Genomic DNA, 69,147 nt, shown 5'->3' with positions numbered 1-69,147 from the left:
AATGCAGATGGTGGAGTGCACTTTATTACACCGGCGGGCCCAAGGAAGAGTCTCCTCTTAGCCAAGGACCCCGACCGACTTTTGTGATAACCTTACATACCTTAAGTGTACTGCTCAAGCCCACATCCCCAAATTCCTTAAACCCAGCCTGGAAAGTGTTCAAGGGAGATACAGTCAGGTTATAGCCATGATTCATAATCAGAAGAGTCAGCTGGTTATACATTGTAGCCTACACCAGTGGGTGCCATAAAGATTACAAAGGTGATACTACATGGGGGGTTATTACATTCTTTTTGGCGAGGGGAAATCTTGGTATGGAATCTGGTGTTTATCAGTCCAGGAGGCCAGTTCGGCCGTAGGTATGTTATCCCCATGGCTAACAGGCACATAGTCCAAAGCTCACTGAAAGTGCAAGATGGAGTTTCCTTCTTTCTCAAAATGGAGTCAGCTCGGCCTGTTCCTTTCCTCCCTCAGTTTCACTGAGTTACACAAGGCTGTGGTCCATGTGCTCAGTCTGCATAGTTTTCTGTGATTGTAGTTTTCCTTCTGTCTGCCCTCTGACGGATAAGGAGAAGAGGCTTTTGGAAGCTTCCTGAGGGGAGAGACTGACTGTGGGGGGAACTGGGTCTTGTTCTGGTGGGTAGGGCCATGCTCAGTAAATCTTTACTCCAACTAAGTAATTAGTCCAATCCAAAGTATTCAATCCAATTAAAATATTTTCCCAATAATGATTAATTATTGGAAAATAATAATTAATTACTATTATTATTTACTTTTGGTTGCACTGGGTCCTCTTTTCTGCTCACAGGCTTTCTCTAGTTGCTGCCAGGTGGGGACTACCTTTCCTTGTGCACAGGCTCTAACCCCACTGGCTCCAGTAGTTGTAGCACAAAGGCTCAGTAGTTGCTGCTGGAGGGCACTAGAGCCCAGAAATGGATGACTTAAATACTGCGCTCTACATCAAGCTTTTTCCTAGGCATAGTTTGGTTCTCGCAGGGTCAGAATTTTGAGAAGTTAGCTTTGTCTAATTGTACACGGCAGGGAGAATCCCAAAACTGGGAGGAAGTTCCCTTACTTTCAGGGTGAAAGGGCTCCCCACGTGCACTCCGGGAGGCTCACCACAGCTGCTGGCAGGCGTGTCTCCACTTGCCTACACCCTCTTTCTGATCCTCCAGTACTCAGCGGTTTCCACGCTCCCCCAACCCGCGCCCCGCCCCCCCCCCCCCCCCCCCCCCGCCCCAGGAAGTTTGCTGGGCTGGGGTGGACAGGAGAGGAGAGGAGAGGGCATCCTCAAGGCCGAAGAGGCCTCAGCAGCTGCTCTGCTCGGTCGGTGTGTCCCCTGTTCTCCACTGCAGGCTTGCAGTTGAGCGGCCAAGAAGGCAGGTCAGCTGCGATGAGGCACGGCCTTACGGCAAGGAGTCCGCAGCGATCTGGACTGGGAGAAATCCTCCCACTCTCTCTCCCGGAGCGTCCCATCAAGCCGAGGAGGCCTACGTGGAAGCCTTCTGGCGAGCAGCTGGCGGAAGAGCAGCCAAATTGTGTCGCGGATATCTTGGCTCCCTGTCCAGCAAAGCCACATAAAAGTACCGAGAGAGTCTGAGGGACATAGAAAAGAGTGACTGCGGGGACTTCTCTGGCAGTACAGTGGTGAAGACCCTGCGCTCCCAATGTAAGCTAGGCCGCGGGTTCTATCGCTGCTCGAGGAACCGAGTTCCCACGTGACCTGTAGAAGAGCCAGGGTGGCCAAAAAGAAAAAGAAAAGAGACCTTGGAAAGAAAGCCATAGTAAATCAAGACGAATTAAAATCTAGAACGTTGAGTGTGGAGCACTGTGGCGCTTGTGAGCGTCCAGCATGGCGTACCGGGGCCAGGGCCAGAAGGTGCAGAAGGTGATGGTGCAGCCCATCAATCTCATCTTCAGATACTTGCAAAATAGATCACGGATTCAGGTGTGGCTTCATGAGCAAGTGAATATGCGGATAGAGGGCTCTATCATTGGTTTTGATGAGTATATGAACCTCGTATTAGATGACGCAGAAGAGATTCATTCTAAAACAAAGTCAAGAAAACAACTGGGTCGGATCATGCTAAAAGGAGAGAACATTACTCTGCTCCAAAGTGTCTCCAACTAGAAGTGACAGATGAAGTGAGAAATTGTTTGGCAATACCGTTGGTTTTTTTAGGTGTCCTTTGTTAGAGATGTAGTTCTAAAACATGTATTCATATTGTTCTGCTCACCCTTATGTTATTACCAGATGACAATAAATGCTGTGGGACTGTTTTTATTAAAAAAAAAAAAAAAAAAAAAATCTAGAAAGTTGAAAGAGAACTTCAACATAGCCGACTCATCCGTGTATGTGTACACAATAAATAACAGTAAGATGATGAGTGGTGGGTGGGCACGTAGCTATGTGCTCGGGAAAAAATTTTTAAGAAGAAAAAGAAATGCCGGAAAGAAAAACCCGGTTGGAACGGTTTGCGTCTTTCTCTGGGTCTGGGTGTTTCCGGGAGCTTTGGGCCACGCGCTTGTTTCGGTTCCACCGCGAGACGGCGCACACGCGCAGCAGGAAGAAGGCGCGTGTGTGGGCGGGGCATGCAAATTGCTTGGCTGTCTGCTGCTGGGTGGGCGGGCGGGGGTGCCGTGGGAGACCAGAAAGCCTAAAGGCGCCCAACAAATGAAACGATCCGACGAACGATGGACGTCTTAGAAGTTGTGGCACTAGGACACCGTGCAGTCTAGGGGAGAGGGCGGGCCTTCGTTTGAGGCTGACTTTGCTCACCGTGAGCTAAATGGAGGTGAGGGGAGGACGGTAGCGGCCAAGCCCGAGGCGAAGGTATCGCTTCTCGGCCTTTTGGCTAAGATCAAGTGTAGTATCTGTTCTTATCAGTTTAATATCTGATACGTCCTCTATCCGAGGACAATATATTAAATGGATTTTTGGAGCAGGGGGTTGGAATAGGAGCTTGCTCCGTCCACTCCACGCATCGACCTGGTATTGCAGTACTTCCAGGAACGGTGCACCCCCTACGGGGGGAAAAAAAATCTGTGGGTCTCAAAGACAGACGGGTTTTTGGAGGAGCCGGCGTATACTGCTGTTAAAGATACGTCTTTTCTTTTTGTTTGTTTTTTGTTTCTCAGTGGCGCTCGCGGTTGCGACTGTGGGGCTGTATGCCGTAGTCCCGTTTACAGGGCGGAGTTGCTACTTTCGGTCCCCGGGCCGGTGGAGGTTGGGTGATTCCCAGCCAGGCCTCGGACCGCTGGCTTTTTTACGTGGCACGGCGCAGCCTGAGCCACGGGACCGCCGGGGAAGAAAGCCTCGTGCCCTTTTTTCTCTGTTTGTTTGTTTGTTTGTTTGTTCTCAGTAGCTTTTCTTTTTTTTTTTTTTAATTTTATTTTAAACTTTACATAATTGTATTAGTTTTGCCAAATATCAAAATGAATCCGCCACAGGTATACATACATGTGTTCCCCCTCCTGAACTCTCCTCTCTCCTCTCCTCCCCCTTCCATCCCTCTGCGTCGTCCCAGTGCACCAGCCCCAAGCATCCAGTATCGTGCATCGGACCTGGACTGGCAACTCGTTTCATACATGATATTTTACATGTTTCCATGCCATTCTCCCAAATCTTCCCACCCTCTCCCTCTCTCACAGAGTCCATAAGACTGTAATATCTCTTTTTCTTCCTCTCCCTACTTCTTGGTTTTTTTCAACATCTCACAGGCTGCTCCCGGTTGAGTGTTTCTGGAGGAAGCGTTTTTTGCGAGACTCAAGCAAGTGCTCATAAATGCCGGCGGGTGAAGTGGGTTTGACGCTTGATCCTCGGACCGACTGGGGTCCGGGAAGCCAAGTGGACAGTCGCGTGCGGGGGGCGTCTTTACACAGCTTCACCGCTCGTGGAGTCTGTCTTCGTCACGTTGAAAAGAAGGGAGGATGGCCGCCACACCCCAGGAGATGGCGCCAGACACAAAAGCCGAAGCCCAGGGAGCGAAGGTCTGTCTGGTCCTTCGACCTGAGCCACGTCGGCCAGCTCTAGTTGAACCAGTACAGACAGAGCCGAGAAGGGCACATCCCGAAGGGCCACTGGGACCGGACCTGCCCAGCCCAGCCCAGCCCGAGCGAGCACCAGCCGGCCAGGGCCACGCAGCCGCTCCCAGCGCGACGGGTGCCGAGCCTTCGGCTTTGTCCGTGCCCAGCTCCAGGGGGATTGATGGCAGTCACGGTGCCCAGGCAGGCCCGCGGACCAGCCACCATGGGTGCGCGGAGGAAGAGGTCGGGGCTCCACCACACAGCAAGGCCTTGAGTAAGGTCGTAGGCGGTGAAGTAGGTGGCAGTGGCCGCCAGTCATCAACAAAGATGGCTGGGAGGCCATGCCACAGGGTCCCGGTGCCCTCGTGCCGCACCATCTTCACAAGGCCATCCTCGGTGACAGTGGAGCGAGTGGGGTCCGGAAAGCAGGTGGCGCCGAGGGGCTTTGGGGTTTCCCTGGTGGCTCGGCGGTGAAGAGTCCACCTGCAGTGCAGGAGACCCAGGAGAGGCGGGCTCAATCCCTGGGTCGGGAAGATAGATCCATCCCCGGGAGGAGGGCATGGCAACCCACTCCAGTATTCTTTTTGCCTGGAGAATCCCATGGACCGAGGAGCCTGGCGGGCTACGGTCGCAAAGAGTCGCACAGGGACTCAAGCGCCTTCGCCCGCCCGCAGAGGGGCTCCAGGACCCCACTACTGTCCAGGAGGCACTTACTTCCCTGTGGATGGGGGAGAGGAGGGCACTTCGGCGTCGGAGATGCTTCGGAGTCTGGAGGGGGAGGCATCAAGTCACTGCACACCAAGGGGCGCTGAGACTGCAAGCATAGTACCTTCACCACGGGAAGGGTTGGGGGCGGGGGGAGGGGTTGTCATGAAAAGGAAGGTGACCACAGCCCCGGCTCCGCATGTCACCATTTGTTGGAGGGGACCGATGCCCCCAGGTTGCCTGGCCGGCCATTTTGTATAGCTCCGGTTCTGGCTCTAGGCCGGCGCTGGCGCGGCGCGGCGCGGCGCGGCTACCGGGGAGGGAGGGCTCACTAGACATCAAGACCGACTCTAGCTTGTATTTTTGAGATCGGTTTTGACGGTACAGGTGGAGAGAAACTTTAGAGCGAGCGGATGCGCTTCTTGTTTTTCTCCTGCCTCAGGATCAGCCCAACCCGCCCGCCCCGCCTCCCCCGCCTCTTGTTTTTGACAGAATATACCTTTAGTTCTGCACATACAAGCCCTTTCCCCCTCTTTTCTGGGAGAAATACATTTTCAGGGCGTGGACTGCGAAACGGCATACATTGCAAAGACAGAAACAAAGAAGTTCACACATTCTTTGCATTTTCAGCTGTTGAGATACTATTTTTGAGCGTTGAGGTTACTTCCAGCCGAGAAACCAGAGCTATTATTAATCAGCCAGAATGCTACAGTGATTGAATACATGGCCCTTTCTCCTTCAGCACGTTCTCTGTTCTGTTACGTCACCTGAAGCTCCTTCCATGTTGTATCTCTATTTGAAATGTCATACATGGAGTCCGTTCTGACCGGCTGTCCCATTTTGGTGAACAGCCAGCACGCTCTTTTTAGTCTGTCAGCTGCACCGATTTCTTCATTTTGAGGGGTTGGAGTCTTTCTAAACCCCGAAAATCTAGCTGTCTTTCACTTAGCGAAAGCACACGAGGTGGTATTCTTAGTGCCAGAGGTTTTGAAGGGAGTTGGCTGTATAAGGTCAAGATCGGTTGGCCTTGAAAATGGAATGTCTTACTTCCTGCTACAATAATTCTCTCAGGAACACGAGCACTTCACGTAATCACACGAGCATTTAAACCTCCCTCTTGGAATCCTTGTTCCAGGTCCGTATTTGATGGTGCTCCCTTTCATTTTCCCCAGGACCCTCATTCACTAGTTCATACCTTCCGCGTATTCCTTTTCATACTGAGGAATTCGACTAGCTTCCGCCATCTCAGCAGTGGGAGAAGGAAATGCTCTCTCCCTCACCTAATGTGTACCAACTACTGCTTGCTTTCAGGCATTACTTGTAAATCCTTTGAGTTGCTTCCAGATGCACGTGGCACACTTAGATCCACTTTTGTGCCCCTGAGCCCCCCGCTAGAGGGTCTGCGGCTAAGGGCCGCAGCTGAACCGAGCGTCCGTCCCCCTCCTCCTCCAAGCGTGTCGATGGAGCGTCACTAAACCGCGGGCTCCTTCCAAAGTGCATGTAGTAAGAACAAGTTACTGAACACAGGCTCCTTTAAGAGAGACAGACAGAGAGAGAAAGCTACTGCGGCCACACTTCGGGGGGTCTGACTGTATAGTCTCGGGGCAGAAGTGGAAACGCATACCTGTAAAAGAGAGCAGACTCCTTTTCGGAACCGCTGGCGGTAGAAACACTTTGCGGCGAACGGTTATCTAGGTAAGGCCGCGTTTACTCCCTCCCGGAAGCCTCGCAGCATAGAGTCTTCCTCTCTCTCACGCGGCAAGAACACAACGAGGAAAAAAGGAAGAAAACAGAACCCCCCCCCCCCCATACACCTACGGAGCACGAAACATTCGCCTCCAACGAGATGAACAAACCCAAAGCACGAAAACACTCCCTCCCCGCACCACAAGGAAGAAAGAAAGAACCGCCCAGGTGCAAAGCCGCGGAAACTCTCACAAGCGAAACAGAGCAAAAGCCAGCCAGCCAGCCGCCCTCCGCCCTCCGCCCTTCTTACTATTTCTTAGGCCCTAAGCCTCCCGACAGACAAGTCTATTCTTGTCATACCACGAGCATTATCCCCCGAGGGGGGTGTGCACCGTTCCTGGAAGTACTGCAATACCAGGTCGATGCGTGGAGTGGACGGAGCAAGCTCCTATTCCAACTCCCTGCTCCAAAAATCCATTTAATATATTGTCCTCGGATAGAGGACGTATCAGATATTAAACTGATAAGAACAGATACTACACTTGATCTTAGCCAAAAGGCCGAGAAGCGATGCCGAGTGCCTCAGCCTGGCCGCAGCCGCCCTCGCTCCATCCCCATTCAACCCACGGTGAGCGCCCTGAACCACACTCCTTGTCTGATTCCTTTTGCGTCGTTTGACAGTGCTGTCAGCGGACTCCCGTGCAGGCCTTTTTGTCCTCTACCTTTGAAAGGACAAGTTCTAGGTCCTTAATTGTTCCGCCATTCCCGCGCCGAACAGCCATTTCTCATCTGCATGCTCCGCCTTCTGCCGCCCGAGGGGGCGGGGCTACCGCGGGCGGACTCCACCCTCCGGACCGCCGCCTCGCGGCCGGAGCCCGCCTCCCGACCCAGGGGCGGCTGCCGGAGACCGCGGGGGAAGCGCTGACACGGAAGCAGCTCTCACGGATCGAGCCCCAGAAATCAAGAACTCGCTTTTGTCGCTCATTCCCCGGCTCGCGCTGCACTCGCAACCATTGCCTCCTACACGCTGAGCTAGTGCCCGACACCCGTCACGGTTACCGCGGCTCTAACGGCCAGCACCACACCCCCTCGCCCCTCCTTGCTCCCGGCCGCTCTGCTCGCGTCCGTGTTCTCCCGCCCGTCTTCTGCCCCACAGTTCGGGTCCCCTGGGGCGGCGGGGTGGGGGTGGGGGTTGGGGGATTCGTCCTGACAAGGGATGTCCTGGGGGACAGTCGTTGGAATCGAACAGTGCCCGTCGCGATCACTTGGCAGCTCCGTTTCTCAGTGCGAGATGCGCTCCCGCGGAATTTGCTCCAATCGGGGTGCACGGACTGAAGGGTCTGCGAAGGGCGCCCGGCCCCGGGGCACAGCGCTCTGCGGAGGCCGCTCGGGTGCCCCTCGTGCCCTCACGGCGGTGCGGGGCCGTGGCGGTCCCGGCCACCCTCGCGGCAACGGAGCCCTGAAGCTCGGGAGATCAGGGACGGTGACGGGAAGAGCAGGGCAGGCGTTCTCCGGCAGCGCCTCGTCCCCCAGCCTCGCCAACAACCCCGCGTGGCATCAGCCTTAGGAATGCTTTTTCGGTGGAGGGTGGGGAAAGCGCGAGGGGTGGATCTCTCAGGTGAAAACGGGACCTCGGCCTAGCTCGGATATGCGGTTTTCTCTCGTGGGTAAATAAAGTTGAGCGTCCCATCCTGTTTCAGAGAAGCCTTTACATTTTCTCTCTGTGAGCTATTAATAACCTCCCTGTCGGTGGTCTTCGACCCTCTTCCCTATTCCTGCCGGCTTTGCGGTTGGGCTTTGCTTAAGGTGATGATGATTGCATTGTTTAAAGGTTCCGTTTTTATATCGTCATATTTATCAATTTAAAAAAGATATCTTTCACATTTTGAGTCGAAAGGACTTATGAAGTCATTTCCTAAATCTTCCTCTAGGTCTTCTTCTTCTTCTTCTTCTTCTCCCTCAACATCGACGTCGTCCAGCCGGGGGATACTTTCCCGGGGTTGGCTGGTCGTGTTCAGTCGCGCCCGACTCTTGGCGACCCCGCGGACTGTAGGCCCGCCAAGCTCCTCTGTCCATGGAGTTTTCCAGGCAAGAATCCTGGAGCGGGTTGCCATTTCCTGTTCCTCCTCCAGGGCATCTTCCCCACGCGCACGAATGGAACCCGCGCCTCTTGCGTCTCCGCGTCGGCAGGCAGATTCTTGACCACCGCCCCACCTTCCTCTGGAGCACAGTGTGAATGAGCGAGTTTTCCCCTCATACCACCTGTTTGAGATGCCACCTGTAAGCCTCAACGGCGTCCCATGTGCATTTTGGAGTCATAGGCCTGGACTTGCCTTTAAAATGTAGCAGAGCTCACAGCCCTAACCACCTTTGATACTCCGAGGCCACGGGTTGACCGATCCCGTCCATGCAGACGGTGGGTGGTACACCCAATCAGACAGAGCCCGACACTGAGAGGTGACCCTTCAAGGCCAAGTAGGAATCCCTTACAGGAATGACCCTTCTCCGGAGAACGGATGCCGGTTCCGGAAGTGACGGGCACTATGGAGTGGACCGACCCTCTGCCCGACCAGGAGGCCGAGTGAGAAGGCGCCTGCCTTTACCCCTGGGACATGGGTTTGCCTGAGAGTACACAGATGTGAGTGTCGGAGCTGGGGTCCGGGCTGGCCGCCTTCACCACCGGTTCTGACAACCGGTCATTAACCACCCGAGACTCGACCCACCAGGGCCTGTGCTGGGTCCCAGGGCCAGACACCGCTCCTGTTCCCCGGCCCCGGACGTGTCCCGCCCAGGAGCCGAATGGCCGGGACCCCACCCCCGCCGGTGTGATGAGGAAGGGACCCTGTGTGTGCTCAGTCGCTCAGTCCCGTGCGACTCTTTGCGACCCCATGGACGGTAGCCTGCCAGGCTCGTCTGTCCATGGAATTTTCCAGGCGAGTAACTGCAGCGCGTTGCCGTTTCGTTTCCTACTCCAGGGGATCTTCCCGACCCAGGGATCGAACCCGCGTCTCCTGCGTCTCCCGCACTGGCAGGCCGGAGTCTTTGCCACTGCGCCACCTGGGAAGCTCTTGAGGGAACTGTTGAGAGGTGGACGACTGGGTGCGGCTCCCACCTGGTGTGACCTCCTCAGGGCTCCAGGCCTCTCCCGTGTGGCTCGGGGTCCCTACCCGGACACACCCAATAAGTGAGAAGGTGCGAAGAACAGACAGGAAGCCAGCCGAGTCAGGAAGGCCTTCCAGACCCGGGAGACGGCCTACGGGACAGGTTAGAGTTTCACTGGGGGCGCTGGCGGTGTGCGGGCCGGTCATGTTGACATGAGGGGGCGAACCTGGAGGCAAGAGCCTCTGGGAGGCTCTTGGCAAGAGCGTGGGCGAGAACGCAGAGGTGCAAAGCAAGGGGGAACGCTGGGGGAAGGAGGGCCGTGGCCTGCACCCCGCTGACCCGCCGAGACGCCGCGAGGGTGTGATCTGGGCCTCACAGCTCCTCCGGGGAACGCTTGCTTCTAGTGGGCTCTTTCTTACAGTCATCATCCCCCAACCCCACGTCTCTCCCCTCACAGACTCCTTCCGTATCCCAGACTGGGCCGGCTGGCTTCAGCTTCTCCGGGGCGGGGGGGGGGGGGGGGGGGGGGGGGGGCGACCAGCACGGCCCTGCTGTGCCCCACCTTTACCCAGGCCGGAGCCCTCCTAGCTCAGATCAAGGCGCTTCTCTGACCCCTCTGTACGGTGCCCATCAAGGCGGCTCTCCACCCGAGTTTCACGGAAGAGAAAGCAGCTGGCGGTGTGTGATGGAGAGTCTGACTCTGCCTTGAGGTTATGGCCGAGAGCTGCTAAGCCTCGCCCTTCCCTCGTCCCCTCTCACCCTGGACCCCGGCAAGCTGATGAGAAAAGTCTCCCGCCGGCCGCCCCTCTGCTCAGCACTGTCCACTTTAAAAAAAAAAAAAAAATCCACGACCTAGAAGTTGAGACTTGCGTTTTCTTCAGCGGGAATATTTAGGACTTCCAGCCCCGGGGTCAGCGTCTGAAGCGACCCTGAGAGAACCGCCAGGAGGAGGTGGGCGGTGGGGGAAGGAGCCAGGTGACACACAAGTTTTGCCACAAAGGGCAGGCGGTCTGAACGTCAAAAGGTGTTTCCTATTCTGTATATGAAAGAAAACCAGGCATCCCAAGTTAAGGAATTTAGCGCGTTTCCATACATGGGGAGATGCTCGAGCCTGGGCTCACGGAAATCATGCCTTTGATGCGCATCTCAGCGCTCCGGGGCCACCATCCTGTGCTTTTCACATCCCGGGCTTCCTCGGGGCTCACCTAGAGGGAGTGGCCGCAGCGGGATGGCCGCTAGACGGCAGGTAGTCTTTCAGTCCCGAGCAGGGCTCACCGGCTCGCCCTCCCGTGATGGCCGCGATTGCTGATGACTGCGACGTCCTTGTTTACTGATGCGGAGGGAAATGTTCCATTTCTCACCACCCTCAGCACACCGACCTGGCCTCCTTTCCTGGCTCTTAGTCTACCGTGGAGGGCCACCCCGCTCTCCCTGGGAAGCCTCATCATGTGACTTGTCGATCTTTTCGGACCCCCTAGGTGCCTGTGTGTTGTGTCCTGGTGGTGGTGGTGGTGGTGGTGGTGGGCGGCGGGGGGGAATCTGGCGGGGGTCCTCAGTCTCCGTACGCAGGACAAATTTGGGGTAGGGGGATGGGGAGATGCGACCCGGAATTCTATGGGGCTTGCGCTCAACATTTTCCAGGACGGGGCCACAGGCCTCCCCACCAGACTGGGTGGACTCCTGTCCGTGACACAACCCTCGAATTCGGTGTTTCCTCACGCGTCCACTGTCCACCGAGTGCCCGCGGCGGGTTATACCCCAAACCGGTCTGGCGCCGTCCTACGCCGATTCGACCGGCACCCGCGGGAGCGCATCGAACCTTTTCCCTGTCAAGGAAAAGTCAGTGTGTCAGAACACGTGGGCCTCTGAGCAGTGCTTCCGGAGGCACGCCGGGCAGCCGAAACGAAGCCCTCTACCTCAGCCCGGGACTCGAACCCGGCCACACCCAGGTTGGGACTCCAATCCACGTGGCTGGGCCTCCGACAGAGCCAAAACCCACGGTACCTCGTTTCAAGAGCTGATGAAGCTCAGGTTCTCCATGTCCTATCGAAGAGAGAATTCAGTGAGAGACACAATGATAGGTAAGAAGTGGATTGATTCAGAGAGAAACACATTCCGTAGGCAGAGTGTGGGCCATCACAGAGGGCGAGTGTGGCGGCCTCCAGACGTGGCACGTGAGCTTTCATGGGCCGGGTAATTTCACAGGCTAATGAGTTGATCAGCTGATAGGCTAATCAACCCGGAATATTCATTGGACGGGCTGATGCTGAAGCTGAAGCTCCAGTGCTTTGGCCCCCTGAGGCGAAGAGCTGACCCACTGGAAAAGCCCCTCCTGCTGGGAAAGACGGAAGGCAGAAGGAGAAGGGCACCACGGAGGATGAGATGGTTGGGTGGCGTCACCGACTCAAAGGACGTGAGCTTGAGCCAGCTCCGGGAGATGGTGAAGGACAGGGAAGCCTGGCGAGCTGCAGTCCGTGGGGTCACGACGGAGCGACTGGGCACCGACAGAGAGTGGGAGGATCATTCCAACTATTTGGGGGAAGGGGTGGAGGTTTCCAGGAATTGGGCCACTGCCCACTTTTTGGTCTTTCGACAGTGCCTTGGAACTGTCACGGCGCCTCTGGGTAGGTCCTTTAGCTTGCTGATTGAGAATCAAGGTCTGCTTGAAGCTGACTTCTCTGCCAGCTTAGACCCCCACGGACTGTAGCCCGCCAGGCTCCTCTGTCCGTGGGATTCTCGAGGCAAGAGTACTGGAGTGGGCAGCCATTCCCTTCTCCAGGGGATCATCCCGACCCAGGGGTCGAACCCGGTCTCCTGCATTGCAGGCAGATTCTTCCTACCATCTGAGCCACCAGGGAAGCCCATCTTAGACCCATGTGATTCTAATGAATGTCTGTTGTGTCCTCGGGCTATGCCACACTTTCAGAAGTTGTGCCCTGCCCCCTTCCCTCCTGTTTCGGAAACACCTGTGGAGCTTGGAAGTACAGCGAGCCTCGGGCCCCTCCTGAGACAGTCCGGTCCAATTGATCTCGGGAGACCTAGGCCCGCAGTGGCTTGGAGCGGCGCTTGGGTTCCCAGCCGGAGGTTGGGGCTGGGGCGCGGCGGTGAAAGCCCCGGGTCCTAGCCGCTAGACCCGTGGTCAGTGACAAGGACCCTGGCCCTTCGGCTCTGCACAAAGGAATTCCCAGGGAGACGGAAAGTAGCGGAACAAGTGGGGCATTTATTGAGAGGAAAAGAGTACGCTATGTGCGGATAGGCACACGGGCAGACGCAGAGGGAGAGTCCCCGAGTCGCACCCTTGTAGGGGCTTGAATTACTTTTTGAGTTTATTTTTTAAATCTTTCGGCCACAAGGCTTGTGGGAATCATAGCTCCCCCAACCAGGGATCGAACCTTCCCCCTCTGCGTTGGAAGGCAAAGTCTTAACCACCGGACCACCGGGGAAGTCCCTTGAGTTGCTTTTAGGAGGCATTTCTCTAGGTTTCCTTTGGCCGATCATTTGGATTCATTTGGTTCACAGGCCATATTTGGTATATCTCAGGGTCCTTCCATAGGTGTGCATGCATCTCTTAGCCATACTGGATTCTACCCAAGAGGCCTGTGGGTAGCCTAGCGTTAGTTAGCATCACTCCCCTTTGACCTCCAAGGAGCCTCTCTGTGCCTGTGTGGTCAGGGAGGTCTCCTGACTTCCAGAAAGAGAAAGGTGTGGTCTGGGCGCTCGCCCAGCCCGCTCGCCCTCAGTGCCCTGCCCTTCTCCTCTTGGAGCTTTTGGTCAATAGAGAATGCATCTCCAACTGCTTTACCCTGGGGTGGGGGTGGGGAGCGGCAGGTACCTCCCGCCTCACCATGGCCCTACGGTGGTGGTGCCTGGTGCCCGGGACCCAAGCACGATCTCAACGAGAGCCCTGGACACCACCCCACCACCCCCCCACACCCCCGCCCACAGTAGGTCTGGAAGGGAAAATTTTCCTTCCCTGTGAGGAAAGACCTTTGCAGGGAGGACGACATTGGCCTGTAATTTGTTTGGTCGGGCCCAGCCAGTCTTAGGGCTACCTGAAGAAACCTGAGTTCAATCGCCTACGCCTACGTCGGAGGGCGTGTCCAAGCTATTCTCTTGCGCGGCCACCGCGGGTGGTATTTCTACCGGAGAATGGTCACCGTCCAACTAACCGTCGGTTGGGGTCAATGTGAGGGGCGGAGGGCGCGTGAGTGAACCAGGCATATCTAGGAAACGGTCCAGGGTAGAACCAATTCTGACTCTGCGTTGGACTTTAACCTTGGGTTTTTGTTGCTTTTGTTATTATCATCGTACACAATGGCCTGCCCCCAGAGAACCGTGCCCCTCTGCCCGACTGTCAAAAGTGTCTTTGGTCGGCTCACAGGAGGGCTGATCTGACCCTACCCACCTGTGTGCACGACTCTACCAAAGAAGAGATCCACATATCCCACCCCCCGCCCCAACGCGGGCCATCCCAGGAGATGCTTTTGCAAGACTGATGGCCCCTTTTAGTTTATTCCTCTCCGCCTCTCCCTCTCTCCTCAGCCTTTTTCGTACTTTGCTTCCTCATCGCTTCCCTCTCTCTGGTTCCATGAGAGAACCTGGCCTCTAGACCCCAATAAGACGGTTATTGTGAGGCATTAGTCTGCCGTCCTCTCTGGGACCAACTGGAGTCGGTACCAGAAACAAACGGCAGCAAATATATGGGAGATCTGGCAGATAACCGAGTTTCAGGAGATATGGAGGCGCTTGGGAGACAGAAGAGATGGGTGCGAGGCACGAGAGAGGAGGATGGAGCCTGATGAGACTCACCCTGATCGCTTCAGACCTGAGTGTCAGGGCTTCCAAAATCTCTGTTGCCTGTGAGTTTAGGACAGCGCCTTCTGTACAAAGCACACAGGAGAAGACCAAAAGTTCAGACAGGAACAACTCACTCCTATGGCACCATAGAAAAGACCGTTCCAGAAACCAGTCTGCAGATTAAAAAAAAAAAAACAACAAGGGGCGGATGGGGGGGGGGTGGTGGTGGTGGTGGGGGGAGCTTCCTAAATGAAACCTAAAGGTTAAAGAATCAAACGATTGACTCTTTAGAAAAGACCTCACGCTGGGAAAGATCGAAGGCAGAAGGAGAAAGGGAGGCTAGAAGATGAGATAGATGGTTGGATGGCATCAGCCATACGAGTTTGAGCAAGCTCTGGGAGTTAGTGATGAACAGGGAAGTGTCGCGGTCCGGGCGCAGGTTGGAAAAGAATTTCCAGACATGAGACAAAATGAGAGGGAAATAACATTTATTAGAATGGGAGAACAGTGGGCCGGCTCAAGAGAGAACCGACGTTGAGCAGGAGTCCACAGTCCACTTTTATACCCAAGGTACACTGCCGGGAGCCGGCATATTGCATATTGAGTGCATATTGCATATTGAGTGCAGCACTTTCCACAGCATCATCTTTCAGGATCTGGAATAGCTCAAATGGAATTCTATCACTGCCGGGAGCCAGCGTGAGGAACTCCGCCCATGACAAAGGTCATGAGGAAGGAGGCTCGGCATACGCAAAGGCGGGATCGAGCCTCAGGAGTCCCCCTGGAAATTCTCGAGCATCTACCCCCCAAACCAGAGACTGCCTACTTTCTGCTTTGTGCTTTCACCTACACCTCTGACTTTATGGGGGCTGTCCCCCACTACCTCTCTCTGAAAAAAAGAGCTAGCTTACAGCTCCAGTTAATAATTCCTGGGTGTGACAGTGTTTCAACCTACAAACTCCTTTGGAAATCCTCTAGCCTGCCTGAATAGGTTTTTCCGGCCACATGTGATTGTTCAGAGCCTCCCAACTGTGAGAGGCAGGAGATGTTCTAAACTGCCTAAACACAGATTCCTTTGAGTAGTTAAAAGATTGATTAGAAATTGTATTGGTGAAGGGTTTTTCACTTGTTGGACCAATGTTTGCTGCTAAGTCTCCATACTCCTTACCTACTGTGTCCTTGGCAGTGTATTGATTGATATAATGGGTGTATAGAAATGTAAGTAGTAACCTCAATGTTTGTAACCTTGGACCCTTGAGTTAATTCTTTTCTTGATTGAGCCCACCTCACCTTTGCCCTATAGGAATGCAGCTTTGTCCAGTGCTTTTTTGGAGGCTGGTGCCTGACTTTGGAATAATCACCTTTAGAGAAAAATAAGTTTCTTAAAATGTTAACAGGCCTCCTGGCCAGAAGATGATGTCAATCACCTGAACTTTTGCATATGATAAGTTTGAAAGCCTGGCTTCGATTAGAACCAGGAACTGCTGTCCTTGCATGACTCCACCCCTTCCCCCATTATCCTCTATGCGTAACTTAAGGTATAAAAATTACTTTGGAAAACAAAGTGCGGGCCTTGTTCACTGAAACTTGGTCTCCTCATGTCACGCTCTCTCTCAAATTCTGGCTGAGTCTCCATCCGGAGCGCGGAACCCGCCATGCTTGCTAATTATGCCTGGGCTTCTAAGATCCGACCCGGGAGGCCTCAGTGTCTCCTCTCCTTCGGGAGAACGGAAGGACGCCTGCGGCCTACGTAAGTGGTGCAAACTTCTTGTCTTGAAGTTTTATTGGTCTCCCGCATAAACCAAGCTACTCAGCCTCTTTTCTCCACTGAATTTTCCTACTGAGCTATCCTCATTCTATTATTCTTTATATCCTTAATTAACGTTTAATTAAGCAGTTGCTTCCTGACCCTCGCCTACGCCGTCTCTCCTTCGAATACCCTGGATCAGCTGGGGCTGGACCCCGGCAGTACAGAGAGTGGGATAGGGGTCTTGCGGGTCATTTGCTGATTGGATGAAGCACATACACTGGGTTGGAGGCAACAGTAAGGCAAATATCTTCTCCCTATGCGGTAGGAGGGGAGACAGGTTATACTGCTCACGAGGACCTGAAATCCATTCACGGTTACAACATGGGGGAAGGAAAGGCCGATAATGGTCTGGTTTTTCTGTTCCTGCATTCCAAGAAGACTCTCGTAGGTTTTATCTGCTCTTTCGCCCTTGGGTCACCACAGGAAATAGACAGGGAAAAGCCAAGCACAACTAAGCAATTGAATCAAACTGAAAGAATCAAAATCAGCCTAAAAGAAAACAAAACAAAGACAGGGGAAAAGCCACACAAACCCCACAGCCCAAGTGAAAAACACAAAAGAGAAGAGAAATCTTCCGAGGAGAAAGGCCAGAAAAGAAACAAGCCTACCATTTGGGGGTGCCGGTTTTGTCCTCAGAGAGAGTGCGCCATTCCTGGGAAGTGCTGCAACACAGAGCAGGCTCCGATGCCAACTGCTTGCTCCAAAAACTCACTTAACAGTATTGTTCCCAGATAGAGGAGGTATCAGATGTTAAGCCGGTAAAGAACAGATACTACACTCGATCTCAGCCAAAAGGCGGAGAAGCAATGGTGCTCTTTCGGGTGGCAGCCACCATCCTCCCCTCCTCTCCATTCAGCTCACCGTGAGCAACCTACCCGTCAGTCGTCAGTCAACATTCCTGGCTCTCTAGCCCATGTCCGCTCCAGACCAGTGAAACAACTTGTTCTCCACATTCTGGTCAATTCTCACATCTCTTCTGGCTCCCTGGCCCCCATCCTTCCCGGGACAATGACTCACTATGTGCATGACCCACCCTCCTCCACCCTGAGGGCGCGGCCAGCATCCTCAGGCTCTGCCCATGCACCATAGGTGCCAGCTCCGGTCCGAAGGCAGGGGGACTGTGCTTGGGGCGCGGGAGCTGCAGGACAAGAACGGTCCGGGTGCTCCCGAAGCCCGAAGTGAGCCCGGGGTCGTGGCTGTGCATCCGGGGGAGCCGCGTGAGCCCCAGGCCGCCAGACACCAGACTCCTCCCCACGGTCCTGGCCAGGCTCCTTAACTGAGACCCTGGGACGGTAGCTCAGCTGGTAAAGAATCTGCCTCCAATTCAGGCGACCCCAATTCGATTCCTGGGTCGGGAAGATCCCCGGGAGAAGGGATAGGCTACCCGCTCCAGTACTGTTGGGCTTCCCTGGTGGTGAAATCTGCCTGCAGGGGATCTGTGGGAGACCTGGAGCCCATTCCTGGGTAGGGAAGATCCCCTGCAGAAGGGAACGGCTACCCACCCCAGTATTCTTGCCTGGAGAATTCCACGGACGGAGGAGCCTGGTAGACTACAGTCCATGGGATGGCAAAGAGTCGGACACGACTGAGCGACTTTCACATCACCAGGCGGGCGCTCTTGTCTTTTCTCCATTCTCCGCAAAGCCCCTAGAGAGCTGCAGGGTCTGTGAGACTAGCACAGTGGGCCCTCCCCTTGACCGACTCTCTAGTTCTGTCAGACCTGAGGGGAAAGACCCCCCACCCCCCGCCCCGGGGACTGCCTCGCAGGACAGCCACCTGGCAGTCACTGCCCTGCATTCTTTGCTGTGATCACACCCACTTGGATACTGGACACCCTAGAGAGGATTGACGCTGTTATCATCCTCGTTTCACTGTCGTGATCAACGAGACCAGAGAGGCTAAGAAACTTGCCCTGGGTCACACGGCTAGCAGGCAGCTGACCTGCGGGGTTGACCACTGTGTCCCAAGACCCCGCCCGGTCCTGGAGCACAGGCCCCGCTCACTGATGGTGCCTCCGAGGGGGAAGCCACCAGAAGAGGAAGGCGACTTTGGAGGGGCGCAGGGTTGCTGGCGACACACGCGCCGGTTTGCTGGCACCAGGCCCACAGCACCAGCGTTTCTATAAGGGTGGGTGGCACCTGGGGTCACGGCCTCACCTGACCCTGCCTCGGCTCATGGCTCCGTGACTCCCTGCCGTCCTGGGTTTTCCCTCTCTCCTGTGGGAGGGAAAGGGGGGCGGTGGGGGGGGGGGGCGGGGAGTGATCTGTTTCACACCTTCTCAGGGAACCCTAATAACCTGCCAGCCAGATTAGCTCGGAGGCCCCCTCTGGACGTGCCTGGCAGGAGTCAGCCCTCAACTAGCAAACACTAGGGAGAAACAGTGACTTTGCCAGACACTTCTCTGAGCCGTCATCTCCTGGTGGGAATCTCGGTTCTAAGAAAACCTAACGTGGGCCCGTTTTCAGCCATCCCCCTCCCTTCTGCCACCAGAGGCGCCCCTCTGTGCCCCAAGATGGTTTTGAGTTTGTGAGTATCTAGCACCAGAGAGACATATCATATACAAATACACACACACACACACACACACACGTAAATATGGACATGCTTTTTTAACTCCGCTTAACCACAACCCCACTTGCTCCAGGCCTTCCTTATCCCTCTCCGCCCTCCACCCCAACCCTCGTCTCACACCCCGCTTAGCCAAAACTGTTCTTATTGTTCAGTGCCAAGTCGTGTCAACTCTTCCTTGACCCCATGGACTGCAGCACACCAGTCCCTGTCTCTGTCCCTCACCATCTCCCAGAGATTTTCCAAGGTCATGTCCAGTGAATCGGTGATGCCACCCAACCCTCTCATCCTCTGTCACCCTCTACTCCTTCTGCCTTCAATCTCTCCCAGCATCAGGATCTTTTCCAAGGAGTCAGCTCTTCGCATCGGGTGGCCATAGTATCAGAGCTTCAGCTTCAGCACCAGTCCTTCCAAGGAGAATTCAGGGTTGACTTCCTTTAAGGTGGACTGGTTTGATCTCCTTGCAGTCCAAGGGACGCTCAGGAGTCTTCTCCTGCACCACAGTTCCAGAGCATCAGTTCTTCGGCCTCTGCCTTCCTTATGGTCCAGCTCTCACACCCGTACATGACTACTGGAAAGACCACAGCCTTGATTATACGGACGTCTGTTGACCAAGTGATGTCTTTGCTTTTTAACACACTGTCTAGGTTTGTCATAGCTTTCCTGCTAAGAAGCAATCGTCTTCTGATTTCCTGGCTGCAGTCACCATCCTCAGTGATTTTAGAGCCCAAGAAGAGGAAATCTGTCACTGCTTCCCCATTTTCCCTTTCTATTTGCCAGGAAGTGATGGGACCAGATGTCATGATCTTAGTGTTGTTTTCTTTCGTTCTTTCTTTTTTAACACTGAGGTGTTTTTCTTCCAAATTATTTATGGATTTATTTTTGGCTGCACTGGGTCCTTGTTGACACATGCAGGCTTTCTCTAGTTGCGAGCGCGGGCTACCCTCTACTTGTGGCTTATGGGCTCTAGAGTGCGGGCTCAGTAGTTGTGCCACAGGGGCTTAGTTGCCCCATGGCCTGTGGCATCTTCCTGGATCAGGGATTGAACACATGTCCCCTGCATTGGCAAGCAGATTCTTAACCTCTGGGCCACCAAGGAAGTCCAATGTTGAGTTTTAAGCCGGCTCTTTCCCTCTCCTCTTTCACCCGCAGCAAGAGGCTCTTTAGTTTCTCGTCCCTTTCTGCCATTAGAGTGGTATCATCCGCAGATCTGAGGTTGTTGATATTTCTCCCGGCGATCTTGGCTCCAGCTTGTGGCTCATCCAGCCCGGCATTTCGCATGATGTGCCCCGCGTAAAAGTTAAATAGACAGGGTGACAAGAAACAGCCTGGTCGGACTCCTTTCTCAAGTTTGAACCAGTCACTTGTTTCGTGGAAGGTTATAACTGTTGCTTCTTGACCCGCATACAGGTTTCTCAGGAGACAGGTAAGATGGTCTGGTATTCCCATCTCTTTGAGAGTTTTCCAGTTTGTTATGACCCACACAGTCAAAGGCTTGAGCCGACTCAATGAAACAGAGGTAGAGGTATTTCTGGGTTTCCCTTGCTTTCTCTAGGATCCAGCGAATGTTGGCGATTTGATCTCTGGTTCCTCTGCATTTTCTAAACTCAGCTTAAACATCTGGAAGTTCTCAGTTCACGGACTCCTGAAGCCTAGCTTGGAGGATTTTTGAGCATAACCTTACGAGCACGAGAGATGAGTGCAATTGTCCCCTGGTGCCTGGGCAGATTCCCACAGCAGCTGCTCTTCCCACCACACTATCCGGTGCACTTAGATCAGCGCCCAGCACCTAGATCTTGGTCGCATGCCAGAGTCAATGGGAAAGGACAAAAGAAGACAATATGGGGAAGTCGTTCTGGTTTACACGTGATTTGAACTTTGTGCTGACCCGGCCTTGTGTATCCAAAAGACACAGTGGCTCTTACTTTAGGCCCTCTTCTCTTCTAAGTAATAATAACTCCAAGTAATAATACAACTTCTTCAGTGGCACTGGCCTCGGTCAGTCAGTCACCTGTATAAATGAAATCCCAATACAACCAACACACAGACTGAGCTTAAAGCCCATCATTTTAACCTAGACTCCAAGTGGATCTCGGTGCCTTTAAGCGGGAACTGCCTGAAGTCAGAAAGCATGAATACAGGAATAATCTTAAGAGATATCAAGAGAAGGCAGGTGGGTAGAGACAGAAGATCTCATTCCTGAGTCTGAAGGCAGGGTAGAAGGACCTGCACTTAACGAGGTTATGAAACAGAGACCCTCTTAAAGAAGTGGATACAGCAAGCGAGGTTTAAGCCACAGTTTTGGCGCTTTACCCTCATTGAACTTACTCACTTACGCTGCTCTCACAGATTGTCAGGATCGCTTGCAAAGCATGTAGACAAACCTGAAACACTTCCTGCGATAGCCAAATCCTTTACAAGAAAGGACCGGTTTCTACCTTTGGGTACATCAATAAGGGTCCCCGAGGGGGTGCACCGTTCCTGGAGGTACTGCAATACCAGGTCGATGCGTGGAGTGGACGGAGCAAGCTCCTATTCCAACTCCCTGCTCCAAAAATCCATTTAATATATTGTCCTCGGATAGAGGACGTATCAGATATTAAACTGATAAGAACAGATACTACACTTGATCTTAGCCAAAAGGCCGAGAAGCGATACCGGGTCACCGCCCGTCGCTGTCACCGTCCTGCTGTCGTGCATGTTGCACTCAGAGTGACCCGGGTCCCCGCTCACTCCAGGTCTCCCTTCCTTTGCCTCGTTGACAGTGCTCTGGCGGCACTACACCAGACTCTCGAGCAGAAGTTGTGTTCTCCACACTGTAAAAGAGAAACCCCGCATCTGCCCTGGCTTTGTGGTTCTCGGGCGGAAGAGCCGTCTCAAATCTGCATGCCCCGCCCTCTGTCGCCGAGACGGCGCGGCTCCGGCGGGACCGCAGCGCCCTGGGGACGGCCTCGGGGCGGCGGCAGGGAAGCTCCTCCTTGGTGCTAGTGGAGAGGAGAGACCCGACCGGAGGGGGTGCGGGGTGGCCGGCGAGAGGGACCCGTGCGACGAGCTGTTGGCCGAGAGTTTTCCTGAAGACAAGGTCGCAAGACTCACTCGCCAGAAACGCCCGGACTGCAGTGTGGTACACAGGCCTCCGCCTGCGGAGAGAGGGGCTCCGTAGGGTCGGGTGTGTGGAGGGGGCTTCCCGGCCAGGCGGAAGGCGGATGGCCCACAGAGGGGAAGGGAGGGGGCGGGTGGATGCGGAGGGCGGGGCCGGGCCGCGGGAGGGGTTCACTCCAACTCCAGCGCCCTTGGCTTTCGGTGCTTCTACGAACCAAACCGATCCCGGGCCTCCTACCGAAAGCTCCCTCCGCCTAGGACCTCCTTTCCCTGCTCCTCGTCCTCAGCTGTGGGGCTCGCTGGTGGCTCAGGTTGTCAAGAATCCGCCTGCAAGACAGGAAACCTGGGTTCAGACTCCTGGGTCGGAAGATCCCCTGGAGGAGGAAATTGCAACCCATTCCGGTATTTTTGCCTAGGAAATCCAGTGGACAGGGGATCCTGGCGGGTCACAGGATCCCGAAGAGTCGGATGCTACTTAGAGACTGAAAACAAAAAGAAACATTCTGTTGATCTGAGTTGTCACAGCCACGAGCCACATGCAGCCAGGGAACGCTGGGCAGGTGGTTCCTCCGAATTCAGAGGTACCACTGAATCCAGAGGTACCAAGAATTCAAAGGTTTCCACTTTCAAGTGGGAAACACACATGGGATTTCAAAGACTTAGTATTAAAAATCATAACATATCTCTGTAATGCTGATATTAACTACATATTGAAATATTTTGTGGTATCTGGTTTGTAGGCGGGGAGGGGAGGGTGTGTGCCCGAGGGTTTGCAAGAACCCTGAGGAGGGATGGGATGGAAACTTCCCTGCCTCGTCATTGAAAGCATGGAGCTCTAACCACGGACCACCAGAGAATGTCTGAGATATCTTGAGTTAAAGAGCATGTTAAACTTAATTTCACTCACTTCTCTTATTTTTTTATATGCCTAAGAATATTTGCATTTACCGGCAGGAGGGAATACCCTGGTGGTTCAGTGGTTATGCCTGAGCGCTTTCAGTGTGGGAGACTGCATTCCATCCTTGGTTGGAGAACTGGGATCCCAAAAGTCACACAGTGTGGCCAAATTAAAAAAAAAAACAACAACAAAAACAAACCAGTTATGTGTGTGCCTCACATATTTCTTGAAAGCACTGTTACAGATGGAAGTGCTGAGAGGCTAAGCATCTTGCCTAATGTGAAAGAAGTTAGGATTTGCATTCAAGCATCCTGCTAACCACTGGGGCCTCAGGAGTTTCAAACCAGGAGTCCTGCTATTTTAATTGTGAATGATAAGAATGCCTCTCTGATGAGGGTACTTGTGAAGCTACACGAGGAAATGCAGCACATTGGAATGTCTTAATGAGTATATCCTGGGGAAAGTCACTTCTTGCCTGTACAATAGAAATGATTCCATTTGAAGTCTTGCAAACTATCTACACCTACTCACCCTGAGCCTCCTGTTTCACATCCCACTCTCCCTGGTCTTGTATTTCTGCTGGCTGCCAAGTGGCTTTGACACCCATGATGCTCACGTGGCATAGATACACGTGTAGATATGGACGCGGACACACAGAATGTAGGTATAGTCACAAATATACAGTCATTAGTGCTGTATTGCCTTTCACCTTGATGGGAATCCTTTTCTTCGCTGGTCTATTCTCAGCACCTATGGTAGTGCTCTGAATATACTTGATTTGTGATGAATCAATTGATGTGTTGAGTGACAGGATGAGGGTCCAATGAGACAATGTATACCGTGCTTAGGCTGGGTCTGACAAAGTCTTCAAGTTTCTGAATCAGAAATTTTGAAAGGAGGCCCCAGCTCTGTGTTTATCAAGTCCTCCAGATGATTCTGACAAACTCCCAAATTTGAGCATGCAACCATTCGTGTGGGTCAGACAACATGGGTGACTTGACAGAAATCTATGAAATCAAGAAGCCGAATCAGGGACTTCTCGGTGGTCCAGTGGTTAAGTATCCGCCTCCCCGTGCAGGGGACACAGATTGATTCCCGGTCTAAAACTGAGATTCCCCCACACATCGAGGCAACTAAGGCAACATATTTGCTCTGAGGGCTCTGGAGCCCGTATGTCACAACTAAGACCCAAAACAGCCAGAGAGTAAATACACGTTTAAAAAGCTGAATCAAACATGTAAGGTCTCTGGGGATTGGCCCCTGTTGCGAAAGCTCTAAAGAGTCCCTCAGCTCGGATAACTGGCCGACAGCGAGTTCCCTGCACAGCGTGGGTCTGGCTCTCTCCCCTCAACTCACCTCTGTCTCTCTCTGGTGGGCTTGTTCCTCCCCGCTCGCAGTTGTTGGCGGTTGCTCCCATGGCCCTGTCACCCTCTTGGGGCTCTGACTGCTGTTCCTTCCTGATCACCCAGTGCCCCTCTTGATGCCAAGGTCTCCCCAGGTGCCACTGTCCTGTGAAGATGGATGCTGGAATCTGTCCCCGGGTGGATCTGTCTCCTAAGAGGCCACAACCTGCTTCAACTGCCTCTTCACAACCTTCTCCATCCTCCAGCCTCCTCCCGCCTCTGCCTTCCCGGCACCAGCTATTAGGCCCTCAGGAAAAGCATAAGAAATGTCACTGAAATCAAATTTCCTGCTCAGAAAATGTTCATTTACATCTCATCTCACCTCTCCAAAAAACACTCGAGAGGGGTGGTTTTTCCATTCCCAACCTCAAACCGTAGTGAACGTCTGGTCTGAAAAGGAGACTCCAGGGGAATTCCCTGGAAGTTCAGTGGTTAGGACTCCATGCTTTCACTGCCAAAGGTACCCGGTAGGGGATCTAACATCCCACAAGCTGGGTGGCATGGCCAGAAAAAGAAACAAACAAAAAACCTCAGAAGAAGGGGAAGGAACCTGTCCAACACCACACCACTTTGCTTCAGAATTAGGCAGTGAGAGACTCATCCACCAGGGGGCAGCATCTGCTCCTTTTCCGCCCTCCTGGGCTCTGGGACTTGGTTTTGGAGGAGTTGCCTCTGAATGGGCCCCTGGCTGGCGAAAAGGGTGTTTATGGGCCCCTTCCCCTCAGTTTTTCTTTCACATTCATTCTAAGTAGTAGGCTGTGTTTTCCCCATTTTATTCCTTCTTTTCTTGGCCTTGGCATCTTATTTCCCAAACCAGGGATGTAACCTGTGTCCTGTACAGTGGAAGAACAGAATTCTAAGCCTGGACCACGGGGGAACTCCCTCTCCAGTGTATTCTTGAGGAAGCAAAGAGGGAATTTGAAATTCATGTCTTTGTCATTCCCTGGCGGAAGCCGATCTTGGATCTCGTCTCCCCTCCCGTCCCTCCTCCTGCAGACTCCTCTCCTCCCTTCAGTTGTGCACTCAGCAGGTCCTTGGTTGGGATGCAGCGGAGACAAGGATGTCCTCAGCTGCTTCCTAGGTGAGCCTCACCCATCCTGTACCCTCCCCTACTCCAGAGCCTGGGTTGTCCTGGGGAAAGCGACCTGGAATCATCTAAGCCCCACATTACATACTGAGGAAACCAAGGCTCCAAGGGGGGAGGTGGCTTTTCCAAGCCAGTTCACTTGTCAGGACAAGACTCATGATGACTCTCAGCCCAGGGTTCAGCCCACCAGGCCTTGAGGGGGGCCTCTCTCTCCAGGGTCATCCCTTCATGGCCTCTGTTTTTCTCCTCTAAGAAATCCCTCTTCCCCAGTAAAGGTCTGAGGGTTCAGTAGTACCCAGACCTTGCCTGGAAGTACCGGGTTTTTAGGTATCCCTCCAAACCCCCAAGGTGTCAGGGACCGCAGACCAGGAAACTCCTGGCTAAGGCTGGGTGCTTGGTTCCCACACTCAAGGAAACCCTTGAGTATATTTAGTCAATCCACCATGTAGTCATGAATCATGGAGGATTTCCTGATTGCCTGCTGTGTGGCAGGCACAGTGCTGGGCACTGCGGAGCTGTGGCTGAGAAGAACCAGCTTCTGGACTCAGCACTTAGTCTGGTGGGGAGAGAGCTCTGAGGAAGACCCTCCACTCAGCAGCTAGAATCTGACCCAGGTCAGGGAGCCAATGGGAGGAAGTAGGTAGGTCCCAGCGAGTCTGTCCTTCTGTCTGGAATGCTACCTTGCCTCCTGGCCACTTAAACTTGCCTCTGATGTCACCATTGTAGAGGCCTTCCTGAGCACCCCCTCCTCCATGTAAAGTAGTTCTCCCCCCAGTCACTGTCCAGAACATTCCCCTGTTTTATTTTCCTCAATGGCTTGTGTCACTATCTGAAAGGACCCTCTTGAGTCACTGTCTGCCTCTCCCTACTTCTCAGTATAATGTTCACTCTATGAGGGCAGGTCCTGATCCATTTCACTGAGGCTTTCAACCTGGCAGGCACTCCATCCATGAATGCTCAAAGTAAGAATGTTTGAATGTTCTCTCTAGGAAATCCTCCAGTGCACTCTGTCCTGGGCTGTGATCTTGTGGACAAGGGCTGCAGAAATGAGGCTGCCAGTGCTTGCTTCAGCAGCACATATACTAAAATTGGAAGGATACAGAGAAGATTAGCATGGCCCCTGCGCAAGGATGACACGCAAATTCGTGAAGCGTTCCATATTTTTAGGACATGGAAGCAACCTAGATGCCCATCAGCAGATGAATGGATAAGAAAGCTGTGGTACATATACACAATGGAGTATTACTCAGCCATTAAAAAGAATACATTTGAATCAGTTCTAATGAGGTGGATGAAACTGGAACCTATTATACAGAGTGAAGTAAGCCAGAAAGAAAAGCACCAATACAGTATACTAACGCATATATATGGAATTTAGAAAGATGGTAACAATAACCTTGTGTACGAGACAGCAAAAGAGACACTGATGTATAGATCAGTCTTATGGACTCTGTGGGAGAGGGAGAGGGTGGGGAGATTTGGGAGAATGGCATTGAAACATGTATAATATCATGTATGAAACGAGTCGCCAGTCCAGGTTCGATGCACGATACTGGATGCTTGGGGCTGGTGCACTGGGACGACCCAGAGGGAGGGTATGGGGAGGGAGGAGGGAGGAGGGTTCAGGATGGGGAGCACGGGTATACCTGTGGTGGATTCATTTTGATGTTTGGCAAAACTAATACAATATTGTAAAGTTTAAAAATAAAATAAAATTAAAAAAAAAAAAAAAAAAAGAAATGAGGCTGCCAGGAAACAAAATGGTCATTAATGGAGGAAGGTTCCATGGGCTCCAGGCTGGATGTGGAGATGGGGACTGGAATTCCCATTTAAAGGATACTGGACTGGGCCAGTCCCCGGTGTTGCCCTGACAAACTGGGTCCCTTCCTTCACCCCCACTTTGTCCCACCTCGTCCTTGCCATTTGTTTATCAACGCCTTTCCTGGCAAAGGCAAAGGATGAAGGATGGGGGAGAGACTGCCAGTTTCAGGTCTCTTATCTTTAATCAAGTGACAGGTTCCCTCTTGGGTGAGAGGCCCAGGAGATGTAAGAGAGGAGCTGCTGCTGCTGCTGCGTCGCTTCAGTCCTGTCCAACTCTGCGCGACCCCACAGACAGCAGCCCACCAGGCTCCCTCGTCCCTGGGATTCTCCAGGCAAGAACACTGGAGTGGGTTACCATTTCCTTCTCCAACCCATGACAGTGAAAAGTGAAAGTGAAGTTGCTCATTCATGTCTGACTCTTAGCAACCCCATGGACTTCAGGCTACCAGGCTCCTCCGTCCATGGAATTTTCCAGGCAAGAGTACTGGAGTGGGGGTGCCATCGCCTTCTCCGAAGAGAGGAGCTGCTGCTAAGTCACTTCAGTCATGTCCGACTCTGTGCGACCCCATAGACGGCAGCCCACCAGGCTCCCCCGTCCCTGGGATTCTCCACGCAAGAACACTGGAGTGGGTTGCCGTTTCCTTCTCCAATGCATGAAAGTGAAAAGTGAAAGTGAAGTCGCTCAGTCGTGTCCAACTCTTCGCAACCCCATGGATTGGAGCCCTCCAGGCTCCTCCGCCCATGGGATTTTCCAGGCAAGAGTACTGGAGTGGGGTGCCATTGCCTTCTCCAGAAGACAGGAGCTAGGAAGTTTCAAAGATTGTGAAGGAATCAATACCTGTGAAGACGTGGTCACAGTCCACTTCAGCTAATTTCTAGCTGGGTGACTTTCACAAGTTTCTTAACCTTTCTGTTCTTCAGTTTCTTCTTTTAGGGAAAATACACTTGGGTGGAGCCGAGAATTTTAAAAATTCCTAGAGCTGAGAGTCTTCCCCTGGGGACTCCAGCAAACCCACACTGTTTCAGAGATCTGTTAGGTGTTGGGAGCAGGGCCTTGTCCACAGGATAGAAGAAATAATCCCATATGAAAAAGAAACAAAACTATACTAAAGGATCTGGACAGCTCCGTATTTCAGTGGTTTGAAAGTTAAAGGAAAATTTGCATAATGTTGGTCCATGGATAGAACCCTCACAAGAAACAGTACTCCTAAGTAAACCGCCCCAACAGGACAACAGAAAATCACACGTTGATAAAACAAAACAGAAACCTTCACATGAGACAGGTACCCAGAGCAAAACAAGGAAAACACTGGAAAAGATGTAAGAAGCCTGTTGTTCATACTTGCTCTTTTCCCTGAGAGGGGGGCACTATTCCTGCAGGTACTACCATACCAGGTCAATGGGTGGAGTGGACGGAGTAAGGTTCTATTCCAACTCCCTGCTCCAAACATCCATTTACTAAAATGTCCTGGCATAGAGGATGTGGTGTTGTTTGGTTGCTAAGTCCTGTCTGACTCTTTGTGACCCCGTGGATTGCATCATGCCCAGACTTCCCGGTGCTTCGGTATCTCCTGGAGTTGCTCAAACTCATGTCCATTGATGTGGTGATGCCATCCAACCATCTCATCCTCTGTCTTCCTTCTCCTGCCTTCAATCTTTCCCAGCATCACAGTCTTTTCCAGGGAGTGGGTTCTTCCCACCAGGTGGCCAAAGTATCGGAGCTTCAGCTTCAGCATCAATCTTTCCAAGGACAATTCAGGGTTGATTTCCTTTAAGACGGACTGGTTTCATCTCCTTGTGGTCCAAGGGACTCTCAGGAGTCTTCTCCAGCACCACAGTTCCAAAGTTCTTTGGCCTCTGACATCTTTATAGTCCAGCTCTCACATCCCTAAATGACTACTGGAAAGACCACAGCCTTGACTATAGGGACCACTGTCGATAAAGTGATGTCTTTGCTTTTTAACACGCTGTCTAGGTTGTCATAGCTTTCCTGCCAAGAAGCAATCATCTTCTGATTTCCTGGCTGCAGTCACCATCCTCAGTGATTTTAGAGCCCAAGAAGAGGAAATCTGTCACTGCTTCCACATCTCCCCCGTTCAATTAGCAATGCAGTGATGGAACCAGATGTCATGACCTTAGTGTTTTTACTACTGAGGTGTTTTTTTTTTTTTTTTAATTAATTATTTATTTTTGGCTGCACTGGGTCTTCACTGATGCTAGAGTCTTCTCTAGTTGCCAGCGGGTGCTACTCTCTAATAGTGGTTTATGGGCTGTGGAGTACAGGCTCAGTAGTTGTGTCCAAGGGGTTTAGTTGCCCCAGGGCATGTGGAATCTTCCTGGACCAGGAATTGAACCAATCCCCTATATTGGCAAGCGGATTCTTAATCACTGGGCTAGGAATGAAGTCCAGTACTGAGTTTTAAGCCAGCTTTTTCACTCTCCTCCTTCACCCTCAGCAAGAGTCATTCCTTCTGGCTTATTCATGATTTGAACTTGTGCTAACCTCAAAAGCCTGCCTTGTGTATCCAAAAGACACAGTGGTCTTACTTTAGGCCCTCTTCTCTTCAGAACTCTAAGGAATAATACAACTCGGTCAGTGGCACTGACCTCTCCTTGTCAGTCAGTCACCTGGATAAACGAAATCCCGGTACAACCGACACACTGAGTGGAAAGCCCGTCATTTTAACCTCGATTCCAGGTGGAATTTGGTGTTTCTGAGCAGGAACTTCTTGAAGACAGAAAACAAAACACAGAAGTAATTATAGAGATCTCAATAGGCGAGGGGGCATAGAAACAGATGTTTCAAGCTAGTATTCTGGTTTTATGCTGAAAATGGCATCAGGAGAGACTGGGGATATCAAGTAGGAGCCTGGACACCAGCTCCTTTTGTAAAGTATAAAGTCAGAAATGAGAGCAGGAAAACCACTTCCCCAAGACTGTAAGGCAGAAAAAGGGGTGATTTTCAGGACAACAGAGGCTTAAGCAAATGCCTCAAACTACACCTGCCAAACTGTAGAAAAACAAGAGACCAAGTTCCAGACCCGGTTGATTCCAGCAAAGAGCCAGTTCTGCCTTTGGGTACTTCCATAAGTGTCCCCAAGGGGGTGCACCGTTCCTGGAGGTACTGCAATACCAGGTCGATGCGTGGAGTGGACGGAGCAAGCTCCTATTCCAACTCCCTGCTCCAAAAATCCATTTAATATATTGTCCTCGGATAGAGGACGTATCAGATATTAAACTGATAAGAACAGATACTACACTTGATCTTAGCCAAAAGGCCGAGAAGCGATACCGGGTCACCGCCCGTCGCTGTCACCGTCCTGCTGTCGTGCATGTTGCACTCAGTGTGACCGGGTCCCCGCTCACTCCAGGTCTCCCTTCCTTGGCCTCGTTGATAGTACTCTGGCGGCACTACACCAGACTCTCGAGCAGAAGTTGTGTTCTCCACATTGTAAAAGAGAAATCCCGCATCTGCCCTGGCTTTGTGGTTCTCGAGCTGAAGAGCCGTCTCGAATCTGCATGCCCCGCCCTCTGTCGCCGAGAAGGCGTGGCTCCGGAGGGACCGCAGAGCCCTGGGGACGGCCTCGGGGCGGCGGCAAGGGAGCTCTTCCTTGGTGCTCAGTTCAGTTCAGTTCAGTCGCTCAGCGTGTCCGACTCTTTGCGACCCCATGAATCACAGCACGCCAGGCCTCCCTGTCCAATACCAACCTCCGAAGTTCACTCAGACTCACGTCCGTCGAGTCAGTGATGCCATCCAGCCATCTCATCCTCTGCCCTCCCCTTCTCCTCCTTCCTTGGTGCTAGTGGAGAGGAGAGACCCGACCGGAGGGGGTGAGGTGTGGCCGGTGAGAGAGACCCGTGCGATGAGCTGTTGGCCGAGAGTTTTGCCGAAGACAAGGTCGCAAGACTCACTCGCTAGAAATGCCCGGACTGCAGTGTGTTACACAGGCCTCCGCCTGCGGAGAGAGGGGCTTCGTAGGGTCGCGTGTGTGGAGGGGGCTTCGCTGCCAGGCGGAAGGCGAATGGCCCACAGTGGGGAAGGGAGGGGGCGTATGGATGCGGAGGGCGAGGCCGGGCTGCGGAAGGGGTTCACTCCAATTCCAGCGCCCTGTCCTTCGGTGCTTCTACGAACCAAACCGATCCCGGGCTTCCTACCGAAAGGTCTCTCCGCCAAGGACCTCGTTTCCCTACCCCTCCTCCTCAGCTGTGGGTCTTGCTGGTGGCTCAGATTGTCAAGAATCAGCCTGCAAGACAGGAATCCTGTTTCGGAAGATCCCCTAGAGGAGGAAATGGAAACCCACGACTGTATTCTTGCCTAGGAAATCCCATGGACGCAGGAATCTGGCGGGTCACAAGGTCCCAAACAGTTGGACACTCCTTAGCGACTAAACAACAGGAAATATTCTGTTGATCTGAGTTGTCACAGCCACGAGCCACATGCAGCCAGGGAACTGTGGGCTAGTGGTTTCTCCCAATTCAGACGTACTGAAAGGGGAAAAAACACATGGGGATTTCAAAGACTTAGTATTAAAAATTGTAACATATCTCTGTAATGTGTTAATATTAATTACATATTGCAATGATGTTTTAGAGATCTGTTTGTGTGTGTGTGTGTGGCGGGGGGTGTGCCCCAGGGTTTGCAAGAACCCTGAGGAGGGATGGGATGGAAACCTCCCTGCCTTGTCATTGAAAGGATAGAGCTCTAATCACTGACCACTGGAGAATTTTGAGATAAGCTGAGTTAAAGAACATATTAAACTTAATTTCCCCCACTTCTCTTTATTTTTTTAATATGCCTAAGAATGTTTGCATTTACCTGCAGGAGGGAATTCCCTGGTGGTTCAGTGGTTAGGCCTCAGCGCTTTCAGTGCAGGAGTCCAGGTTCCATCCTAGGTTGGAAACCTGGGATCCCAAAAGCCACACGGTGTGGCCAAATTAAAAAAAAAAAACCAGTTATGTGTGTGCTTCACATATTTCTTGAAAGCACTGTTACAGATGGAAGTGATGAGAGGCTAAGCATCTTGCCTAATGTGAAAAGAAGTAAGGATTTGCGTTAGAATCCTGCTAACCACTGGAACTTCAGGGTTTTTAAACTGGTGTCCTGATACTTCCTTTGGGGATGATAAGAATGCCTCTCTGATGAGGGTACTTGTGAAGCTACATGAGGAAACGCAGTACATCAGAATGTCCAAGTGAGTATACCCTGGGGAATGTCACTTCTTGCCTGTAAAATAGAAATGATTCCATTTGAAATCTTGCAAACTATCTATACCTACTCACCCTGAGCCTTCCGATTTCACATCTCGCTCTCCCTGGTCTTGTATTTCTGTTGGCTGCCAAGTGGCTTTGACACCCATGATGCTCACGTGGCAGAGATACACGTGTAGATATGGACACGGACACACAGAATGTAGGTATAGTCACAAATATACAGTCATTAGTGCTGTACTTTCACCTTGATGGGAAACCTTTGGTTTGCTGGTCTATTCCGAGCACCTAGTGCTCTGAATGTACTTGATTTTTGATGAATATGTGTTGAGTGACTGGATGAGGTTCCAATGAGACAATGTATACTGTGCTTAGGCTGGGTCTGACAAAGTCTTCAAATTTCTGAATCAGAAATTTTGAAAGACGGCCCCAGTGTTTATCTGTGTTTTATCTGTGTTTATCAAGTCCTCCAGATGATTCTGACAAGCTCCCAAATTTGAGCATGCACCCATTTGTGTGGGCCAAACAACATGGATGACTTGACAGAAATCTATGAAATCAAGATGCTGACTCAGGGATTTCTCAGTGGTCCAGTGGTTAAGTATGCGCCTCCCCGTGCAGGGGACACAGTTTGATTCCTGGTGCAGAACTAAGATTCCCCCATGCATGGAGGCATGTAAGTCTGAGTGCTCTGGAGCCTGTGTGTCACAACTAAGACCCGAAACAGCCAGAAAGTAAACGCATTTTTAAAAAGCTAAATCAAACATGTAAGGTCTCTGGGGATTGGCCCCTGTTGTGAAAGCTCTAAAGAGTCCCTCAGCTCGGATAACTGGCCGACAGCGAGTTCCCTGCACGGGGGAGCCTGATTCTCGCCCCTCAACTCCTCCCTGTCTCCCTCTCGTGGGCTTGTTCCTCCCCCCTCGCAGTTGTTGGCTATTGTTCCCAGGTCACTGTCACCCTCTTGGGGCTCTGGCTGCTGTTTCTTGCTGATCACCCAACAGCCCTCCTGAGGCCAAGGTCTCCCCAAGTGCCAGTCTCCTGTGCAGATGGATGCTGGAATCTGTCCCCGAGTGGATCTGTCTCCTAAGACACTACAACCTGCTGCAACTGCCTCTTCATAACCCTCTCCACCCTCCAGCCTCCTCCCGCCTCTGCCTTCCCAGCACCAGCTATTAGGCCTTCAGTAAAAGCATAAGAAACGTCACTGAAATCAGATTTCCTGCTCAGAAAATGTTCACTTACACCTGATCAGTATCAGTATCAGTTCAGTCGCTCAGTCGTGCGACTGAGGTCATGCCAGGCCTCCCTGTCCATCACCAACTCCCAGAGACCACCCAAAGCCCTGTCCATTGAGTCAGTGATGCCGTCCAACCATCTCATCCCCTGTCGTCCCCTTCTCCTCCTGCCCTCAATCTTTCCCAGTATCAAGGTCTTTTCAAATGAGTCAGCCCTTCACATCAGGTGGCCAAAGTACTGGAGTTTCAGCTTCAACATCAGTCCTTCCAATGAACACCCAGGACTGGTTGGATCTCCTTGCAGTCCAAGTGACTCTCAAGAGTCTTCTCCAACACCACAGTTCAAAAGCATCAATTCTTCGGCTCTCAGCTTTCTTTATAGTCCAACTCTCAAATGACTACTGGAGAAATCACAGCCTTGACTGGACGGACGTTTGCTGACAAAGTGTCTCTGGTTTTCAATATGCTATCTAGGTTGATCATAACTTTCTTTCCGAGGAGTAAGCGTCTTTTAATTTCATGGCTGGAATCACCATCTGCAGTGATTTTGGAGCACAGAAAAATAAAGTCAGCCACTGTTTCCCCATCTATTTGCCATGAAGTGATGGGACCGGATGCCATGATCTTAGTTTTCTGAATGTTGAGCTTTAAGCCAACTTTTTCACTCTCCTCTTTCACTTTCATCAAGAGGCTCTTTAGTTCTTCTTCACTTTCTGCCATAAGGGTGGTGTCATCTACATATCTGAGGTTATTGATATTTCTCCCGGCAATCTTGATTCCAGCTTGTGCTTCCTCCAGCCCAGCGTTTCTCATGATGTACTCTGCATACAAGTTAAATAAGCAGGGTGACAAGATACAGCCTTGATGTACTCCTTTTCCTATCTGGAACCAGTCTGTTGTTCCATGTCCAGTTCTAACTGTTGCTTCCTGACCTGCATGCATGTTTCTCAAGAGGCAGGTCAGGTGGTCTGGTATTCCCATCTCTTTCAGAACTTTCCACAGTTGACTGTGATCCACACAGTCAAAGGCTTTGGCATAGTCAATAAAGCAGAAATAGATGTTTTTCTGGAACTCTCTCGCTTTTTCCATGATCCAGTGGATGTTGGCAATTTGATCTCTCATTCCTCTGCCTTTTCTAAAACCAGCTTAAACATTTGGAAGTTCACGGTTCACGTATTGCTGAAGCCTGGCTTGGAGATCATACATCTGATCATACCTCCACAAAAACCACTTGAAAAGGCTGGCTATTCCATTCCCAACCTCAAACTGTAGGGAAGGTCCTGTCTGAAAAGGAGACTCCAGGGGTTTTCCCTGGCAGTTCAGAGGTTAGAACTCCACGCTTTCACTGCCAAAGGCAAGGGGTCAATACCGGCTAAGGGATCTAAGATCCCACAAGCCCGGTGGCATGGCCAGAGAAAGAAACGAACAAAAAACCCAAGAAGGAGAGAAAGGAACCTGTTCAACTTCACACCACTTTGCTTCAGACTTGGGCAGTGACAGACGGAACCACCAGGGGAAAGCATCTGCCCCTTTTCTGCTCTGGCCCGGGCTCTGGGACTTGGTTTTGGATGAGTTGCGTCCGAATGGGCCCCTGGTGGGAGAAAAGGGTCTCTAAGGGGCCCCTTCCCACAGTTTTTCTTTTCACATTCATTCTAAGTATTAGGTTGTGTTTCCCCCATTTTATTCTTTCTTTTCTTGGCCTTGGCATCTTATTTCCCAAATCAGGAATGTAACCTGTGTCCTGTACAGTGGAAGAACAGAATTCTAACCCTGGACCACTGGGGAATTCCCTCTCCAGTGTATTCTTGAGGAAGCAAAGCGGGAATTTGAAATTCGTGTCTATGTGATTCCCTGGCGGAAGCCGCTCTTGGACCTCGTCTCCCCTCCCATCCCTCCTCCTCCTCCTGTTTTTAGACTCCTCTCCTCCCTTCAGTTGTGCACTCAGACAGGTCCTCGGTTGGGATGCAGTGGAGACAAGGATGTCCTCAGCTGCTTACTAGGAGAGCTCCACCCATCTTGTACCCTCCTTTACTCCAGAGCCTGAGTTGTCCTGGGGAAAGCGACCTGGAATCATCTAAGCCCCTCATTACATGCTGAGGAAACCAAGGCTCCAAGGGGGGAGGTGGCTTTTCCAAGCCAGTTCACTTGTCAGGACGAGACTCATGATGACTCTCAGCCCAGGGTTCAGCCCACCAGGCCTTGAGGGGGGCCTCTCTCTCCAGGCTCATCCCTCCCATGGCCTCTGTTTTTCTCCTCTAAGAAATCCCTCTTCCCCAGTAAAGGCCTGAGGGTTCAGTATTACCCAGACCTTGCCTGAAAGTACAGGGTTTTATAGGTATCCCTCCCAACCCCCAAAGTGTCAGGGACCGGAGACCAGGAAACTCCCGGCTAAGGCTGGGTGCTTGGTTCCCACACTCAAGGAGACTCTTGAGTACATTTAGTCAATCCATCATATAGTCATGAATTATGGAGGATTCCCTGATTGCCTGCTGTGTGGCAGGCACAGTGCTGGGCACTACAGAGCTGCGGCTGAGAAGAACCAGCTTCTGGGCTCAGCCCTTAGTCTGGTGGGGAGAGAGCTCTGAGGAAGACCCTCCACTCAGCAGCTGGAATCTGACCCAGGTCAGGGAGCCAATGGGAGGAAGCGGTAGGTTCTAGCTAGTCTGTCCTACTTCTGGAATGTTTCCTTGCCTCCTGGCCACTTAAACTTGCCTCTGATGTCATCATTGGAGAGGCCTTCTTGAGCACCCCTCCCCCATGTAAAGTAGCTCTCCCCCCAGTCACTGTCCAGAACATTTCCCTGTTTTATTTTCCTCGATGGCTTATGTCACTATCTGAAATGACCCTCTAGAGTCATTGTCTGTCTCTCCCTATTTCTTACTATAATGTTCACTCTATGAGGGCAGGTCCTTATCCATTTCACTGAGGCCTTCAACCTGGCAAGCATTCCATCCATGAATCCTCAAAGTAAGAACGTTTGAATGTTCTCTTTAGGAATCCTCCAATGCACTCTGTCCTGGGCTGTGATCTTGTGGACAAGGTCCTCAGAAATGAGGCTGCAGGGAAACAAAATGGTCATTAATGGAGGAAGGTTCCATGGGCTCCAGGCTGGATGTGGAGATGGGGACTGGAAATCCCATTTAAAGGATACTGGACTGGGCCAGTCCCCGGTGTTGCCCTGACAAACTGGGTCCCTTCCTTCACCCCCACTTTGTCCCACCTCCTCCTTGCCATTTGTTTATCAACGCCTTTCCTGGCAAAGGCAAAGGATGAAGGATGGGGGAGAGACTGCCAGTTTCAGGTCTCTTATCTTTAATCAAGTGACAGGTTCCCCCTTGGGTGAGAAGTCCAGGAGATGTAAGAGAGGAGCTAGGAAGTTTCAAAGATTGTCGAGGAAACAAGATCTGTGAATCAGATATCGTTCACAGCCCACTTCAGCTAATTTCTAGCCGGGTGACTTTCACAAGTTTCTTAACCTTTCTGTTCTTCAGTTTCTTTTTTTAGAGAAAATACACTTGGGTGGAGCCAAGAATTTAAAAAATTCCTAGACCTGAGGGTCTTCCCCTGAGGACTCCAGCAAACCCACACTGTTTCAGAGATCTGTTAGGTGTTGGGAGCAGGGCCTTGTCCACAGGCTAGAAGAAATAATCCCGTATGAAAAAGAAACAAAAGTAGTAAGTGATCTGGACAGCTCCGTATACAGTGTTTTGACACTTAAAGGAAAATTTGCATAATGTTGGTCCATGGATAGAACCCTCACAAGAAACAGTACTCCTAAGTAAACCGCCCCAACAGGACAACAGAAAATCACACGTTGATAAAACAAAACAGAAACCTTCACATGAGACAGGTACCCAGAGCAAAACAAGGAAAACACTGAAAAAGATGTAAGAAGCCTGTTGTTCATACTTGCTCTTTCCCCTGAGAGGGGTGCACTATTCCTGCAGGTACTACCATACCAGGTCAATGGGTGGAGTGGATGGAGTAAAGTTCTATTCCAACTCCTTGCTCCAAACATCCATTTACTAAAAAGTCCTGGCATAGAGGATCTGGTGTTGTTTCATGTTGTTCGGTTGCTAAGTCCTGTCTGACTCTTTGCAACCTTGTAGATTGCATCATGCCCAGACTTTCCGGTCCTTCAGTATCTCCTGGAGTTGCTCAAACTCATGTCCATTGATGTGGTGATGCCATCCAACCATCTCATCCTCTGTCTTCCTCTCCTGCTTTCAATCTTTCCCAGCATCACAGTCTTTTCCAGGGAGTGGGTTCTTCCCATCAGGTGGCCAAAGTATTGGAGCTTCAGCTTCAGCATCAATCTTTCCAAGGACAATTCAGGGTTGATTTCCTTTAAGACGGACTGGTTTCATCTCCTTGTGGTCCAAGGGACTCTCAGGAGTCTTCTCCAGCACCACAGTTCCAAAGTTCTTTGGCCTCTGACATCTTTATAGTCCAGCTCTCACATCCCTAAATGACTACTGGAAAGACCACAGCCTTGACTATAGGGACCACTGTCGATAAAGTGATGTCTTTGCTTTTTAACACGCTGTCTAGGTTGTCATAGCTTTCCTGCCAAGAAGCAATCATCTTCTGATTTCCTGGCTGCAGTCACCATCCTCAGTGATTTTAGAGCCCAAGAAGAGGAAATCTGTCACTGCTTCCACATTTCCCCCGTTCAATTAGCAATGCAGTGATGGGACCAGATGTCATGACCTTAGTGTTTTTACTATTGAGGGTTTTTTAAAAAATTAATTATTTATTTTTGGCTGCACTGGGTCTTCACTGATGCTAGAGTCTTCTCTAGTTGCCAGCGGGTGCTACTCTCTAATTGTGGTTTATGGGCTCTAGAGTACAGGCTCAGTAGTTGTGTTAAAGAGGCTTCGTTGCCTCAGGGCATGTGAAATCTTCCTGGACCAGTATTTGAACCCATCCCTTGCCATTGGCAAGTGGATTCTTAATCACTGGGCTAGGAAGGAAGTCCAGTACTGAGTTTTAAGCCAGCTTTTTCACTCTCCTCCTTCACCCTCAGCAAGAGTCATTCCTTCTGGCTTATTCAAGATTTGAACTTTGTGCTAACCTCAAAAGCCTGCCTTGTGTATCCAAAAGACACAGTGGTCTTACTTTAGGCCCTCTTCTCTTCAGAACTCTAAGGAATAATACAACTCTGTCAGTGGCACTGACCTCTCCTTGTCAGTCAGTCACCTGGATAAACGAAATCCCAGTACAACCGACACACTGAGTGGAAAACCCGTCATTTTAACTTCGATTCCAGGTGGAATTTGGTGTTTTTGAGCAGGAACTTCTTGAAGACAGAAAACAAAACACAGAAGTAATATTAGAGATATCAAGAGAAGGTGGGGGCATAGAAACAGAAGATTCAAGCTAATGTTCTCGTTCTCATTTGAAGATGGCATCAGGAGGGACTGGACTACCAGGTGGGAGCTTGGACACCAGCTCCTTTTGTAGCTTGTATCAAGTGAGTTATGAGGGCAGCAAGATACTCTTCCAAGACCGTAGAGCAGAACAGGGTTCTTTCAGAAAAATAGAGGTTTAAGCAGATCCCACAAATGTACACTTGCAGACTGTAGTAAAAAGAAAGTTCGTTCCTGATCTAGCTGACTCCAGGGAAGAGCCAGTTTCTGCCTTTGGGTACTTCAGTAAGTGTCCCCGACAGGGTGCACCAAGAACGGTGCACCCAGCACCTAGACCTAGATCTTCGTCGAATGCCAGAGTCAATGGAAAAGGAGGAAAGAAGATAATATGGGGAAGCCTTTCTGGTTTATATATGATTTGAACTTTGTGCTGAGCTGAAGAGCCTGCCTTGTGTATCCAAAAGACACACTGGCTCTTACTTTAGGCTCTTTCTCTTCTAAGTATTAACTCCAAGTAATAACACAACTTCTGCAATGGTACTCATCTCTCTTTGTCGGGCAGTGACCTGTATAAACAAAATCCCAGTATAAACAACACACACACTGAGCCGAAAACCCATCATTTTAACCTAGACTGCAGGCGGATCTTCGTGGCTTTCAGCGGGAACTGCCTGAAGTCAGAAAACATGATTACGGAAGTAACGTTAGAGACATCAAGAGAAGTAAGTCAGGGGTGCATAGACAGAAGATCTCATCCCTCATGCCAGGAAGAAAAAACAAAGCATGTAGACAAACCCAAAAAACTCCCTGAGATAGCCAAATCCGTTACAGGAAAGGGCCAGTTTCTGCCTTTGGGTACTTCCATCAGTGTCCCCGAGGGGGTGCACCGTTCCTGGAGGTACTGCAATACCAGGTCGATGCGTGGAGTGGACGGAGCAAGCTCCTATTCCAACTCCCTGCTCCAAAAATCCATTTAATATATTGTCCTCGGATAGAGGACGTATCAGATATTAAACTGATAAGAACAGATACTACACTTGATCTTAGCCAAAAGGCCGAGAAGCGATACCGAGTCACCGCCTGTCGCTGTCACCGTCCTGCTGTCGTGCATGTTGTACTCAGTGTGACCGGGTCCCCGCTCACTCCAGGTCTCCCTTCCTTTGCCTCGTTGACAGTGCTCTGGCGGCACTACACCAGACTCTCGAGCAGAAGTTGTGTTCTCCACATTGTAAAAGAGAAACCCCGCATCTGCCCTGGCTTTGTGGCGGAAGAGCCGTCTCGAATCTGCATGCCCCGCCCTCTGTCGCCGAGAAGGCGTGGCTCCGGCGGGACCGCAGAGCCCTGGGGACGGCCTCGGGGCGGCGGCAGGGGAGCTCCTCCTTGGTGCTAGTGGAGAGGTGAGACCCGACCGGAGGGGGTGCGGGGTGGGCGGCGAGAGGGACCCGTGCGACGAGCTGTTGGCCGAGAGTTTTCCTGAAGACAAGGTCGCAAGACTCACTCGCTAGAAACTCCCGGACTGCAGTGTGTTACACAGGCCTCCGCCTGCGGAGAGAGGGGCTCCGTAGGGTCGGGTGTGTGGAGGGGGCTTCCAGGCCAGGCGGAAGGCGGATGGCCCACAGTGGGGAAGGGAGGGGGCGTGTGGATGCGGAGGGCGGGGCCGGGCCGCGGGAGGGGTTCACTCCAACTCCAGCGCCCGTGCTTCGGTGCCCCTACTAACCAAACCGATCCCGAGCTTCCTACCGAAAGCTCCCTCCGCGTAGGACCTCGTTTCCCTACCCCTCCTCCTCAGCTGTTGGCTAAGCTGGTGGCTCAGATTGTAAAGAATTCGCCTGTAATACAGGAAACCTGGGTTCTATTCCTGGCTCGGGAAATCCTCTGGAGAAGGAAATGGCAACACACTCTGCTGTTCTTGCCTGGGAAATCCCATGGACAGAGTAGCCTGGCAGCCTGCTGTCCAGGGGGACACAAAAGACTCGGGACTTAGCGACTGAACAACCGCCACCACCATTCTGTTGATCTGAGCTGTCCCAGCCACTAGCCACATGCAGCCAGGAAGCGCCCGGCAGGTGGTTCCTCCCAATTCAGAGGTATTGAAAGTGTAAAACACACTTAGGCTTTCAAAGACTTAGTATTAAAGACTGTAAGATATCTCTATAATGTTGATATTAATTACATATTGAAATGATGTTTTAGATATATCTTTTTTTCCTGGGGAGGAGCCTCTACAGCGTTTGGAAGAACCCTGAGGAGGGATGGAACCCAGGCCCTTGTCATCGAAGGCATGGAGTTCTATCCACTGGACCACTAGAGCATTTCTGAAATATCCTGAGTTAACATATTAAACTTAATTTCACTTGCTTCTCTTTATTTTTTTTTTTTATGCCTAAGAATATTTAAATTTACCTGCGGGATGGAATTTCCTGGCAGTCCAGTGGTTAGGCCTCAGTATTTTCAGTTCAGGAGCCCAGGTTCCATCCTTGGTTGGGGACCTGGGGTCCCCAAAGCCACACAGCTTGTCCAAAGGGGGAAAAAAGTTACATTGTGTGAGTCACATAATTCTAATAGAAAGCACCGGTGCTGATGGAAGTGCTGAGAGACTAAGCAATTGCCTAATGTGAAACAAAATCAGGATTCCCATTCAAGCATCCTGCTAACCACTGGGGCCTCAGGTTTTTTTAAACCAGGGGTCCAGAATTGATGCTTTTGAATTGTGGTGTTGGAGAAGACTCTTGAGAGTTTCCTGGACTTCAAGATCAAACCAGTCCATCCTAAAGGAAATCAGTCCTGAATATTCATTAGAAGGACTGATGCTGAAGCTGAAGGTCCAGTACTTTGGCCCAATACTTTGGCCACCTGATTCTAAGAACTGATTCATTGGAAAAGACCCTGATGCTGGGAAAGATTGAAGGCGGGAGGAGAAGGGGATGGCTGACAGAGGATGAAATGGTTGGATGGCCTCACCAACTCAATGGACATGAGTTTGAGTAAGCTCTGGGAGTTGGTGATGGAGAGGGAAGCCCAGTGTGCTGCAGTCCATGGGATCACAAAGAGTCGGACACGACTGAGTGACTGAACTGGCTGGCTCCTGATATTTCAATTGGGATGATTAAGAATGCCTCTCTGATTAGAGTACTTGTGAAGTCACACGTGGAAATGCAAGCACATGGGAATGCCTTCATGAGTACACCCCAGGGAAAGTCACATTTTGCCTGTAAAATAGGAATGATACCATTTTACAGTGTTGTGAGCTATCTCTACCTACTCACCCTGAGCCTTCCTGTTTCACATCCCACTTTCTCTGGTCTTGTATTTCTGCTGGCCGCCAAGTCATATTTACACCCATGATGCTCAAATGGCATAGCTATACATGTAGATATGGACACAGACACATGGAATGTAGGTATATTCACAAATATACAGCCAATAGTGCTGTATTATCTTTCACCTTGATGGGAAACCTTTTGTTTGCTGAGCCTTTCTCAGCACCTATGACAGTGCTCCAAATGTGCATAGTTCTTGTGAATATGTGTTGACTAAATGGATGAGGGACAAATGAGATAATGTAAAATGTGCTTAGCCTGGGCCTGACAACTCTTCAGGCCTCCCATCCTATGAGGTCTGTTCAGGCTGGGTGCTCAGACCATCGTCTGCTCACTCATTTGGTTTCCCTGAGAAGGGGTTGCTGCGGTCCCAACACTTCCATCATCTGTTCATGTCTCATAGACTTCCTCCTTGTCCTACCTGCTGTTCTGCCCATTTGCACAGGTGTTTTAGTCTCCATTCTGAGGTGGAGGTGCCCTCAGGGCAGGAACGATTTCCGGCCTGGGTCTCTCTACTCCTAGCACCTGCCCAGGTGTGTCACTTCCCTTACAGGTGATGAACAGCAAAATAGGTAAAGCAAGAAAAAAATATTTGTGGGCTTCCCTGGTGGTCAAGTGGTTAAAAATCTGCCTGTCATTGCAGGGGACATGGGTTCAGCCCCTGGTCTGGAAAGATCCCACATGATTTGAGGCAACAAATCCCTGTGGCACAACTACCGAGCCGGTGCTCCAGAGCCCATGAGCCACAACGACTAAAGCCTGTGTGCCTGTATCCTGTGCTCCACAAGAAAAGCCGCCGAAATGAGAAGCCGGGGCACTGCAACTAAAGAGCAGCCCCCACTTGCTCCAACTAGAGAGAGCCCGAGATTAGCAAAGAAGTGGCTGCACAGCCAAAACACAATCCATCAATCGACATGCTGAGAGAAAATTAACTAGACAAAAAGAATAAATATTTGCCATGTCAATCACGGAAGAAGTATTTATCTTTCTAATGTATAAACAGCCCCTGGAATTTAGTATAAAAGATGAACCATTCAACAGGAAAAGAATGGGTGAAATCAGGCACAGAAATATTTTCTGCATCATAGAAAATAAAAAAGTGGTTCTTAAGCAGACATATAAAATTAAACAAAAACTACAGCGAGATGTAAGTTTCCCTGCCTTCGTCCTGCCCCACTCACCTACACTCATTCTTATCCTCCTACCTGGGTCCAACTGACCTTGACTCAGTTGGTCTGGCCAACTTCCAGGTAAGGAGACTGACTGAGCCTTGCATCAGGGAGTTCCAATCCAGAAGTCAAGGAACTAGCTTTTTTTTTTTTTTTTTTAATTAAAACAATTTGTGGCCACACCGTGTGGCATGGGATGTTACTTCACCAAACAGGTTCAAACCCCCAACCTCTGCTTTGGAAGCACAGGGTCCCAACCACTGGACCACCAGGAAAGTCCCTCAAGAAACTGTTCCCAGGCCTCAGATCTACCCACTGATGGTTTGTTAGTGTCCCTGTGGGGGAACCAGGCGCTGCTTTTGGCACATTCCTGGTCATAATCTCATTGTACATCACTCGTTTCCCTGGGGAAAGTTCCCACCACCAAGTCTCAGGGGAGAGAGGCACCAGACTCACCCATGATACTTCTAAAGGTCTCCCAAGTCCAGAGATCTTCCCACAAGGCCAGGCAACCAGCTGTCAGACACAAACCTTCACTCATCCATTCTTTCATCCGACACTGATTTGCTGGGTGCCTCTGATGGGACAGAGCTGTTAGAGGTTTGTGCTAAGTCACTTCAGTTGTGTCCGACTCTTTGTGACCCCATGGACTGTAGCCCGCTAGTTTCCCCTGTTCATGGGATTCTCCAGGGAAGAATATTGGAGTGGGTTGCCATGCTCTTCTCCATTTAGGGGTTTGGGGTGATAATAACATCTCTGTTGTCCACTTCCAGGAGAACACTGAAAGTACTATTTATCAGGGAAAATATACAGCCTTGTGGGAAACTCTCTAGAAATCTGTTCTAGACCCTTCCTGCTCAAAGTGTGGTCTGTGAACAGCTACAGCCCCATCACCTTGGAGCTGGTTAGAAATGCAGGATGCAGGCACAAGTCAGACCTCTGGCTTTTTTTGAAGGGGCTGCCAGGGCTGCTGAAGCAAAATGCCATAGGCTTGTGGCTTAAAGAACGAAAATGTATTTTCTCACAGTTTTGGAGACTGGATGTCCTCAGTCAGGGTTCCAGCCTGGCAAGGTTCCAGTGAGAGCCCTCTCCTTGGCTTCCAGATGGCAGATTTCTCTCCATGTCTTCATGTGCTAGACAGAGAAAGAATAAGCTCTCTGGTGTCTCATCTCATAAGGGAACTAATCCCAATAAGAGGGCCCCATCCTCATGACCTCTTCTTAAACTAGATGCGTCCCACCCCCCAGGTGTCTCGCCTCCAAATAGCGCTTCAAGTATGAAGTTCGGGGGCACGATTCAATCCAGAATCCCTGCCGATCCAGAATCTGCATTTAGTAGGGTCCACAGGGTACCCATGTGTACTTTATTTATTTTTAATTGGAGGATAATTGCTTTACCACATCGATGTTGATTTCTGCCAGACATCAACATGAATCAACCATGGGTATGCATATGTCCCCTCCCTGTTGAACGTCCCTCCTACCTCCCTTTCCATCCCACCCCACTAGGTTGAGCTCCCTGGGTCATGGAGCAAATACCCAATGCCTACCTATTTTACATTTGGTAGTGTATATATGAGGCTTCCAGGTGGCGCTAGAGGTTTGACCCCTGGGTGAGGAAGAGCCCCTGGAGGAGGGCATGGTAACCCACTCCAATATTCTTGCCTGGAGAATCCCATGGACAGAGGAGCCTGGTGGACTAGAGCCCCTAGGGTCACTGTGAGTCAGACTTGATGGAAGTGACTTAGCACACACCCATGCACGCTCTGTATATAGATTTCAGTGCTACTCTTTCAATTCATCCCACCTTCTCTTTCCCCCTGCTGTGTCCACAAGATTTTTCTCTATGTCTGTGTCTCTACTGCCCGTGTGCACTTTTAAATTTAATTTTATTTGGCTGCCCTGTGTCCTAGATGGGGCTTGAGGGATCTTCGATCTTCGTTGTCGCATGTGGGCAACACGTGAGCTCTTTTAGCTGTAGCATGTGAACACTCAGTTTCAGCATGTGGGACTGAGCCCCCCTGCACAGGAGCACGTAGTCTTAGGCACTGGATTACCAGGGAAGTCCCTTGTGCGAACATTAAAGGTTAGAAGCAATGCTTTAAGTCATACACGTTGAAAAAGAAATTGCAGTTTTGCATATGTCATTTAGTATGCTTTCTGAGGAAGATGAAACTGGCTTCCTGGGCCAAATTTTTTTATTCATGGAGATAAGCTAAATAGCTAGGAGGACTTTGTGCCAACCTCTTTGCTGAGTCCTTCACACATTTTATTTTCTTTAATTCTCATAATGACACTAAGAGATAAATATTTTCATCCCATTTACAGAAGAGGTTGAGGCTGAGAGAGATAAGTAATCTGCCCAGGAGCTTCTCTGGATATGTTCAGGCCGGGACTGGAATTCATCTTCCATGTCAGTGGTCTCTCTAGAGTGGTCCCCAGTCCAGAAGCATCGTTATCCCCTTAGGACTTGTTAGAAATGCACGTTCTTGGGCCTGAGAGCCTGAGACACACTGAATCAGAAATTCTGGAAGGGGGCCCGAGCAATCTGTTTTTACCAAGTCCTCCAGATGATTCTGACAAACTCTCATCAGAGCATGCACCTATTCAAAGTTACGCCCCCTTCCAACGTGGGTCAGATAACATGGATGACTTGACAGAAATCTATGAAATCAAAAAGCTGAATCGGGGACTTTCTGGTGGTCCAGTGGTTAAGAGTCTGCCTCCCAGTGTAGGGGACATGAGTTTGATCCCTAGTCCAGAATTAAAATTCACCCAAGCTGTGAGGCAAATAAAAAATATTTTTTTAAAAAGCTGAATCAAGTATGTAAGGTCTTGGGATTGGCCCCTGTTGTGAATGCGCTAAAGAGTTCCTCAGCTCAGATAACTGGCCAACAGCGAGTTCCCTGCACAGTGTGAGCCTGGCTTTCTCCCCTCAACTCACCTCCCTGTCTCTCTCTGGTGGGCATATTCCTCCCATCTGGCAACTGTTGGTGGTTGCTCCCACGGCACCGTCACCCTCTTGGGGCTCTGGCTGCTGTTGCTTCCTGATCACCCGACGGCCCTCCTGAGGCCAAGGTCTCCCCTAGTGCCAGTCTCCTGTGCAGATGGATGCTGGAATCTGTCCCCGAGTGGATCTGTCTCCTAAGACACCACGAATTGCTGCAACTGCCTCTTCACAACCTTCTCCAGCCTCCAGCCTCCTCCCACCTCTGCCTTCCCAGCTCCAGCTATTAGGCCCTCAGTAAAATCATTGGAGAAGTAAATGGCAACCCACTCCAGTGTTCTTGCCTGGAGAACCCCAGGGACGGCAGAGCCTGGTAGGCTGCTGTCTATGGGGTCACACAGAGTCGGACACGACTGAAGCGACTTAGCAGCAGCAAAAGCATAAGAAATGTCACTGAAATCAAATTTCCTGCTCAGAAAATGTTCATTTACATCTCATCTTACCTCTACAAAAAACACTTGAAAAGGGTGGCTTTTCTATTCCCAACCTCAAACTGTAGTGAATGTCCTGTCTGAAAAGAAGACTCCAGGGGAATTCCCTTGCAGTTCAGTGGTTAGGTCTCCACGCTTTCATTGCCAAGGGCAAGGGTTCAATACCTGGTAGGGGAACTAAGATCCCACAAGCTGGGTGACATGGCCAGACTAACAAACACACAAAAAGACCCCAGAAGGAAGGAAAGGAACCTGTCAAACTAGACTCCTCTCCTTTGCTTCAGACTTAGGCAGTGACAGACTTATCCACCAGGGGACAGCATCTGCCCCTTTTCTGCCCTGGCCTGGGATTTGGGACTTGGTTTTGGATGTGTTGCCTCTGAATGGGCCCTTGGCGTGAGAAAAGGGTCTCTAAGGGTCCTTTCCCCTCAGTTTTTCTTTTTTTAAATTCACACTCATTCTAAGTAGTAGGTTTGGTTTCCCCCATTTTATTCTTTTTTTTTTTGGTATTGGGACCTTAAATCCCCAACCAGGGATGTAATCTGTGCCCTGTGCAGTGGGAGAACAGAGTTGTATCCAGTGGACAGCCAGGGAATTTCCGCTTTGTTTTATTTCTGAGGAAGCAAAGCAGGGATTTGAAATATGTGTCTTTGTCATTCCCTGGCGGAAACCGCTCTTGGACCTCGTCTCCCCTCCCATCCCTCCTCCTGCAGACTCCTCTCCTCCCTTCACTGGTGCACTCAGGTCCTGGGTTGGGATGCAGTGGAGACAAGGATGTCCTCAGCTGCTTCCTAGGTGAGGTCCACCCATCTTGTACCCTCCCCTACTCCAGAGCCTGGGTTGTTCTGGGGAAAGGGACCTGGAATCATCTAAGCCCCTACTTACATGCTGAGGAAACCAAGACTCCCAAGGGAGGAGGTGGCTTTTCCAAGCCAGTTCACATATCAGGACAGGAGTCATGATGACTCTCAGCCCAGGGTTCAGCCCACCAGGCCTTGAGGGGGCCTCTCTCTCCAGGGTCATCCCTCCCATGATCTCTGTCTCCTTCAAGAAATCCCTCCTCCCCAGTAAAGCCCTGAGGGTTCAGTATTACCCAGACCTTGCCTGGAAGTACAGGGTTTTATAGGTTTCCCTCCCAACCCCCAAAGTGTCAGGGACCCCAGATCAGGAAACTCCTGGCTAAGGCTGGGTGCTTGCATCTCACACTCAAGGAAACCCTTGAGTATATAGTCAATCCATCATATAATCATGAATTATGGAAGATTTGCTGATTGCCTGCTGTGTGGCAGGCACAGTGCTGGGCACTGCGGAGCTGTGGCTGAAAAGAACCAGCTTCTGGGCTCAGTGCTTGGTCTGGTGGGGAGACAGCTCTGAGGAAGACCCTCCACTCAGCAGCTGGAATCTGACCCAAGTCAGGGAGCCAATGGGAGGAAGCAGGTAGGTCCCAGCTAGTCTGTCCTGTCTGGAATGCTTCCTTGTCTCCTTGCCACTTAAACTTGCCTCTGATGTCACCATTGGAGAGGCATTCATGAGCAATCCCCTCCTCCATGTAAAGTAGCTCTCTCCAGCACATATCCCTGTTTTATTTTCCTCAATGGCTTATGTCACTATCTGAAACGACCCTCTTGAGTCACTGTCTACCTCTCCCTACTTCTTATTATAATGTCCACTCTATGAGGGCAGGTCCTTGTCCATTTCACTGAGGCCTTCAACCTGCCAGGCACTCCATCCATGAATGCTCAAAGAACGTTTAAATGTTCTCTCTAGGAAATCCTTCAATGCACTAGGTCCTGGGTTGTGATCTTGTGGAGAGAAAGGTCTGCAGAAATGAGGCTGCCAGGAAACAAAATGGTCATTAATGGAAGAAGGCTCCCTGGGTCCTAGGCTAGATGTGGAGGTGGGGACTGGAGTTCCCATTTAAAGGATACTGGACAGGGGTAGGCCCCAGTGTTGTCTTGACAAACTGAGTCCCTTCCTTCAACCCCACCTTGCCCCACCTCCTCCTTGCCATTTGTTTATCAACGCCTTTCCTGGCAAAGGCAAAGGATGAAGGATGGGGGAGAGACTGCCAGTTTCATGTCTCTTACCTTTAATCAAGTGACAGGTTCCCTCTTGGGTGAGAGGCCCAGGAGATGTAAGGGAAGTGCTAAGGAAGTTTCAAAGATTGTGGAGGAAACAATATCTGTTTCACAGATATTGTTCAAAGCCCACTTCAGCTAATTTCTAGCTGGGTGACTTTCACAAGTTTCTTAACCTTTCTGTTCTTCAGTTTCTTCTTTTAGGGAAAACACACTTGGGTGGGGTCGAGAATTTTTAAAATTCCTAGAGCTGAGAGTCTCCTTGAGGACTCCAGTAACCCACACTGTTTCAGAGATCTGTTAGATGTTGGGAGCAGTGCCTTGTCCACAGGATAGAAGAAATAATCCAGTATTAAAAAAGAAACAAAACTTCTAAAGGATTTGGACACCTCCTTATTACAGTGTTTTGAAAGATAAAAGAAAATTTGCATAATATTGGTCCATGGATATGACCCTCACAAGAAATAGTACTCCTAAGTATACTGCCGCAACAAGAAAACAGAAAATCACATGTTGGTAAAACAAAACAGAAACCTTCACATGAGACAGGTACCCAGAACAAAATGAGGAGGACACTAACAAAGATATAACAAGTCTGTTGTTCATACTTTCTCTTTTCCCTGAAAGGGGTGCACTATTCCTGAACGTACTACAATAACAGGTTGATGCGTGGAGGGGACAAAGTAAGGTTCTACTCCAACTTCCCTGCTCCAAACATCCATTTACTAAAATGTCCTGGGATAGAGGATATGGTGTTGTTTAAGTCCTGTCTGACTCTTTGTGACCCCATGGACTGCAGCAGACTTCCTCATCCTTCACTGTCTCCTGGTGTTGCTCAAACTCATGTCCATTGACTTGGTGATGCCATCCAACCATCTCATCCACTGTCTTCCTTCTCCTCCTGCCTTCAATCTTTCACAGCATCATGGTCTTTTCCAATTCCCACAGCAGCTGCTTTTCCCACCACACTGTCCAGTGCACTTAGACAGGCACCCAGCACCTAGATCTTGATTGAATGTCCGAGTCAATGGAAAAGAACAAAAGGAGATAATATGGGGAAGTTGCTCTGGCTTAAACATGACTTGAACTTGTGCTGACCTGAACAGCCTGCCTTGTGTATCCAGAAGACACAGAGGTCTTACTTTAGGCCCTCTTTTCTTCTAAGTAATAATACAACTTCTTCAGTGGCACCTTGTCAGTCAGGAACCTGTATAAATGAAATCCCAGTACAACCAACACACACTGACTTTAAAGCCCATCATATTAAACTAGACTCTAGGTGGATCTTAGTGGCTCTCCGCAAGAACTGCCTGAAATCAGAAAACACAAACACTTGATTAGTGTTGAAGACATCCAAAGACAGAAAAGGCAAGCTAGTGCTTTGGAGGAGAAACTAGGAACGTTAAGCAGAAGCTTGGAGACCCCCTTCCTTCTATAGCTTGGACCAGGCAAAAATCTGGGAAAATTCCTTCTGAGACTGCTGGGCAAAAGGTAGTCTTTCAAAAAACCCACAGTTTGAGCAAATCTCACAGTTATACCTTATCAGAAAGGGAACTGGAGAAACGCTGCAGCTGTTCTCCTGCAATTTTCAGGATTGGAAGCACTATTAGAAAAACATAAGAAAATAAACTTCTTCAGGTGGTTCAATCCTGCAGAAAACCAATTTCTGCTTTTTAGTACTTCAATGATAGCCCCCCGAGGGGGTGCACCGTTCCTGGAGATACTGCAATACCAGGTCGATGCGTGGAGTGGACGGAGCAAGCTCCTATTCCAACTCCCTGCTCCAAAAATCCATTTAATATATTGTCCTCGGATAGAGGATGTATCAGATATTAAACTGATAAGAACAGATACTACACTTGATCTTAGCCAAAAGGCCGAGAAGCGATAATGGGTCACCGCCCGTCGCTGTCACCGTCCTGCTGTCGTGCATGTTGCACTCAGTGTGACCGGGTCCCCGCTCACTCCAGGTCTCCCTTCCTTTGCCTCGTTGACAGTGCTATGGCGGCAGACTCTCGAGCAGAAGTTGGATTCTCCACACTGTAAAAGAGAAACCCCGCATCTGCCCTGGCTTTGTGGTTCTCGGGCGGAAGAGCCGTCTCAAATCTGCATGCCCCGCCCTCTGTCGCCGAGACGGCGCGGCTCCGGCGGGACCGCAGCGCCCTGGGGACGGCCTCGGGGCGGCGGCAGGGAAGCTCCTCCTTGGTGCTAGTGGAGAGGAGAGACCCGACCGGAGCGGGTGCGGGGTGGGTGGCGAGAGGGACCCGTGCGACGAGCTGTTGGCCGAGAGTTTTCCTGAAGACAAGGTCGCAAGACTGACTCGCCAGAAACGCCCGGACTGCAGTGTGGTACACAGGCCTCCGCCTGCGGAGAGAGGGGCTCCGTAGGGTAGGGTGTGTGGAGGGGGCTTCCCGGCCAGGCGGAAGGCGGATGGCCCACAGAGGGGAAGGGAGGGGGCGTGTGGATGCGGAGGGCGGGGCCGGGCCGCGGGAGGGGTTCACTCCAACTCCAGCGCCCTTGGCTTTCGGTGCTTCTACGAACCAAACCGATCCCGGGCCTCCTACCGAAAGCTCCCTCCGCCTAGGACCTCCTTTCCCTGCTCCTCGTCCTCAGCTGTGGGGCTCGCTGGTGGCTCAGGTTGTCAAGAATCCGCCTGCAAGACAGGAAACCTGGGTTCGATTCCTGGGTCGGAAGATCCCCTGGAGGAGGAAATTGCAACCCACTCCGGTATTTTTGCCTAGGAAATCGAGTGGACTGACAGAGGATCCTGGCGGGTCACAGGGTCCTAAAGAGTCAGACACTACTTACAGACCAAAAACAAGAAGAAACGTTCTGTTGATCTGAGCTGTCACAGCCACTAGGCACATGCAGCCAGGGAACTCTGGGCAGGTGATTCCTCTGAATTCAGAGGTACCACTAAATCCAGAGGTACCAGAAAATTCAAAGGTTTCCAATTTCAAATGGAAAACACTGGGATTTCAAAGATTTAGTATTAGAAATTCTAACATATCTCTATAATGTTGATATTAATTACATATTGAAATATTTTAGATATCTGGTTTTTGTGTGTGTGTGTCTGTGGGGAGGGGTGTTCCCCAGGGTTTGCAAGAACCCTGAGGAGGGATGGGATGGAACCCTCACTGCCTTGTCATTGAAAACATGGAGCTCTAACCACTGACCACCAGAGAATTTCTGAGATATCTTGAGTTAAAGAATGTATTAAACTTAATTTCACTCACTTCTCTTTTTTTAATATGCCTAACAATATTTGCTTTTGCTTGCAGGAAGGAATTCCCTGGTGGTTCAGTGGTTAGGCCTCAGCGCTTTCACTGCGGAAGTCCAGGTTCCATGCTCAGTTGGAGAACTGGGATCCCAAAAGCCACACAGCATGGGCAAATTAAAAAAAAAACAAACAGTTTGGTTATGTGTGTGCCTCACATATTTCTTGAAAGCACTGTTACAGATGGAAGTGCTGAGAGGCTAAGCATCTTGCCTAATGTGAAAAGAAGTAAGGATTTGCATTCAAGCATCCTGCTAACCACTAGGGCTTCAGGTTTTTTAAACTGGGGGTCCTGATATTTTAATTGGGGATGGATGATAAGAATGCCTCTCTGATGAGGGTACTTGTGAAGCTACACGAGGAAATGCAGCACATCAGAATGTCTTAATGAGTATATCCTGGGGAAAGTCACTTCTTGCCTGTAAAATAGAAATGATTCCACTTGAAGTCTTGCAAACTATCTACACTTACTCACCCTGAGCCTCCTGTTTCACATCCCGCTCTCCCTGGTCTTGTATTTCTGTTGGCTGCCAAGTGGCTTTGACACCCATGATGCTCACGTGGCAGAGATACACGTGTAGATATGGACACAGACACATAGAATGTAGGTATAGTCACAAATATACAGTCATTAGTGCTGTACTTTCACCTTGATGGGAATCCTTTTGTTTGCTGGTCTATTCTCAGCACCTATGGTAGTGCTCTGAATGTACTTGATTTTTGATGAATATGTGTTGAATGACTGGATGAGGGTCCAATTAGACAATGTATACTGTGCTTAGGCTGGGTCTGACAAATTCTTCAAATTTCTGAATCAGAAATTTTGAACGAAGGCCCCAGCTCTGTGTTTATTAAGTCCTCCAGATGATTCTGACAAACTCCCAAATTTGAGCATGCACCCATTTGTGTGGGCCAAACAACATGGATGACTTGACAGAAATCTTGAATTCAAGAAGCTGAATCAGGGACTTCCCGGTGGTCCAGTGGTTAAGTATCCGCCTCCCAGTGCAGGGGACACGGTTTGATTCCTGGTGCAGAATTAAGATTTCCCCATGCATCGCGGCAATTAAGTCTGAGTGCTCTGGAGCCTGTGTGTCACAACTAAGACCTGAAATAGCCAGAAAGTAAATACATTTTTAAAAAGCTGAATCAAACATGTAAGGTCTCTGGGAATTGGCCCCTGTTGTGTAAGCTCACTCCAGTATTCTTGCCTAGAGAATCCCAGGGACAGAGGAGCCTGGTGGGCTGCTCTCCATAGGTTGCACAGAGTCGGACATGACTGAAGCAACTTAGCATGCATTGGAGAAGGAAATGGCAACCCACTCCAGTGTTCTTGCCTGGAGAATCCCGGGGAGAGAGGAGCCTGGTGGGCTGCCATCTATGGGGTTGAACAGAGTAGAACACGATTGAAGCAACTTAGGAACAGCAGCAGCAGTGTAAGCTCTAAAGAGGCCCTCAGCTCAGAAAACTGGCCGGCAGCAAGTTCCCTGCACAGTGTGAGCCTGGCTCTCTCCCGTCAACTCACCTCCCTGTCTCTCTGGTGGGCTTGCTCTGCCCCCCTCACAGCTGCAGGCTGTTGCTCCCATGGCACTGTCACCCTCTTGGGGCTCTGGCTGCTGTTCCTTCCTGATCACCCAAGGCCCCTTCTGAGGCCAAGGTCTCCCCAAGTGCCAGTCTCCTGTGCAGATGGATGCTGGAATCTGTCCCCGAGTGGATCTGTCTCCTAAGACACCACAACCTGCTGCAACTGCTTCTTTATAACCTTCTCCGCCCTCCAGCCTCCTCCCGCCTCTGCCTTCCCAGCTCCAGCTATTAGGCCCTGAGTAAAAACATAAGAAATGTCACTGAAATCAAATTTCCTGCTCAGAAAATGTTCATTTACATCTCATCTTACCTTCACAAAAACCACTTGTAAAGGGTGGCTTTTCCATTCCCAACCTAGTGAAGGTCCTGTCTGAAAGGAAGACTCCAGGGGAATTCCATGGCACTTCAGTGGTTATGACTCCATGCCTTCACTGCAAAAGGCAAGGGTTCAAAAAAAAAAAAAAAAAAAAGGCAAGGGTTCAATACCCAGTATGGGGTCTAAGATCCCACAAGCTGGGTGGCATGGCCAGAAAAAGAAACGAACAAAAAACCCCAGAAGGAGAGAAAGGAAACTGTTCAACTCACTCCACTTTGCTTCAGGGTTAGGCAGTGACAGACTCACCCATCAGGGGGCAGCATCCGCTCCTTTTCCGCCCTGGCCTGGGCTCTGGGACTTGGTTTTGGATAAGCTGCCTCTGAATGGGCCCCTGGCCTGAGAAAAGTGTGTCTAAGGGCCCCTTTCCCTCAGTTTTCCTTTTCACATTCATTCTAAGTAGTAAGTTGTGTTTTCCCCATTTTATTCTTTCTTTTCTTGGCCTTGGCATCTTATTTCCCAAACCAGAGAGGTAACCTAGGTCCTGTACAATGCAAAAACAGAATTGTTACCCTGGACCACCAGGGCATTTTTTTCCTCTCCAATGTATTCTTGAGGAAGCAAAGAGGGAATTTGAAATTCGTGTCTTTGTCATCCCCTGGCGGAAGCCGCTTTTGGACCTCATCTCCCCTCCCATCCCTCCTCCTGCAGACTCCTCTCCTCCCTTCACTTGTGCACTCAGGTCCTGGGTTGGGATGCAGTGGAGACAAGGATGTCCTCAGCTGCTTCCTAGGTGAGGTCCACCCATCTTGTACCCTCCCCTACTCCAGAGCCTGGGTTGTTTTGGGGAAAGGGACCTGTAATCATCTAAGCCCCACATTACATGCTGAGGAAACCAAGGCTCCAAGAGGGGAGGTGGCTTTTCCAAGCCAGTTCACTTGTCAGGACAGGACTCATGATGACTCTAAACCCAGGGTTCAGCCCACCAGGCCTTAAGGGAGGCCTCTCTCTCCAGGGTCATCCCTCCCATGGCTTCTCTTTTTCTCCTCTAAGAAATCCCTCTTCCCCAGTAAAGGCTTGAGGGTTCCGTATTACCCAGACCTTGCCTGGAGGTACAGGGTTTTATAGGCATCCCTCCCAACCCTCAAGATGTCAGGGACCCCAGACCAGGAAACTCCCGGCTAAGGCTGGGTGCTTGCATCTCACACGCAAGGAAACCCTTGAGTATATAGTCAATCCATCATGTAGTCATGAATCATGGAAGATTTCCTGATTGCCTACTGTGTGGCAGGCACAGTGCTGGGCACTGTGGAGCTGTGGCTGAGAAGAACCAGCTTCTGGGCTCAGTGCTTGGTCTGGTGGGGAGACAGCTCTGAGGAAGACCCTCCACTCAGCAGCTGGAATCTGACCCAAGTCAGGGAGCCAATGTGAGGAAGTAGGTAGGTCCCAGCGAGTCTGTCTGGAATGCTTCCTTGCCTCCTGGCCACTTAAACTTGCCTCTGATGTCACCATTGGAGAGGCCTTCATGAGCAACCCCCTCCTCCATGCAAAGTAGCTCTCCCCCCGGTCACTCTCCAGCACATTTCCCTGTTTATTTTCTTCGATGGCTTATATCACTATCTGAAATGACCCTCTTGAGTCACTGTCTGCCTCTCCCTACTCCTCATTATAATGTCCACTCTATGAGGGCAGGTCCTGATCCATTTCACTGAGGCCTTCAACCTGGCAGGCACTCCATCCATGAATGCTCAAAGTAAGAATGTTTGAATGTTCTCTCTAGGAAATCCTCCAGAGCACTCTGTCCTGGGCTGTGATCTTGTGGACAAGGGCTGCAGAAATGAGGCTGCCAGGAAACAAAATGGCCATTAATGGAGGAAGGCTTCAAGGGCTCCAGGCTGGATGTGGAGATGGGGACTGGAATTCCTATTTAAAGGATACTGGACTGGGCCAGTCCCCGGTGTTGCCCTGACAAACTGGGTCCCTTTCTTCACTCCCACTTTGTCCCACTTCCTCCTTGCCGTTTGTTTATCAACGCCTTTCCTGGCAAAGGCAAAGGATGAAGGATGGGGGAGAGATAGCCAGTTTCAGGTCTCTTCTCTTTAATCAAGTGGCAGGTTCCCTCTTGGGTGAGAGGCCCATGAGATGTAAGAGAGGAGCTAGGAAGTTTCAAAGATTGTGGAGGAAACAATATCTGTTTCACAGATATTGTTCACAGCCCACTTCAGCTAATTTCTAGCTGGGTGACTTTCACAAGTTTCTTAACCTTTCTGTTCGTCAGTTTCTTCTTTTAAGGAAAATACACTTGGGTGGAGCCGAGAATTTTAAAAATTCCTAGAGCTGAGAGTCTTCCCCTGGGGACTCCAGCAAACCCACACTGTTTCAGAGATCTGTTAGGTGTTGGCAGCAGGGCCTTGTCTACAGGATAGAAGAAATAATCCCACATGAAAAAGAAACAAAACTATGAAAGGATGTGGACAGCTCCGTATTTCAGTGGTTTGCAAGTTAAAGGAAAATTTGCATAATGTGGGTCCATGGATATGACCCTCACAAGAAACAGTACTCCTAAGTAAACCGCCCCAACAGGGCAACAGAAAATCACACGTTGGTAAAACAAAACAGAAACCTTCACATGAGACAGGTACCCAGAGCAAAACAAGGAAAACACTGAAAAAGATGTAAGAAGCCTGTTTTTCATACTTGCTCTTTTCCCTGAGAGGGGTGCACTATTCCTGCAGGTACTACCATACCAGGTCAATGGGTGGAGTGGATGGAGTAAGGTTCTATCCAACTCCCTGCTCCAAACATCCATTTACTAAAATGTCCTGGCATAGAGGATGTGGTGTTTAGTGTTGTTCAGTTGTTAAGTCCTGTCTGACTTTTTGTGACCCTGTGAATTGCAGCACGCCAGACTTCCCTGTCCTTCACTATCTCCTGAGTTGCTCAAACTCATATCCGTTATTCGGTGATGCCATCCAACCATCTCATCCTTTGTCTTCCTTCTCCTTCTGCCTTCAATCTTTCCCAGCATCACGGTCTTTTCCAATGAATGGGTTCTTCCCATAAGGTGGCCTAGTATTGAAGTTTCAGGTTCAGCATCAGTCTTTCCAAGGAGAATTCAGAGTTGATTTCCTTTAAGATGGACTGGTTTGATCTTGTTTTCCAAGGGACTCTCAGGAGTCTTCTGCACCACAGTTCCAAAGCATCAGTTCTCTGGCCTCTGACATCTTCATAGTCCAGCTCTCACATCCATACATGACTACTGGAAAGACCACAGCATTGACTATAGGGACCATTGTTCCAACACCAAAGTGATGTCTTTGCTTTTAACACACTGTCTAGGTTTGTCATAGCTTTCCTGCCAAGACACAATCATCTTCTGATTTCCAGGCTCTGTCACTGCTTCCACATTTTTCCCCTTCAATTAGCCATGCAGTGATGGGACCAGATGCCAAGATCTTAGTGCTTTTAATATTGAGGTTTTTTAAAAAAGTAATTATTTATTTTTGACTGTACTGGGTCTTCATTGATGCATGAGGCTTTTCTACTTTCGAGTGGGGGCTACTCTCTAATTGTGGTTCATGGGCTCTAGAGCACAGGCTCAGTAGTTGTGTCCAATGGGTTTAGTTTTCCCAGGGCATGTGGAATCTTCCTGGACTAGGAATTGAACCAATCCCCTACACTGGCAAGGGGATTCTTGATCACTGGGCCACCATGGAAGTCCAATATTGAGTTTTAAGCTGGCTTTTTCACTCGTTCTGGCTTATTCATGATTTGAACTTTATGCTAACCTCAAAAGCCTGCCTTGTGTATCCAAAAGACACAGTGGTCTTACTTTAGGCCCTCTTCTCTTCGGAACTTTAAGGAACAATACAACTCTGTCAGTGGCACTGACCTCTCCTTGTCAGTCAGTCACCTGGATAAATGAAATCCCAGTACAACCGACACACTTGTGGAAAGCTCACCATTTTAACCTAGACTCCAGGTGGAATTGGGTGTTTCTCAACCAGAACTGCTTGAAGACAGAAAACAAACCACAGGAGTAACGTTAGAGACCTCAACAGAAGGTGGAGGCACAGAAACAAAAGATTCAAGCTAGTGTTCTGGTTCTATCTTGAAGATGGCATCAGGAGACACTGGGAATATCAAGTGAGAGCTTGGACACCAGCTGGTTTTGTAGCTTGTATCAACTGAGAAGAGATCTCTAGTCTTTCCCATTCTGTAGTTTTCCTCTATTTCTTTGCATTGATCACTGAGGAAGGCTTTCTTATCTCTCCTTGCTATTCTTTGGAACTCTGCATTCAGATGCTTATATGTTTCCTTTTCTCCTTTGCTTCTATTAGCCATGAAGTGATGGGACCAGATGTCATGATCTTAGTGTTTTTAATATTGAGGTTTAAAGTTTAATTATTTATTTTTGGCTGCACTGGGTCTCCGTTGATGCATGAGGCTTTCTCTAGTGGTGAGCAGGGGCTACTTTCTAACTGTGGCTTATGGGCTCTAGAGTGCGGGCTCTACCGGGGTCCAGCCCCAGTTGGATCCAGGGATTCCCTCGGGAGGACGGCGTCGGCGATTAAAAGAATAGATAAAGAGATAAGGAAAGAATTTTGCAGTTAAGAAAATAGAGGAGAGAAAAGAGGCTGATATTCATTGGTTTACGCAGAAAGCCAAGAAAGCCCCAGCACAGGACTTGCTCTGTTCATGTAGGCCGCAGACGCCCTCTCGAATCACGGAAGGTGCCCCACCTTAGGCACCTTCTTGAGTGGGTCTTAGAAGCCCAGGAAGGAAAGTGAACGCAGACAGCCCCTGCACTCCAGGGAGATCAGCCTGAAAAGGAAAAGGAAAGAGAAAGAATGACACGGGGAGACCGAGCTTCGGTGAGCAAGGCCTGCAACTTTATTTTCCAAAGTAGTTTTTATACCTTAAGTTGTGCATAGAGGATAATGGGGTGGGGGTGGGGGGATGGGTAGAGTCATGCAAGGTCAGCAGTCCTTAATCTTTATTGAAGCCAGGCTTTCTTTCTTTTTTTTTTTTTTTAATTTTATTTTATTTTTAAACTTTACATAATTGTATTAGTTTTGCCAAATATCAAAATGAATCCGCCACAGGTATACATGTGTTCCCCATCCTGAACCCTCCTCCCTCCTCCCTCCCCATACCATCCTTCTGGGTCATCCCAGTGCACCAGCCCCAAGCATCCAGTATCGTGCATCAAACCTGGACTGGCAACTCGTTTCATACATGATATTTTACATGTTTCAATGCCATTCTCCCAAATCTTCCCACCCTCTCCCTCTCCCACAGAGTCCATAAGACTGTTCTATACATCAGTGTCTCTTTTGCTGTCTCGTACACAGGGTTATTGTTACCATCTTTCTAAATTCCATATATATGCGTTAGTATACTGTATTGGTGTTTTTCTTTCTGGCTTACTTCACTCTGTATAATAGGCTCCAGTTTCATCCACCTCATTAGAACTGATTCAAATGTATTCTTTTTAATGGCTGAGTAATACTCCATTGTGTATATGTACCACGGCTTTCTTATCCATTCATCTGCTGATGGACATCTAGGTTGCTTCCATGTCCTGGCTATTATAAACAGTGCTGCGATGAACATTGGGGTACACGTGTTTCTTTCCCTTCTGGTTTCCTCAGTGTGTATGCCCAGCAGTGGGATTGCTGGATCATAATGCAGTTCTATTTCCAGTTTTTTAAGGAATCTCCACACTGTTCTCCATAGTGGCTGTACTAGTTTGCATTCCCACCAACAGTGTAAGAGGGTTCCCTTTTCTCCACACCCTCTCCAGCATTTATTACTTGTAGACTTTTGGATTGCAGCCATTCTGACTGGTGTGAAATGGTACCTCATAGTGGTTTTGATTTGCATTTCTCTGATAATGAGTGATGTTGAGCATCTTTTCATGTGTTTGTTAGCCATCTGTATGTCTTCTTTGGAGAAATGTCTATTTAGTTCTTTGGCCCATTTTTTGATTGGGTCATTTATTTTTCTGGAGTTGAACTGTAGGAGTTGCTTGTATGTTCTCGAGATTAGTTGTTTGTCAGTTGCTTCATTTGCTATTATCTTCTCCCATTCTGAAGGCTGTCTTTTCACCTTGCTAATAGTTTCCTTTGATGTGCAGAAGCTTTTAAGGTTAATTAGGTCCCATTTGTTTATTTTTGCTTTTATTTCCAATATTCTGGGAGGTGGGTCATAGAGGATCCTGCTGTGATGTATGTCAGAGAGTGTTTTGCCTATGTTCTCCTCTAGGAGTTTTATAGTTTCTGGTCTTACGTTTAGATCTTTAATCCATTTTGAGTTTATTTTTGTGTATGGTGTTAGAAAGTGTTCTCCTTTCATTCTTTTACAAGTGGCTGACCAGATTTCCCAGCACCACTTGTTAAAGAGATTGTCTTTAATCCATTGTATATTCTTGCCTCCTTTGTCAAAGATAAGGTGTCCATATGTGTGTGGATTTATCTCTGGACTTTCTATTTTGTTCCATTGATCTATAGTTCTGTCTTTGTGCCAGTACCATACTGTCTTGGTAACTGTGGCTTTGTAGTAGAGCCTGAAGTCAGGTAGGTTGATTCTTCCAGTTCCATTCTTCTTTCTCAAGATCGCTTTGGCTATTCGAGGTTTTTTGTATTTCCATACAAATTGTGAAATTATTTGTTCTAGCTCTGTGAAGAATACTGTTGGTAGCTTGATAGAGATTGCATTGAATCTATAAATTGCTTTGGGTAGTATACTCATTTTCACTATATTGATTCTTCCAATCCATGAACATGGTATATTTCTCCATCTGTTAGTGTCCTCTTTGATTTCTTTCACCAGTGTTTTATAGTTTTCTATATATAGGTCTTTAGTTTCGTTAGGTAGATATATTCCTAAGTATTTTATTCTTTCCGTTGCAATGGTGAATGGAATTGTTTCCTTAATTTCTCTTTCTGTTTTCTCATTATTAGTGTATAGGAATGCAAGGGATTTCTGTGTGTTGATTTTATATCCTGCAACTTTACTATAGTCATTGATTAGTTCTAGTAATTTTCTGGTGGAGTCTTTAGGGTTTTCTATGTAGAGGATCATGTCATCTGCAAATAGTGAGAGTTTTACTTCTTCTTTTCCAATTTGGATTCCTTTTATTTCTTTTTCTGCTCTGATTGCTGTGGCCAAAACTTCCAAAACTATGTTGAATAGTAATGGTGAAAGTGGGCACCCTTGTCTTGTTCCTGACTTTAGAGAAAATGCTTTCAATTTTTCACCATTGAGGATAATGTTTGCTGTGGGTTTGTCATATATAGCTTTTATTATGTTGAGGTATGTTCCTTCTATGCCTGCTTTCTGGAGAGTTTTTATCATAAATGGATGTTGAATTTTGTCAAAGGCTTTCTCTGCATCTATTGAGATAATCATATGGTTTTTATTTTTCAATTTGTTAATGTGGTGTATTACATTGATTGATTTGCAGATATTGAAGAATCATTGCATCCCTGGGATAAAGCCCACTTGGTCATGGTGTATGATCTTTTTAATGTGTTGTTGGATTCTGATTGCTAGAATTTTGTTAAGGATTTTTGCATCTATGTTCATCAGTGATATTGGCCTGTAGTTTTCTTTTTTTGTGGGATCTTTGTCAGGTTTTGGTATTAGGGTGATGGTGGCCTCATAGAATGAGTTTGGAAGTTTACCATCCTCTGCAATTTTCTGGAAGAGTTTGAGCAGGATAGGTGTTAGCTCTTCTAAAGCCAGGCTTTCTTTCTGCAAACTTATCATATGCAAAAGCTTTAGGTGATTTACATCATCTTCTGGCCAGGCAGGAGGCCTGTTAACATTTTATGACCCTTTCTTCAGAAAACTTATTTTTCTCTAAAGGTGATTATTCTAAAGTCAGGTGCCACCCTCCGAAAGCATTAGATAAAGTTGCATTCCTATAGGGCAAAAATGTGGTGGGCTATAGCAAGAAAAGAATTAACTCAAGGGTCCAAGGTTACAAACATTAAAGCTACTAGTTAAATTTCTGTACACCAACTATATTAATCAATACACTCCCAGGGACACAGTAGGTAAGGGATATGGAAACTTGGCAGCAAGCATTAGCTCAACAAAGAAATCCTCTACTAGTTCTATTCTAACAATTTTAACTCTCTGAGAAGCTCTGCATTGTTAGAATATCTTAAGCTTCCCGTGCCTCTCGTGGTTGGGAGGCTGTGAATCTGAACAAACCTGTCAGGCAAGCTAGAAAGTCATCAGAGGGGTTTGAATTGAAACACTCCTATTATGCCCAGGAGACTTATTAACTAGAGTTTTAAATTGATTTTCTTACAGAGAAAGGTGGTAAGGGATAGCCCCCCGTTAATGTCAGAAGAGTTGGTGAAAGTCGTGAAATAGTAAAACAGACAAATTTTGGTTTTGGGGTAGATGCTCGGGCAGGTCCAGGGGGGCCCCTTGAGCCCTGACTCGCCTTTGCATATCAGGCCTTTCCGCATGACCTTTGTCACAGGTGGGAACTCCCGTGCTGGCTCCTGGCAGGGCTCAGTAGTTGTGTCACGGGGGCTTCCTGGACCAGGGTTTGAACCAGTGTCCCCTGCATTGGCAAGCAGATTCTTAGCAACTGGACCACCAGCGAAGTCCAATATTGAGTTTTAAGCTGGCTTTTCACTCTCCTCCTTGACTCTCAGCAAGAGGCTCTTTCTCTTCCCTTTCTGCCAAGAAAGATACAGTGGTATCATCTGAAGATCTGAGGTTATTGATATTTCTCCCGGCAATCTTGGTTCCAGCTTGTAACTCATCCAGCCTGGCATTTCACATGATGTGCTCTGTAAAAGCAAAATAAAGAGGGTGACAAGAAACAGCCTGTCATACTCCTTTCTCAATTTTGAACCAGTCAGTTGTACCATAGAAGGTTCTAACTGTTGCTTCTTGATCCGCATACAGGTTTCTCAGTTCAATTCAGTTGCTCGGTCGTGTCGGACTCTTCGTGACCCCATGAATTGCAGCACGCCAGGCCTCCTTGTCCATTACCAACTCCCAAGTCCATCGAGTCAGTGATGCCATACAGCCATCTCATCCTCTGTCGTCCCCTTCTCCTCCTGCCCCCAATATCTCCCAGCATCAGAGTCTTTTCCAATGAGTCAACTCTTCGCATGAGGTGGCCAAAGTACTGGAGTTTCAGCTTCAGAATCATTCCCTCCAAAGAAATCCCAGGGCTGATCTCCTTCAGAATGGACTGGTTGATCTCCTTGCAGTCCAAGGGACTCTCAAGAGTCTTCTCCAACACCACAGTTCAAAAGCATCAATTCTTCGGCGCTCAGCCTTCTTCACAGTCCAACTCTCACATCCATACATGACCACAGGAAAAACCATAGCCTTGACTAGACGGACCTTTGTTGGCAAAGTAATGTCTCTGCTTTTTAATATGCTGTCTAGGTTGGTCATAACTTTCCTTCCAAGGAGTAAGCGTCTTTTAATTTCATGGCTGCAGTCACCATCTGCAGTGATTTTGGAGCCCAAAAAAATAAAGTCTGACACTGTTTCCACTGTTTCCCCATCTATTTCCCATGAAGTGATGGGACCAGATGCCATGATCTTCGTTTTCTGAACGTTGAGCTTTAAGCCAACTTTTTCACTCTCCTCTTTCACTTCATCAAGAGGCTTTTGAGTTCCTCTTCACTTTCTGCCATAAGGGTGGTGTCATCTGCATATCTGAGGTTAATAATATTTCTCCTGGCAATCTTGATTCCAGCTTGTGTTTCTTCCAGTCCAGCGTTTCTCATGATGTACTCTGCATATAAGTTAAATAAGCAGGGTGACAATATACAGCCTTGACGTACTCCCTTTCCTATCTGGAACCAGTCTGTTGTTCCATGTCCAGTTCTAAGTGTTGCTTCCTGACCTGCATACAGATTTCTCAAGAGGCAGGTCAGGTGGTCTGGTATTCCCATCTCTTGAAGAATTTTCCACAGTTTATTGTGATCCACACAGTCAAAGGCTTTGGCATAGTCAATAAAGCAGAAATAGATGTTTTTCTGGAACTCTCTTGCTTTTTCCATGATCCAGAGGATGTTGGCAATTTGATCTCTAGTTCCTCTGCCTTTTCTAAAACCAGCTTGAACATCAGGAAGTTCACGGTTCACATACTGCCGAAGCCTGGCTTGGAGAATTTTGAGCATTACTTTACTAGCATGTGAGATGAGTGCAATTGTGCGGTAGTTTGAGCATTCTTTGGCATTGCCTTTCTTTGGGATTGGAATGAAAACTGACCTTTTCTAGTCCTGTGGCCACTGCTGAGTTTTCCAAATTTGCTGGCATATTGAGTGCAGCACTTCCACAGCCTCATCTTTCAGGATTTGAAATAGCTCAACTGGAATTCCATCACCTCCACTAGCTTTGTTCGTAGTGATGCTTTCTAAGGCCCACTTGACTTCACATTCCAGGATGTCTGGCTCTAGATGAGTGATCACACCATTGTGATTATCTGGGTCGTGAAGATCTTTTTTGTACAGTTGTTCTGTGTATTCTTGCCACCTCTTCTTAATATCTTCTGCTCCTGTTAGGTCCATACCATTTCTGTCCTTTATCGAGCCCATCTTTGCATGAAATGTCCCCTTGGTATTTCTAATTTTCTTGAAGAGATCTCTAGTCTTTCCCATTCTGTTGTTTTCATCTATTTCTTTGCACTGATCACTGAGGAAGGCTTTCTTATCTCTTCTTGCTATTCTTTGGAACTCTGCATTCAGATGCTTATATTTTTCCTTTTCTCCTTTGCTTTTTGCTTCTCTTCTTTTCACAGCTATTTGTAAGGCCTCCCCAGACAGCCATTTTGCTTTTTTGCATTTCTTTTCCATGGGGATGGTCTTGATCCCTGTCTCCTGTACAATGTCACGAACCTCATTCCACAGTTCATCAGACACTCTATCTATCAGATCTAGGCCCTTAAATCTATTTCTCACTTCCCCTGTATAATCATAAGGGATTTGATTTAGGTCATACCTGAATGGTCTAGTGGTTTTCCCTACTTTCTTCAATTTAAGTCTGAATTTGGCAATAAGGAGTTCATGATCTGAGCCACAGTCAGCTCCTGGTCTTGTTTTGGTTGACTGTATAGAGCTTCTCCATCTTTGGCTGCAAAGAATATATTCAATCTGATTCCGGTGTTGACCATCTGGTGATGTCCATGTGTAGAGTCTTCTCCTGTGTTGTTGGAAGAAGGTGTTTGCTATGACCAGTGCATTTTCTTGGCAAAACTCTATTAGTCTTTGCCCTACTTCATTCCGTATTCCAAGGCCAAATTTGCCTGTTACTCCAGGTGTTTCTTGACTTCCTACTTTTGCATTCCAGTCCCCTATAATGAAAAGGACATCTTTTTTGGGTGTTAGTTCTAAAAGGTCTTATAGGTCTTCATAGAACCGTTCAACTTCAGCTTCTTCAGCATTACTGGTTGGGGCATAGACTTGGATTACTGTGATATTGAATGGTTTGCCTTGGAAATGAACAGAGATCATTCTGTCGTTTTTGAGATTGCATCCAAGTACTGCATTTCAGACTCTTTTGTTGACCATGATGGCTACTCCATTTCTTCTGAGGGATTCCTGCCCACAGTAGTAGATATAATGGTCATCTGAGTTAAATTCACCCATTCCAGTCCATTTTAGTTCACTGATTCCTAGAATATCAACATTCACTCTTGCCATCTCTTGTTTGACCACTTCCAATTTGCCTTGATTCATGGACCTGACATTCTAGGTTCCTCTGCAATATTGTTCTTTACAGTATTGGACCTTGCTTTTATCACCAGTCACATCCACAACTGGGTATTGTTTTTGCTTTGGCTTCATCCCTTCATTCTTTCTGGAGTTATTTCTCCACTGATCTCCAGTAGTATATTGGGCACCTACTGACCTGGGGAGTTCCTCTTCCAGTATCCTATCATTTTGCGTTTTCACACTGTTCATGGGGTTCTCAAGGCAAGAATACTGAAGTGGTTTGCCATTCCCTTCTCCAGTGGACCACATTCTGTCAGATCTCTCCACCATGACCTGCCGGTCTTGGGTTGCCCCACGGGCATGGCTTAGTTTCATTGAGTTAGACAAGGCTGTGGTCCTAGTGTGATTAGATTGACTAGTTTTCTGTGAGTATGGTTTCAGTGTGTCTGCCCTCTGATGACCTCTTGCAACACCTACCATCTTACTTGGGTTTCTCTTACCTTGGGCGTGGGGTATTTCTTCACGGCTGCTCCAGCAAAGCTCAGCCGCTGCACCTTACCTTGGACGAGGGGTATCTCCTCACCGCTGCCCTTCCTGACCTTCAACGTGGGATAGCTCCTCTAGGCCCTCCTGCGTCCGCGTAGCCACTGCTCCTTGGGTGTGGGGTTGGTCCTCCTGGCCGCAGCTCCTGGCCGCCGCCCCTGGCCTCGGGCGTAGGGTAGCTCCTCCTGGCCACCGCCCCTGGCCTCGGGTGTGTGTGCGTGTGGTAGCTCCTCCCGGCCACCGCCCCTGACCTCCTTTGCGGGGTATCTCCTCTCGGCTGGCAGCCACCCCTGACCTCAGACGTGGGGTAGCTCCTCTCAGCCGCCGCCCCTGACCTTGGACATGGGGTAGCTCCTCCCGGCTGCCGGCCCTGATCTCGGACTTGGGTAGCTCTTCTCAGGAGACAGGTAAGATGGTCTGGTATTCCAATCTTTTTAAGAGTTTTCCACAGTTTGTTATGATCCACACAGTCAAAGGCTTTAGTATCCACACAGTCGGCTTTAGCTGACTCAATGAAACAGAGGTAGAAGTTTTTCTGGATTTCCCTTTCTTTCTCTAGGATCCAGCGGAAGTTCTCAATTTGATCTCTGGTTCCTCTGCCTTTTCGAAAGCCAGCTTGACACACGAGGAAGTTCTTGGTTCATGGACTCTGGAAACCTAGCCTGGAGGATTTTGAGTATAACCTTACTAGCACGAGATGAGTGCAGTTGTCCCATGGTACCTGGGCAGATTCCTAGTGACTGCTTTCCCCACCACGCTACCTGGTGCACTTATATCAGCGCCCAGCACCTAGATCTTGGTCAAATGCCCGAATCAATGGAAAAGAACGAAAGGAGACAATATAGGGAATTCGTTCTGTCTTATACATGATTTGAACTTTGTGCTGACCTGAACAGCCTGCCTTGTGTATCCAAAAGACAAGACACAGTGGTCTTACTGTAGGCACTCTTCTCTTTGGAATGCTAAGGAATAATACCATCTCCTTCAGTGGCACTGACCTTTCCTTGTCAGTCAGTTACCTGTATAAATGAAATCCCAGTCAGTACAACTGACACACACTGCCCATCATTCTAATCTAGCCTCCAGGTGGATCTCAGTAACTCTCAGCAGGAACTGCTTGAAATCAGGAAACATGAACACTTTAGTAATGGAAGACAAGAAAGTCAAGCTAGTGTTCTGGTTTTGCTTTGAGGATGCCATATGGAGGAAGTGGGAGGGAGTATCAAGTGGGAGCTTGGAAGTGCCCCCTTCCAAGATTGCAGGGCAGAAGGTGCTGTCTTTTGGAGAATGTGGCTCAGGTGGTCAAGAATCCACCTGCAGTGTAGTAGAGCTGGGTTTGATCTACTCCATTATTCTGAGTGGCACACAACTGTGGGCGGGGAGAAAGCACCCCTTCCAAGACTGCACAGCTGAAGTGACTGTCTTTAAGAGAACTCAAGGCTCAAGTGAACCACATAAAGCACTTCCCAGGCAAAGAAATGGAGAAACTCTTAAGGGATTGCACAGGGCTTTAAATTAAAAGCAAAACAAAAACAACACCATAGAATGTTTAGAAAACAAGAGTGAACTGTAACTCATAGTCTCCCTCATGCAACTTACTTATTTCTCCCATGAATGCCAGGATCCCTTGCAAACTACAAGAAAACCTGAGTAAATTAAAAAAAAATAATCACCTTACAATATTATAGTGGTTTTTCCATACATTGACATGAATCAGCCATGGGTAAAAATCAACTTTCCGAAGTGACTTAATGCTTAAGAAAAATGCACCAGTTTCTATTTTTGGACACCACAGCTGTCCCCAAGGGGGTGCACCGTTCCTGGAGGTACTGCAATACCACAGTCGATGCGTGAAGTGGATGGAGCAAGCTCCTATTCCAACTCCCTGCTCCAAAAACCCATTTAATATATTGTCCTCCGATAGAGAACGTATCAGATATTAAACTGATAAGAACAGATACTACACTTGATCTTAGCCAAAAGGCCGAGAAGCGATACCGGGTCACCGCCCGTCGCTGTCACCCTCCTGCTGTCGTGCATGTTGCACTCAGTGTGACCCGGGTCCCGCTCACTCCAGGTCTCCCTTCCTTTGCCTCGTTGACAGTGCTATGGCGGCACTACACCAGACTCTCGAGCAGAAGTTGGATTCTCCACTTTGTAAAAGAGAAATCCCGCATCTGCCCTGGCTTTGTGGTTCTCCGGCGGAAGAGCCGTCTCGAATCTGCATGCCCCGCCCTCTGTCGCCAAGAAGGCGTGGCTCCAGCGGGACCGCAGCGCCCTGGGGACGGCCTCGGGGCGGCGGCAGGGGACCTCCTCCTTGGTGCTAGTGGAGAGGAGAGACCCGACCGGAGCGGGTGCGGGGTGGCCGGCGAGAGGGACCCGTGCGACGAGCTGTTGGCCGAGAGTTTTCCTGAAGACAAGGTCGCAAGACTGACTCGCCAGAAACGCCCGGACTGCAGTGTGTTACACAGACCTCCGCCTGCGGAGAGAGGGGCTCCGTAGGGTCGGGTGTGTGGAGGGGGCTTCCCTGCCAGGCGGAAGGCGGATGGCCCACAGTGGGGAAGGGAGGGGACGTGTGGATGCGGAGGGCGGGGCCGGGCCGCGGGAGGGGTTCACTCCAACTCCAGCGCCCTTGGCTTTCGGTGCTTTTACGAACCAAACCGATCCTCGGATTCCTACCGAAAGCTCCCTCCGCCTAGGCCCTCGTTTCCGTGCCCTTCCTCCTCAGCTGTGGGCTTCGCTGATGGCTCAGATTGTCAAGAATCCACCTGCAAGACAGGAATCATGGGTTCGATTTCTAGGTCGGAAAGATCCCCTAGAGGAGGAAATGGAAACCCATGACAGAATTCTTGCCTAGGAAATCCCATGGACAAAGAGGATCCTGGCGGGTCACAGGGTCCCAAG

At 49.6% G+C, this 69,147-nt stretch overlaps 1 protein-coding gene, 4 long non-coding RNA genes, 9 other non-coding genes and 1 pseudogene across 14 annotated transcripts; 5 read left to right on the top strand and 10 right to left on the bottom strand.

Annotated features, from left to right (window-relative positions):
- Positions 1 to 1,795: 1,795 nt before the first annotated feature.
- LOC129648935 (small nuclear ribonucleoprotein E-like) lies at positions 1,796 to 2,280 on the top strand. Its single transcript, XM_055575771.1, has one exon. The coding sequence runs from the start codon at positions 1,853 to 1,855 to the stop codon at positions 2,129 to 2,131; it is 279 nt and encodes a 92-aa protein (XP_055431746.1). The 5' UTR covers positions 1,796 to 1,852; the 3' UTR covers positions 2,132 to 2,280.
- A 555-nt stretch (positions 2,281 to 2,835) lies between these two features.
- LOC129651989 (U2 spliceosomal RNA) lies at positions 2,836 to 3,026 on the top strand. The gene has a single exon (XR_008714475.1). It is a non-coding gene; the product is annotated as a U2 spliceosomal RNA (small nuclear RNA).
- Positions 3,027 to 5,274: 2,248 nt separating this feature from the next.
- Positions 5,275 to 7,011, bottom strand: LOC129648934 (mitochondrial fission factor-like; annotated as a pseudogene).
- Positions 6,799 to 6,989, bottom strand: LOC129651992 (U2 spliceosomal RNA). Its single transcript, XR_008714478.1, has one exon. It is a non-coding gene; the product is annotated as a U2 spliceosomal RNA (small nuclear RNA).
- Positions 7,012 to 8,283: 1,272 nt separating the features above from the next.
- Positions 8,284 to 10,341, top strand: LOC129651197 (uncharacterized). Its single transcript, XR_008714070.1, has 3 exons — positions 8,284 to 8,998; positions 9,393 to 9,681; positions 10,155 to 10,341. It is a non-coding gene; the product is annotated as an uncharacterized LOC129651197 (long non-coding RNA).
- A 6,403-nt stretch (positions 10,342 to 16,744) lies between these two features.
- LOC129651817 (U2 spliceosomal RNA) lies at positions 16,745 to 16,934 on the bottom strand. The gene has a single exon (XR_008714333.1). It is a non-coding gene; the product is annotated as a U2 spliceosomal RNA (small nuclear RNA).
- A 4,225-nt stretch (positions 16,935 to 21,159) lies between these two features.
- Positions 21,160 to 21,350, bottom strand: LOC129651985 (U2 spliceosomal RNA). Its single transcript, XR_008714472.1, has one exon. It is a non-coding gene; the product is annotated as a U2 spliceosomal RNA (small nuclear RNA).
- A 4,892-nt stretch (positions 21,351 to 26,242) lies between these two features.
- Positions 26,243 to 26,349, top strand: LOC129651843 (U6 spliceosomal RNA). The gene has a single exon (XR_008714350.1). It is a non-coding gene; the product is annotated as a U6 spliceosomal RNA (small nuclear RNA).
- Positions 26,350 to 30,104: 3,755 nt separating this feature from the next.
- LOC129651984 (U2 spliceosomal RNA) lies at positions 30,105 to 30,295 on the bottom strand. Its single transcript, XR_008714471.1, has one exon. It is a non-coding gene; the product is annotated as a U2 spliceosomal RNA (small nuclear RNA).
- A 6,029-nt stretch (positions 30,296 to 36,324) lies between these two features.
- Positions 36,325 to 40,604, bottom strand: LOC129651196 (uncharacterized). The gene is made up of 3 exons (XR_008714069.1): positions 40,558 to 40,604; positions 38,627 to 38,747; positions 36,325 to 36,504 (listed from the first exon to the last, which is right to left on the bottom strand). It is a non-coding gene; the product is annotated as an uncharacterized LOC129651196 (long non-coding RNA).
- Positions 39,694 to 39,884, bottom strand: LOC129651983 (U2 spliceosomal RNA). The gene has a single exon (XR_008714470.1). It is a non-coding gene; the product is annotated as a U2 spliceosomal RNA (small nuclear RNA).
- Positions 39,721 to 41,170, top strand: LOC129651195 (uncharacterized). The gene is made up of 3 exons (XR_008714068.1): positions 39,721 to 40,214; positions 40,658 to 40,904; positions 41,011 to 41,170. It is a non-coding gene; the product is annotated as an uncharacterized LOC129651195 (long non-coding RNA).
- Positions 41,171 to 49,304: 8,134 nt separating this feature from the next.
- Positions 49,305 to 51,515, bottom strand: LOC129651194 (uncharacterized). The gene is made up of 3 exons (XR_008714067.1): positions 51,386 to 51,515; positions 50,360 to 50,861; positions 49,305 to 50,131 (listed from the first exon to the last, which is right to left on the bottom strand). It is a non-coding gene; the product is annotated as an uncharacterized LOC129651194 (long non-coding RNA).
- On the bottom strand, positions 50,520 to 50,710 carry LOC129651994 (U2 spliceosomal RNA). The gene has a single exon (XR_008714480.1). It is a non-coding gene; the product is annotated as a U2 spliceosomal RNA (small nuclear RNA).
- A 16,532-nt stretch (positions 51,516 to 68,047) lies between the features above and the next one.
- LOC129651815 (U2 spliceosomal RNA) lies at positions 68,048 to 68,239 on the bottom strand. The gene has a single exon (XR_008714331.1). It is a non-coding gene; the product is annotated as a U2 spliceosomal RNA (small nuclear RNA).
- Between the last annotated feature and the right edge of the window lie 908 nt (positions 68,240 to 69,147).

Source organism: Bubalus kerabau, chromosome 4 (genome assembly GCF_029407905.1).
Source record: "Bubalus kerabau isolate K-KA32 ecotype Philippines breed swamp buffalo chromosome 4, PCC_UOA_SB_1v2, whole genome shotgun sequence".
Taxonomy (NCBI): Eukaryota; Metazoa; Chordata; class Mammalia; order Artiodactyla; family Bovidae; genus Bubalus; species Bubalus kerabau.
Note: the sequence above shows the minus strand (reverse complement) of the source record. Positions and strands in the feature narration are given on the sequence as shown.

What these genes read in the sequence shown, in the direction of transcription:
- LOC129648935 (XM_055575771.1), top strand. Translation starts at nt 1,853, where the DNA reads ATGGCGTACCGGGGCCAGGGCCAGAAGGTGCAGAAGGTGATGGTGCAG.